Source organism: Eumetopias jubatus, unplaced genomic scaffold (genome assembly GCF_037043125.1).
Source record: "Eumetopias jubatus isolate StellerSeaLion01/CBP00866 unplaced genomic scaffold, mEumJub1_p1.0 scaffold_12, whole genome shotgun sequence".
NCBI classification, from domain to species: domain Eukaryota; kingdom Metazoa; phylum Chordata; class Mammalia; order Carnivora; family Otariidae; genus Eumetopias; species Eumetopias jubatus.
In genome coordinates, this window is record NW_028274818.1 from 113,372,359 (window position 1) to 113,444,192 (window position 71,834).

General features: G+C 48.6%; 4 pseudogenes; 1 reads left to right on the plus strand and 3 right to left on the minus strand.

The window, feature by feature from the left end:
* Nucleotides 1–4,478, minus strand: part of LOC148162931 (acrosin-like) — a 5,585-nt pseudogene extending 1,107 nt beyond the window's left edge.
* A 6,136-nt stretch (nt 4,479–10,614) lies between these two features.
* Nucleotides 10,615–16,659, minus strand: LOC148162932 (histo-blood group ABO system transferase-like; annotated as a pseudogene).
* Nucleotides 16,660–38,723: 22,064 nt separating this feature from the next.
* LOC148162933 (deoxyribose-phosphate aldolase-like) lies at nt 38,724–39,836 on the minus strand (annotated as a pseudogene).
* Nucleotides 39,837–56,283: 16,447 nt separating this feature from the next.
* Nucleotides 56,284–57,054, plus strand: LOC114203317 (melanoma-associated antigen 10-like; annotated as a pseudogene).
* The last annotated feature ends 14,780 nt before the right edge of the window (nt 57,055–71,834 follow it).

Here is a 71,834-nt window from a genome sequence, read left to right on the forward strand (position 1 = left end):
TTGTACCACTGGCTGTAGTTACATAAGTCGAGGTCGATGAGGTTCACACGGGCCTCCTGCAGTGTAGGTGCGATCCTGTAGGCTACAGCCAGTTGGATCGGTGGTCAGTGATCACAGAAGGCACTTTTGGGAAAGCCCTGCCTCCTCCCTCCATGGAAACCCCATCATCTTGAAATGCTCTACTTCAACCTAAAATCCATGAAAGTCAATGCCCCTGGCCTCTCCTCAGATACTTCTGAAGGATGTGGGGTGGTGGAGGCATATGCAGGTGAAGAGGAGGGGCAGTGCATGGAGGCTGAGCCGATGTGGCTGCAGGAATGTGTGTTGATGCCAGATGATTATTCACAGCTACAGCCAGGATGTGTCACCTCATTTACACTCCACAGTGACCCCCTGTGTTAAGCGCTGTGACTCACCTTGCCTCCAATCAAGAGCTTGGAGCACCACTTGCCCAGACATCCTGGTAGGGATGTGGTGTGGCTTGCATTAGGACCAAGGTTTTCCTCTCTACACTCGAATCCAGGACACACATTTCATTTCCCCACAGTACGGCTCTAAGAACCCCTCATTGCTTCTTATCCCCCGTTAAACCCCTCAGCTCAGTTCTGGACAGGATCTGCTGGAGTTGGGCAGATGAGTCCCTCCCTGCACGCCTCCCATCCGTTTTGAAGTTACAGAGAAGGAGGAGCTGCAGGATGGCCTCCACACACACAGATCTGTCAGGGGCATGGGTGGTTGGAATAACCGGAAGGCAGGTCAGAACCTCCTGTACAGCCCCAGAGGCTCCATCATGACCTTTGGGTTAAGAAAGGCCCAGCCCGGGCTATGATTCCATCAGCCAACCTCACACCTGGCTATAGGGGCAGCTATCCCCTCTTCATCAAGTGGCCTCCCCCCACCACGGCCACACCCACAGCCCAGCCACAGCCTGGTGGGTGGGTCTGAAATCGCCTGCATCCGGGTGGAGAGGTGGCGGATCACACTTAGAACATGGCAGTGGAGGCCAAGTGGGAAGACAGAACCAAGTGGAGGAAAGTGGATGGAGCTAGGCACACAGCATTCAGACTGTGTGTTTGTGTGGCTTGGACTGCGTCTCCAGGCCCTTCAGGTCAACTTTGCATACCACCCAAGCAGGGTTAGTTTTGTACTTGCACTGTCCCCACGGCAGGGGTGACATGGAAATGACCACCACAACAAGCCTGGTCGCTTGTGGTGGTGACCTTTTAGATCTATGGAAGAGCCAGATGACCTGGAAGAGAACAGGGTTTTCTCAATCCCAACACCTTGGCTTTAAATGCTAAAAAGTCCACAAGAACCTGAAATTCAATGGAAAAGGAGGATTACCCCAGAAGCATATTGGCTCAAGGAGGAGGTAGAAAAAGGAAGGTCTGCAGGAATGTCACAGAAATTTGGAGGCTGGGGATTTCTTTAAGACTTGGCCTTACCAGTGGGGGAGGGATTCACCAGAAGATGGTAGAAATCCCACTAAGTTGAGGAGGATTCTAGAACAAAAGAGGCCTTGTGTGATGTCCAGGGTGTAGCTGGGAGCCTATAAACCTTTTGAGAGATAGGACAGCAAAGGTGGTGGTAGGAGTTGGAGTGTAGATGGGAACGCTGAGATCACCCCCCCCAGGGACTCCAAGAACCATGGGACACTGCACCCATGTTTGCGTGGGTGGGCAGAGCAGGGTAGGCCGGGGGTGGGACAAGAAGAATGCTCTAGAGGCCTCAGCAGAGCTATGGACATCAATAGCCAGACAGAGGTTGATACCCCAGGTCAAGGAGGGAAGGGCCAGCAGAGGCCAGTGAAAACAGGGGTGCCTGGGAGGAGCAGCAACCCAATCAGAGAAGGGGGGTAGCCTTGAGAGAGGGAAGAAGAGTTACAGGAAGCATACTGAAACTACCAGGGTTTTGTCAGCAGAAAATGCTGAATTTTGAACCCCAAATAACTGAAGTGCCTTGAATTAGGAGCCCTCAGTTTTCCATTATCAAGGGACAGAAGAGCTTTCAGTCTCTCTTCTCATCCCCAATGTGACTGGGTATAAAGTTCATGTGGTCACCTGTGGAAAGCTGAAAGGCCTAACCTACTCGTCAAAACCTTGCTGCCCACTGCTGGCCTGCCAAGAACCCTGTCCCCTCTCTCCAGAGAAAACGAAGTCCCTCGGATGGGGAGGGTGGATTCTCGCATTGTGACCAGCGACGGTGGGGAGCAGAGGTTCACTGAGGTCTAGAGGGCTGGGCTCTGGGGTCTCAGAGCTCAGAGACATCATGACATGGCCCTTCCACTGACAGATGGGGAAATGGTTGTCCAGAGAGGAGAGGAGTTGGCCCGCCACCACAAAACCCCAACTCGAGCTCTTCTCCAAGTGCCGTTTCAGGGGACAATCCCCCATTTCCAGAAGGTAGCAACTAGGGTTCCAGGCTCCAGATAGAGCCACAGCCCATACCCCATTCGAAAATTACCCAGGTTCTCCTGGGACTGCATGCTCCCTTCCACCCAGCGACCACACGAGCCATCAGTGGTGAGGTTGTGGACAGGGGACTCGGCTGCCAGTTTCTCCCGCTCTAAAAGGGGATAGTGTCCCCCATTCTGGTGGACATCACCATTAGGCACCACATATGGCCCCTGCACTTCAGAGATCACTGAGGGAATGACCAGCAGTCCCCCTACCCCTGTGAGAACCCCTCCTGTACTCACCTTTCTCTTTGAAGAATCCCCAGCCAGCCACCCAGCAGGCCTGGGGAACTCTAGGTGGGCCCGCCCTAAATTGGGGCAGGCAGCCCGTTCCAATGAATTGCCCACAGGGAACGGGAGGGGTGATCTTCATGAGAGCGATGTCATTGTGCTCTAAACTGGGGATGTATTTCTCATGAATGATGATTTTCTCGACATATCTCTCCTGTTGAGGCGGCTTCGCTGGCTTATCGTTCCCATACACAATTTCCCTTGCTCCAAAAATCAGTCTCCAGTCATATACATTTCTGTGGGCACAGAGGCAAGCCAGGTCATCCTCAGAAAGGACGGGCTTGACAGAAACCTCTGGTGACCATGATCCTCAGAGCCCTCCCCCAGCAAGGGCCTGGGCCCACCCACTCATGGTCCGGTTGCCACAAGGCCCAGAGCCCCGGGGAGACTGCGCACAGAGAGCCCTGGAGAATGTCCCTTTTTGGAAAGAGCCTTTCTGAAGACCTCCCTCCACGTGCTCCCACACGTACTTTTTGGAGACGAAGCAGTGGGCAGCAGTAAGCAGCCAATGGGAGTTCAGCAAGGTGCCTCCACACGCATGGTACCTTCGGTTATTGTGGGACGTGAAAACCTGGAGGCTGACCATCCAGGGCCAGGCCCCGATTGTTCCATCCTGCCCTCCGACGATACGGCCACTTCCCAGTGGGTTCTGCCTGAACCCTAACCCACAGGGGGCACTGGGGTGAGACCAGGGGCACAGTTCAAACCAAGAAGAGGCACAGCCTGTCCTCGCACCTGCACAATGGGGGAATCAGGGCTAGAGGGCTGGGCAAAGTGTGGCAACCGGGAGTGTGGAGGGTCCGAGGGGGAGCTGCTGAGGAGAGGCGCTGTCAGGGCGGTAAGGAAGCAGGAAGCTGCAGGCTTCAGGAACCGGTTTTGAGGCGTATGAGTTCTGGGGTCTTGTGGGTGTAGCCCCAAGGCGAGGAAGAAGGTGCCATAGGAAGCAGGACTGATGATAAGGGCCCTAGAAATATGGGAGATCCCGAGGCAGAGGAGGAAGCTAGAGGTGGAGAGAGAGAGTTGTAATGGCTTGAGGTCTTTAGAGCCAATTCTGGGCAGGAGACTCAGAGAACAGCCACAGGGGTCTTGGGGCTGCAGTGTGGGGTTGGATGGTGGCAGGAGGAGGGAGAGTAGCCAAGGCAGGTCCAGTGATCCCAGGTGTGGAGAACAGCGGGGGTCCAGGGGTGGAAGTTCTGGGAACTGGGGAGAGGCCACAAGATTTTGGGGGTACCCTGGGGGCTGTGAGAGTCTAAGGTGGAGGGGGGACCCTAGAAGAATGCCATGACAATACCCTGGGATCTTTGGAGTCAGCCACAGGTGGGGGCACCTCAGTATCTGTGGGAAGAAAGGGGTTTCTAAAAATTGGGACTTGATGTGCAAGAGGCAGTGAGGTCAGTCTCTAGGTGAGGGAAGGGCCCCAGCGTCTGTGCTACGGGAGGCATAGGAGCCAAGGGGTCAGCCCTGGTTTCTCTTGGCTGATGAAGCTGGGAGCACGAATGGTCTGAGTTGGGGATGTGGGTCACACCCGTGAGACCCAGGGGACTACTAAGGCCCAAGCTTGGCCTCCTGCCTAGCCCTGGACAGAGGGCATCTGGGTGGGGCTTGCTATTCAAAAGACACTCTTTCCATCCCCCAGAGGTGTCCCTGACACTTACTCACACGTGGCGTTATCTTTGGCAACCACAGACACTGCCAAGGCCAGCAGAACGGCAGTTGGCAGCATCTCTACCATACTCCTGCCCCAGCCTGGCCTGGAAGCCCAGTGACCTCACACAGCTCTGTGGCCTCCTGACCAATCAGCATGGCTACATCCCCCTCCCCCACCCCAATAGTCAGGCCAGGCAGGAGCCCTTTAGCTTAACCGGTCCAGGCTGAAAGAAGATCCCAGGTTTCTGTACAGGCTCCTCTGCACCCCTCGGGTGATGGGGGCTCATGTGCAGCCCCCTCCCTCTGTCCCAAGGCCAGGATCTTCATTCCCAGTTACCCTTCGAAGGTTCAGTATCATCTGAGGATCCAGTTTTGTGCAGTATCAGGGTCTTCCCCTCATGCAAGCTGCAACCACAGTTCCTGTTCCAAATCATGGGTTGAGGGGCAGCTCTGTCCCTCTGTGTCAAGATGATGCAGCATGTCAAGGTCACAGGGTGTTGGGCTCACCAGATTAATCGATCCTTAACACTGTGTAGGGCAAATTGTCTTTCCCTCTTCCAAGTACATACTATCAGCACACTTTTCAAAGAGCCACTTTGAATTTCTCTAATTTAGGACTACAAAGCCCACCTTTCTATTCACTGCTTAGTATCACAAGGTCTGGTGTTTCCTACCTGAGTGTCTCCAGGTCTCCTCTCTGGGACCTACATGCAGGAAGATGTGTCTCCTATACTTGAGGGTCAGGAATTCTCACCACAATCACCTGAATATCCTGAGGTTTCATTTTTTCTGATTGTCAGGAGACGACATCTCACCGACGGGAGCATGACAAATGCTCACCTCACATACCTGCATGTGAAGAAGTTTCACCTTCCTGTAGGAGTGTGAGGAGGTCACACGTCCACCTGCATGAAGGGCAGTGTGCCCTCCTCTCCCTGAGTGTAAGTTCTCCACCAGACCATCTGAGCATCAACAGGTTGTCCCTTGCCTACCTGCGTGTCAGGACACCTCATATCTTCTTCCTGAGTGTTAAGAGTTTTCAGATTGTCAAATGAGCTTTATTCACCTACTAACTTCGCTAACTGAATGTCACACTTTCTCAGCTCACATAACTTTCAGGAGATCACATGCCCTTCAACTGAATATCCAGTAGGTCTTATATATCTTTACCTGAGTATCAGGAGCCATCATCTCCTAACCCTAACCCTAACCCCTACCCCTAACCCCTACCCCTAAACCCTAACCCTTACCCCCACCCTAACCTTTAACCCCTAACCCTCACTTTCACCCTAACCCTCACCCTAACCCTAACCCCTCACCCTCACCCTCACCCTAAAACCCCCTATCCCAGGGCTGGTCAGCAGAGAATCTGGGTAGGCCAGCCCTCCAGAGCCCCTGCTAGCCCAGCCAGAGACTCCCTGAGCCCAGAGCGAGCCCTCCCCTGCCTGCCCAGCCACACACTGGCCCCTGACCTTCATGATGGCCTGTTCTTGAGCGTGAAGGCGAGCTGGCCAACTAGGAGGGGGAGTCCAGCTGGTGGGACAGGCTGTAGCTACAGGACAGAGTGACACATCTGAGCTAGCAGGGGCCACACTCTGGTCTCCCTCCCAGAGCCTGACCGGGAGCTGGCATCTGGGTGCCCGAGGGGCCAGCACAAAACAGGGTCTGCACTGACCAGGGATCCATGGCCCCCAGGGAGAGTCCACTCTGCCCTCTCCCCGCTCCTGCCTGGCCTCACCTCTCCTCACTGTGGGGCTGCAGGACCTGGAACCAGGCCCCATTGGGCTGGCTCAGCTCCAGCTTGTAATGATTTCGCAGTCCCTGGAGCAGCAGGATTTCCTGGGGCTGGAGGGAGGACGGATGGCAGACGAGGACTGGGCTGGGGAGGATGCAGGGCCTTGTGGAGAGTGAAGGATGGGGTAGGGGCTGAGTCCTGGGGCCACTGCGCATGTCTACAAAGGGCTGAAATCCCTGAATGCCCACGGGGTCCCTCATTACAGTAAGGACTCCCTTCACACTCGGGCATCCTGCTGGTGGGCCCCTCCTCCCCGGCCTCCTTCCCGCCCCTCTGACTCCAGCCGGGGCTGCCGCCAGGGACAGGCTGGACCTCTGTCCCGGCTCCTGCCAGGAAGACAAGGCAGAAGGAGGGGAGGAGAAGGGGAAGGGGCAGACTGATCTTCTCCCTGTCCTGAGTTGGCCTCCACTGATGCCTCCAGGTCCTCTGGCCCAGCCCTGCACTTAGCTGGACCCTGAGAGGGAGTCTGCATTCCAGGCCAGCTGGGTGGGGGGTATTCAATGACCTGTGTGTCCCCAGATGTCCTACCCACCTGGCCTTGCACCCTAAGGCCTGCCGTCCAGGGTGGGCATGGTTGCGGGGCCCAGTGGACTTTGGGGCCACAGAGCAGTTGGCTATGGTGAGGGAATGTGGGGGACCGGTCAGGTGCAGAGCCATGGGTCTCGTGTACATCCGCCCCAGGGCTTGTTCACTGTACAGATGCTGTGTGCAGGTCTCCTTTGCACACCTGGCCATAACACACCTGGTTGGCCCTCTCATTGGGGAGTCCTGTGTGCCTGGTGCACCTGTCCCCCACCTACCCCTGGAGGAGTGGCCACGTTCAAGCGTTTCCATGTCCAACCCTCAGGGACAGTTCGGAACCTGGGTCAAGAGAGGCAGGGACTGTCCCAAGACAAATGAGGGCTGCAGAGCCCAAGGAGCAGGGCTGCTCTCCAGTCCTAGGTCAGACCCAACCCTCCCATGAGGGTCGCTTTGGGGGTGAGAGCCCCTCAGATCCTCGGGGATAGCTACCCACCCCGTCCCATGTGGGGACATGACCTTGGCATCCGATGGACGTAGAGGCATGCGCACCTGCACACCCACCCACACACACACACCATTCTGACTGCCCAGCTGGGGGTCAGAAGGGGAGGACACCCTGGGAGCGAGGTAGGTGACAAGAGGGGGAAAGAAGAAAGAGGTTGGAGACGGCTGGGCCATGGGGCAGGGCATCAGGACTCCTGGCAAGGACCCAGATCCAGAGCATGGGGAGGGGAGACAGGCCAGGCTGATGGTCAGGGGTCTCCAAGGGGCCTGGGGGTTGCCAGGGCACTGGGAAAAGACAGGGTCTGGGTTCCGGTGTCCACCACCACCCTGCGAACTTGGGAGTAGTAAGAGATACCCTCCCCCAAGTCCGGAGGGCTATAGCACAAAAGGCCTCAGCTTACTCTGCTGTCACTTGGGCTGCAGAGATGCAGTGTCCCAAGGGTCCCACAGGCTTGTAGAAGAGCCTGTTGGCCTTGGATCGCCATCCCCGACCCCCTGTGATCCCAGTCTGGGGAAAATGTTTTCTACCCCCTCGAGGTCCTTCTCAGCAGAGGACAGACTCGGGGCTTGGGGGCCTTAGGACCTGGCTACGCAGAAGGTGGAAGAGCACAGGGCCACCAGTCTGAAGACCAAGGTCAGGGCCCTACTTGTTGCAGCCTCAGGGTCCCCATGTGGAAGAGGATCTAGAATCACTGCTCCAGTCAGGGTGAGGAGGCCTTAGGAAGGAATGGAGCACCAGGACCGGAGAGGGAAACGGGAACAAGGGAGGCTTCTGAGGTTTCTCACATCGCCCATGGAACCCACAGATCCTGCTCCTGGGAGAGACACAGACACAGAGACAGAGAAGGAGACAGAGAATGAACACAGGACAGAGGGAACCAGGAGAAGTCACAGACTCCATCAGCTTGGAAATGACATCCCGGCATTTTGTGCCATTCCAATCCTGAGAGCGCCGTCACACAGGCCATCCACCCTGGAGGGGAGGGGATTCCACAGAGATGTGTGACCAGGACTCAGGGGTGCCAGGAGCCACTGTGGGGACTGCCCAGCACACGGGCACAGACGAGGCCCTGGGACCTGAGCCTAACCGTAATGGGAGCCCCTGGAAGTCTGTGTTGGGAGAGGACAAGGTCAGAATCAGTTCATTACTACCTTCCCATGGGGGTTGGGACACAGGCAGGAGGGGGGTGGCTTTGCCTGGACCCCAGAGCAGACCTAAGCCCCTCTGAGCTGTGTTCCATGCCAAGCCCAGCCCCTGGCTCATCCTTGCATTGCCAAGTATGCACCAGCCTCCTGTGATAGCAGGCACGGAACATGTGTATAGGTCCTACCCCTGATGGCGTCCCTAGATGTAGAAGCCAGAATACCCCGATGTGCAGATGGGGAGCCTGGGGAGGCCCTGAGAGGCACAGGGTCTGTCCAGGGTCACAGCTCTGGGCACATGCAGGAGCCTGGTCTGAACCCAGCTCTGTGCCCTCACAGTGGGGACACCGGCCGCACCCAGGCCTCCCAGGGGCTGTGGGTGGGCTGTGTGGGTATCACTGTGTGGATGGGGCATGGGGGGAGGGTGAGCATTGAGCATCCGGAGAAGGGGGGCCCTCCTGTGAGGAGGAAGTTGGGTAAGGGGACCCCAGGCAGTGGTGACCTCACTTCTCTGACAACAGAGCCAAAGAGAATTTGGAACCCTGGTAACCAGGCACCCACATTCCACAGACAGCCCCCTGACCAGGTCATTTCATTGGAGATCCTCAAACCAAGATGTTCGCATGTTGCCTGCCGAGGTCCGGAGGCTGCAGGCAGAAGAAAGCGCGCCCTGCAGACGCTGTCCCCCGCTGGGGATTTCCTGTCAGGGCTCCCCACCGCCTCTGGCCATTCGGCTGGAAGAACAGAAAGGTGACACCAGGAGGCCCAGAGCCGGCCACCCAGCCCCACTCGCTCTGATGACCTGTGTAGCCCCAGGTGCCCTCCCTGTGTGTGTCTGTGAGTGTGTGTGTGTGTGTGTGTGTGTGTGTGTGTGAGTGTGTGTGTAAAGAGGGGTCATGGGGGTGGGGCCACCCCGAGCAGGAGCAGGCTGATGAGGGGTCAGATACCCAGTGGGCAGGTCATGTTCAAGGTCAAGGCTGGCTGTGTGGGACGGGGTGTGCAGGCGCTGCCCCTTCTGCCCGAGATTTATCCCGATAACCCTGCAGGGATGGGTCACTGCATCCCGGGTGCAGGGCTGTGCGCGCACAGGTGTGTGTCTGATCTGGGAGCAGCAGGGGGACTGGGCAGGAGGACAGTGCGGATGGCCGGGGAGGGCTGTGAGGCCTTGGGGCCGGCTACCGGCCCCTGTCTTTGCAGAAGGTCACGGAGGACATGGAGAGGCAGCTGGCAGACATGCCCTCCTCCCTGACAGAGGGGTTGACCCCACAGGCATCCCGAGAAACAGGTGCTGGGGATTGCCGGGCAAGACCTCCGACACCACACAGACCACTGTCCCAGGTGGTTGTCCACCGGACAATGGTCCAGGAGCCAGAGCCCTTGGAGGCCAAGGCCGAAGGTGAGAAGGCCGGGGCTGGGTGTTTGTGGTGTGTGGGGATGCGTCGGTGCTGGCCCCACAGGGAGGAGCCCCCAGAGGCTGGTGTGGGGCCAGGAGCAACGACTGGGCACAGAGCACACAGCGGTGGACTGCAGTTGGGGAGACGTCCCTGTGAGGGTTCCTTCCCGGATGTGGCTTCTCTGGGAGGCCCTGGGCTGGGCTCTGTCTCTGCAAAGGCCCACAGAGAGCAGGCACGGGGTAAGCTTTTCTCCTCTCACAGCTGCTCCACAACCTGAGGAGCTAGAGCTGGATCTGGAGGGAGGGCTGGTGCCTGCAGTGACTTCAGGAGGAAACCAGGAGCCAGCATATGACCCGGCACCTGCCCACGGAGAGCCTGGCGCTGTCCAGGAAGAACTGGCACCTCTTCCTGCGCCAGCCCCTGCCCCTGCCCCTGCTACAGTTCCTGCCACTCCCCCTTGCCCCACCCCAGCCCCTGCCCCTGCCTCGGAACCAGATCTTGACCCAGTTCCTGCCCCTTCCCTTACCCCTGCCTCTGCCTCTGCCCCAGCCCCTGCCCCTGCCTGTGCTCTTGTTCCTGCCCCTGCCCCTGTTCCTACTCCTGCCCTGCCAGAGCCACTGTTCCTGACCCAGATCCTACCCTTGCTCCTGTCCCTGTCCATACTCCTGCCAGAGCCGCTGCCCCTTCCCCTGCCCCTGCCAGGGCTCCTGTTCCTGCCCCTGACCCATATCCTTTCCCTGCTCCTGTCCTGGATCCTGTACCTGCCACTACTGCTGACCCTGTCCCTCCCCTTGCCCCTCCCTCTGCACCTGCTCTTACCTCTGTCCCTGCCCCTGTCCCTGCCCCTATCCTGAGCCCTGCCCCTACTCCTGCTGCTGCAGGGCTCCCACTGCCACATCCAGAGTCCACAGCCCTGCAGGGAGAGCACCTTGTACAATCACCCTTAGTTCCATCGCCGGAACCCGAGACCCCGCCCGATTGTTTCATCCCCTCCCCCTGTGTTACTTCTCTCTGGTACATTTTAACTGTTATTTTATCCTTCCATGTCCTATATACTGTTTATTATTTGTTTTAAATAAAATTTCTTCTTTTCAATTGAACACATCATGAGCATTAAGTACATGCCCAACGCTGTGCCACCACACCCCAGAACATTGCCACAGAATATCTCATTCCCCAAAGGAGTCCCCGAACCAGAAGCCCTCCCTGCCCTTTTCTCCCCCAGCTCAGACCCCGGCAACCCTTAAGCTGCTTTCTCTCTCTGTTCCTTTACCTATTCCTGATGTTTCTGGTATTGGAATCACACAATAGGGGCCTTTGTGTCTGCCCCCCTAACTTCAAAGGGGACTCCTTTTCTTCTGTGTTTATTTGTCATAAAATTTCCCTTATTTGATATTGAAATCCCCGAAGGATTACACATCAGATGTAATCAAAGAGGCCACTTTAGGAATTATGGGCACAAACTCAGGGCCGAGACCCTTGGTCCTGCTGGGACCCCACAGCCTGACCCCAGACAGGACAGGGCTGGTTCCTTCTGAGACCCACACAGAAACCAGGGAAATGCAGAAAGCTGGAAGACACACCACAAAGGGCAAAAGCATTGCTCACAACCCAAAGGCAGAGAAAGGTTTCACCTGACTCTGGTCCAAACCACGCTCCCAGTCACTGGGTTCCACAGGGACGGAGACCAAACACAAGCAAGTCCAAGGCGGAAGGATAGGCACGAAGGGAAAATGTGTCAGAGATGCGGGAGCTCCTGGGGAAGGACTCTGGCAAAGGAAACCCTTTGGAGGCAGCGCTGGTCACCCTCAGACTGGCAGGTGTCTGGTCTGGGCACCAGCAGCCCTGGGGAGAACCTGAGGAAGTAGAGGTCCCCTGGAGAGAATGGTGTCAGGCACCCCTCTCTGGGAGAACAGTGAGCAGCACCCATCCCAGGCCACAGGTGCACCCATCCTCAGCCTCGGACTCAGCCCCGGAAACTCTGACTCGGTTTTTCACACACGTATTGTCAGGAGTGTTCATCACAGCGGTGCTGGAGAGAGCAGGGAATGGAACAACACTAATGCCCAAGGAGATGGATGGGATCCACGGTCCCAGTTCTCATGACAGAATGCTCTGCAGCTACTGTCCCGGTGTCATCCGGGGCACAGGATCCGGGAAGCCCCTCCTGAGACCCACCCCTCCTGCCACCCTGCCCCTGGGAACATTGGGAATTGTTTGAGGAGGAGGGGGAGAGGATCCAGGATGACAGCGGGTCCAAGGAGAAGGAAGGTCAGCACTGGGAGGACAGATGGACGTGCCCTGAGCCACCATCCAGGGCCCAGGCTGTGATGCCCTCGGACCTCACCCCAAATCAGGACTCCTGATTTATGGACCCAGCTTCTGTGGATTTACTCCTTCCCTCATTCCTTCTCTCCCCCATTCATTCCCCACCTCCAACCCTCCCTCCCCCTCCCTCCCTCCCTCCAACCCTCCCTCCTTCCACCCTCATTCAGCAGAGGATCTGGGGTCCCTGCTGTGTACTGAGCACTGGGGCTTCATCAGTGAGCACCCCCCAACCGACATGGTCATGTCCACTGTGGGACGTGACGGGGGCCGTCCTCAGGGTTAGCAGTGGTGATGAGCACCAAGAATCAGCTCCTGAAAACAGAGGCCAGTTGCACAATGCAAAGAATGGAAGACCCATGCTTAGCACTTCCTCTAGAAAAATCTAGTCCTGAAAAGTAATGAAAAGTAAGTATATCCTAGACTTCATGCAATGTGAGTTCTCCTGGCAGGTACCTACTGATTCCTAGAACCAACAAAGAGTAAATCCTCCAGTGTCGACTGGGGTGTTGTGACCCAACTTTTTGGACCAAATGACTGCGTTTCAGCCAACATCTCCAGGGCCTCTGAGTTTTCCAAGGGTCTCTGCAATTCTCTGATCCTTTCATCAACCTCCTTGGGAAGCTCTATCCTGTCATCTTCCTTGTCTTTGCCTCTTCTGGGACCCTTCAATGACTTCCCCGCCAGGGCCACCCCTTCCAGGACTCCCTGTGCTCCCTGGTCTGACACCCACATCCCACACTGGGTCCTGTGAGCCCGGTGCTTTTTGCAAGGACTGTGTCCTCCTTCTGGGGTCACTAGCCATCTCTCTTGCAGTGGCCTGCCTCTTCCTGCGCTGGGTCTCCTCTGAGCAGTCTGTGAGGTCAGACTATGCCCATGTCACGGGCACGGAAGCGAGAGTCCAGAAGGTCCAGACGACCTGCTCCCAGTCCCAGCGTGTGGAGCCTGGGTCAAGGATGGTCCGCGAATAGAGCAAGACTTGGGCCCAGGGAGACTGAGGGGGTATGTGGCACAGTGAGCCTGCAGGAGGAGAGGGAGCACTGTGGGGACCTGGTGCACAGGCCTGCTGGGAGACCACATCTCACCCACAGCAGCTCTGTCCCCAGGGCTGGAGGGTGTCAGGGTAGCCACCCTCCGAGGCTGCAGGCTGACAGTGACTGACAGGAGAGGAGGTGCACCTGATGCAAGAGAGAACCCTGAGGCAGAGAGGCGGGGGCAAGTGCTCCCCCAGCAGCAAGAGGAACTCAGGGTAGCCACCCTCCCAGGCTGCAGGATGGCAATGGCTGGCAGGAGAGGAGGCACCTGGTGCAGGAGAGAGCCCTCAGGCAAAGAGGAGGGGGCTGGCTCTCCCCCAGCAGCAGGTGCACTCGGGCAGGCTGAGGGGACCTCCGTGGACAGCGGTGCCTGCATCTGGGTTCTCCACACAGACCCCCTCCTCAGGCTCAGCACGAGCTTGTCTGGATGGCCTTTGTCCCCCAGATACAAAGTCTGGCCCAGGACCCTCCTCAAGCCCCGACTCCCAATCCTTTGACCTCAGCTCAAGTGACAAGAAATGGCCAATAGTTTAGGTGGGTTTGGGTGCACAGGGACATTTGCTTTTCTGGCCCATGCTGTAATATTGCTGGCATTTAAAGATCTCAGGGCTTTGATTCAAAACCGGTAGGATACCGGGGACCCGAGTCGGGTCTCTGGAAACCTGCCTCTGGACCTTGCAGCCCTCCCAACCCACCAGGTCTGCTCAGAATCCCTATAGGTCACAGACCTACAGTCTTGGCTCCTCAGATGGCCCGGACAATGCACCTTCATAAAGAGATCCTGGTGGGGCAGCAGAACACACTGCGGATTCCAGCAAATCCGCCTCCCAGAAACTGAGGGTACTGCTGGACGAGCTGTCTGAAAACAGCCATGTCAGGGTTCCAGGAAGATACCAGAGGCACAGGAGTAACTGAGGAGCACCTGAAGGTCAGGGAGAGGCAGTCAGGCTTCCAGACATTTCTTCCCTAAAGCTCTTCATTCCTCAGCCTTTTTTCTGGTGATTCTGCTTGGTTTCTATTGCCCCAACTGTTATCCATTGCCTTAGGCAGCAGAGACTGATGTATGCCTTTAAATGTTTTGGACATTGAATGTCTTCCAGTAGCCACTTCACTGCTGGGAGAGTTGGTAACAAGCAAGAAGTCCCAGAGGACTCCAAGGGTCTGGACTTGGTGTTTCCCTCTCCTGAGATGGGGACACCTGTGTGAGGTGCAGGTGGTCACCTGGGGGAGGATGGCGGGCACCTGACGTGGACAGATGGGGTATAGGTAAGGCCCGAGGCTCCCGGGGTATGTGCCTGGCATCCAGACTGAATAGATCTTCAAAGCTGCAGAATGGCTGGGATCATCTTCAGTCTGAGGAGGAAGGTGAAGGGAGCAGAGGGGACTGAGGATGTTCGGCTCAGACAGGAGAGGGCTGAGCCACACTTATGGGGGGAAAGTGGGTCAGGTTCAGGCTCATAGGGACAGACCTTGAGGCCATTATGCCATGTGAAATAAGCCAGTCCCTAAAGGACCGACACCGGACGACCCCACTTGTGAGGGATTGTGAGTATTCCCTTTCACAGAGGTGGAAGAAGCTGCTGGGTGCCGGGGCTGGGGAAGGGGAATGGGGGTTATGGTCTCGTGGGTAGAGGTTCAGTTTGGGATGATGAAAACATTGTGCTGATGGATGGAGGTAGACGGTGTAGAACAGGGAATATACTTATTGTCACTGATACACGCTTCATGGTATCAGCTGTATGTCCATTATACCACAATACAAAAGAAATGAGTCATGAAGTCAGGGCCATCACGAGTCCCTGGAGGGCCCAGGAGCAGGGAGCCTGTATCTTAGTTCTCGCTCTCATACTCTGCCGCTTGTTGGGTGACTGAGCTTAGTAAGTGCTTGCTAAGACACAGGGCAGGCAGCTGGTCCAGAGAAAGTGCACAGGTGCAAACCCACTGGTGGGCACTGAGCAATCCCAAGGTGATGCGCATCCAGACAGAGCGAATGCCCACATTTCATAAACACCAGCACAGAAATAGTCATTTAAAACCAAGTCAGGAACCTTATATAGCCCAGAGGGCTCCACGCTCCTGGAGGCCGAGCTAGTGGCCACGGCCAAGGCCTCTGGTGGTGAGGGCACTGGGGGTCTGGGAGGTGGCTCGGCGCACCCCTGACCCTGAAGCCCCATGGCCACGGTGAGGTGTAAGGACTGGGAGGGAAGACCCGGTCAGCACCCGTTCTGGCTCCATGGCTGCTACAGGGCTGCTCCCAGCCCCAACAGGAGATGTCTGTTTAGAACCATGGAGAAAACCTTTTCCCTCAATTGTTCTTTTAAGATGGTTGCTTAGCATTGACACAGAAAAACATCCGATATAAAACTGGAGCCGTTCTGAGCTGCAAAGGACCCGGGAATGATCAAAATGTAGTGACCGCAAAGAGAGGACCTTGTGCCCCAGGCAGGCCTCCTGTGCGCAGGGCTGGTTAGGGCGCTGGTGTGCCCGTGCAAGCAGTGCTGGGCTCCACAGTTTCCCTGAAGGGAACAGAAGTAGGAATCTGCTCTGACCGCTCTGCTCAAGGCAGCACCCCCTGATGGAGATGGGGGCAGCCCCTCGTGACGTCCAGATATCCTGGGGATTCTTGGGCACAGCTACAAATCTCAGCTTCTCCATGACAGGGGCCAGCCCATCAGCTGCGGGTCTCACAGGTCCTTCAGGGGACAGCCCAATACCGCAGGTCCCACAGCTCCTCCAGGGACAGCCCCTCATGAGTTCTGGGTGCCCTGTTGATTCTGGGGCACAGCCATGGTTCTCAGCTTTTTCATGACCCAGGGAATGATGGGGGGGCCAGCCCAGCAGCCATGGGTCCCACAGGTCCTCCGGGGACAGCACCTTGGTGGGCCTGCGTCCCAGCAGGTACCTGTTCAGGTGGCTCTTATCGGGCCACACAGCCTCAATTCCATTGGCCAGTTGACGACCATCGCCCGGTGACAGGCCGAGGTCATTCGGGGAAACTCCACCACCAGTTCCCCAAAAAAGGCCCCCATGTAGTAAAAGTTGCCCTGGTACCTGGGGATGTGGGTTGGGACTGTGGCCTGCGCTCATAGCTAAAGTCCTCATGGGCTGCCCAGTAGAAACCGAGGTGTGCGGTACCAAAGAGGGGAGACAGGATCTCCATGCCCACATGTTCCCAGAACTTCATTCCCGCATCCACGTGCACGCACACCAGGTCTTCCACGTCACAGAGGAAGCGCTGCTCGCGGAAGCGTCTGATCATCGCTATGTGCCACATGGACACATCCTGCCAGAGCAGGATGCCGCGGACCTCGACAACCACCATCCTCTGGCCCTCCCAGAGTGGCCCACGGGGCACAGCAACCAGCTGGTCGGTGAAGATGTAGTAAGTGACCCTGTGTCCTCCATGAGGACCACCACCCTCCGGCTTACCTGGAAGGGGACTCGGGGCCCGGCAGCTGGCTGATTGGTGAAAACCTAGTAGGTGACCCCATGCCCCACCATGTAGTGTTTCTCTGCTATCTGCAGGAACAGCTCCAGGAAGACCACGCATCCACAGGGGGAGTGGACAGGGCAGGAAGAGGGTCACTGCCAGAGGCTGGCAGCAGGACACCAGAGTTGGGGGCCTTGGACGTGTGCAACTTCTTCATGGGGGAAGGCCCTGGGCTCCTTTAAGGAACATCCACCTCCTGACCTTCCTGAGGGAATCTGCCAGCAGGACCTCCCTAATGTCTGTTCCCAGAGATGGGGGCCATCAGCAGCCTGTCTTCCAAAGGGCAGCCTGAGGCTTCGGAGGCTGGAAACCCATGCAGCCCCACAGTCAGCATGCTGGAGCCTGGAAAACTTCCCCTGTGCTGAGCTCCTGGGCAAACCCTGCAGGTGCCCTCCACTGGCCGCCCCCCTGCAGATCCCATCCCCACCTTCCAGGAAGGAAGCACCTTTGGGCACAGCCCTCATTTCTTTGTCTTACAGAGGGGCTAGAATCAGCAGGGCCTACCACCTGTCCCATTTTGCTTTGAGTGGGCTGCCGCTGGCCCCCACAGACCTGTCTCCACTTCCTGTAGGCTCCTCCCTGGAAGACTGCTGGGCATCCTGCTGACAAGGTGCTCAGTAAGCCACTGGTATTCCTAGGAGGGGTCACCCTCAAACTCTGCCACATCAGGAATCAGGTCCAGCCTGTGGACAGGGAAGGCAAAAGTCAACACCAAGAAGAAGAGGGGGCTTGCTTAGGCCCCAGGCTTGAATCCAAGGGTGTAAGCTTCCAGGTCCAGGTCTACATCTCCCTGGCCCCCAAGGGTTTAAAGTCTTATCCAACCACGTCCCATGGCTGGTCCCCCTTTAAGGGTACTACCTGCTCCGCCCTGTGAGGACAGCAGTTCCCCCATTATCAAGTGTGGTGAGCCCCTCTGAAACTGATGTTTTTGCATAGGCACTAAGGCTACTTCCCTGGGCGTGCCCCATACCAGGAAGGTTTGTAAATCACTCACACTGGGAAGGCGGGCACTACATTGAAATAGGGGATAACCACACTCAACCAGCAGACATGTGTCAGGTCACCAGAGGGCAAGTCCAGACCCAGCCAATGGGGGAAGATGTCAGATATGAAGCAAGGGGAAGGAAGAGTGATCCTGGCAGAGGGCACAGCAAAAGCAAAGGCTTGTAGTCAGGGCCAGGGCACATGTGGGATGACCACACACTTGGGTGGCCCACAGAAGGGTGGCTGTGGTGGAAGAGATGAGGCTGGAGAGGACGGGCATGAGGGGAGCATACCACAGAAAGGCCCAAAGGTTATGTTCCGAAAATATCACTCTAGTTACCAGAGGAGAATGGGCTCTGTGCAGCAGAGGACAGGGTGACCCTAAGCCTCACCCTAATCCCTAACTCCTAACCCTAACCCTATCCACTATTACCAAACCCACAAATCAGCAAAATGCATTCCTGTACCTTTCTTAATATAGATGTAAGAAGCTAGATCAGAAGAATTGCAAAACCAAGAGCTCATAAATAGACTGTGCACCCTAAGCAAGTGGCTCTGCACAAACACCTCAAAGGTTATTCAATAGAGTGAAACAAGCAATGTTATACAGCACAATGAATTTTTAAATAAAAACATGTGGTCATATTAATTGATGTAGAAAATGTTCTAACCAAAGTCCAATGTCTGTTGCTGATATAAATACTCATGAAAGCAGGAATAAGGAGTAATTTTCTCATTAAAACTCTAGCAAACACCATGCTTAAGTCTGAAGATGGACAGCTCTACTCTGAAATCAGGAACAAGGACGGGATGCTGGTTTTCACCTGTTGCTCAGTTTTGTACTGAAAGTTCTACCCAGAATGATAAGCCAAGAAAGAAGGCATCCACATGTGAAAGGAAACACTAGAACTCTGTCTATTCAGAGACCAGGGATGACATCATCTTATATAGAGCTTCCAAAAGAATCAACAAAAAATGATTAGAGCCAGTTACCTAATTCAGCACAGTTACAGGACAAAATATCAATACACAAAAATCTCTCTTATTTGTATACACTAGCAATGAATCATCCGAAAAGGAATTTAAGAAAACAATTCCATTTTAGGGAACATCAACATTAAGCAAATATTTAGGTATAGATGTAATCAAGGTGCACATCTTGTACATTGAATGTTACAAAACATTGCTGAAAGAAAGTAAGGGAAACCTAAATAATTCTGAAGACACCCCATGGTGATGAAAAGACATGCTATTGATAAGATGGCAGTAGAACACAAGGCGATGTGGAAATTCAATGTGTTCCCAAGAAAATTCACAAAGGCCTTTGGGAAGAAATGCACAAGCTAATCCTAACAGTCATATGGAATTTCAAGGGACCACAAGTTAGCCAGAACAATCTTGAAAAAGAAAATCAAAGGTGAAAGGTCATACTTCCAAAGTTCAAATCTCATACAAAGCAACAGTCAAGAAAAAGTTGTGATACTGTCGTAAAGGTATGCATTCACCCTGGAGCAAATAATATATTACATGTTAATTCATTGAATTTAAATTTAAAAAATTTTAAATAAATATATAAAATAACAATTTTTATTTTTATGCATACCCTTTTCAAAATGTATGCATACAGATCAGTGGGATTTAACTGAGACCAGAAATAAACCCATTCTTCTATGGTCCACTGAATTTTGACAAGGGTGGACAACATTACATTGGGGGACAATTGGTTATCCATGTGCAGAGGAATGAAACTGGACCCTACCTCATTCCACATAGAAACGTTAGCTCAAAATAAGTAAAGGTTTAAATGTAAGAGGTAAAATTATAAACTCTAGAAGAAATAAATGGGGATAAATCTTCATAATCTTGGATTTAGCAATGCTTTTAGCTCTGACACCAAAGCATTAGAAAAGAAAGAAAAAATCATATCCTCAAAATTACAAATCTTTTCAGCACGCCTGGGTAGCTCAGTCAGTTAAGCACCTAACTTAATTTTGGCTCAGATCATGATCTCAGGATCATGATATCAAGCCCCATGTCAGGCTCCACGCTGAGTGTAGGGCCTGCAGGTGAGTCTCTCTCCCTCTCGCTCTGCCCCCGACCGCTCACACACTCTCTCTCCCTCGCTCTTAAAAAGATGTAAAAAAAAATTACAAATCTTTGTACATTAGAAGTGACTATCCTGAAAGTGAAAAGACAGCCCCCAGAAGGAAATATTTGTACATTATGTATCTAGTAAGAGACTGTTGTCCAGAATATGTAAAGAGCTTTTACAACTCCTCAACAAAAAGACCACCTAATTTTAAAATAGACAAAGGACTTGGATAGCCCCTTCTCCAGAGAAATCATGGGGAGTTGGGTGTTTAATGCATACAGGGTCTCCCTCAGGGAGAATGAGGTACAACCGTGGGAACTCAGCTAAGGCCAGAGCACTGTGTAGAGGGGAAACACAAGCGGGGGAGTGGGAGAGGGAGAAGCAGGCTTCCCACCGAGCTTGGCGCCCGACGCGGGGCTCAATATCAGGACCCTGGGATCATGACCTGAGCTGAAGGCAGACACTCAGATTGAGCCACCCAGTCGTGCCATGTTAGTCTTGTTTTATTTTCAGTTATACTTGAGCCTTGAGCAACTCGGGCCTGAACTCTGTGGGTCCACTGATAGGTGGAAATTTTCCCTGGTGAATACAGTATGATACTATGAATGCATTTTGTCTTCCTTGTGATTTTCTTATTAACCTTTCCTTTTCTCTAGTTTATTTTATTGTAAGAACTTAGTATGTAATATATGCAACATACAAAATATGGGCTAATCGACAGTTTATGTTGCTGGTACGGCTTCTGGTCCACAGTAGGCTATCAGTAGCCATGTTTTTTTTGGGGGGTCAAAGTTTTATGCAGATCTGTGGCTTCATGTGGGGTCAGCCTCACTGACCCCCACAGTGTTCGAAGGTCAGCTGTATTTCAGAGCTGGGGGTAGACAATAATTTTTAGGGGTCTTGGGCCTTTAAAGATCTTAGTTCAAAACTCAGATTAGCTGGGATCCTGGGCAGTGCAGTGGGGTGGGGTTGGGGGGAGGCCTTTCTCAGATACTCCAGCCTGAGAGCAGCTGATGTCCCAGTGGGTCGTTACCTGACTGCATGTGGGAGCCCCCTTGGGGGAAGCACAAGTGGGCGGACAGGCAGGTGCCCAGCATTTTCAAGCTCCTCTACTGACCACAGCATGTGGCCAGGGTGGCCGTGTCCACTCTGGGTGCCCTAACTTGGCCCAGCCGTGCAGGTTCCCGGGCGGATCACCTTGCAGAACTGCAGGAAATGAGAATTAGCCTTCCCACCTACCCACTCTCCTCCCTTGCTGAAATTGGAGCTCTCCATCTTAACTCTTGGACCTTGTTATGTCATCACTGTGAGGGTCAGGGGACAGGAGGGGGCTCCTGACACACAGGACAGAGTGTGGCCTTAGTAGCTCAACAGATGTGAGTTCGAATCCTGACTCTGCCCTGTACCAGCTCTGCCATCTGGGAAAGGCTCTGAACTGCAGTTGCCCCCCTGAAAGGGGGGCGGGGCTAATGCCGCCTACCTGCAGGATCTCCATGAGGCTCATGGAGGGGAGGCTGGGAGACGCGTGCGTCCCCTCTGCCCCAGCTCTGCAGCTGGATGCACGAGGGTCTCCCTGGCTCTGCCATCTTGGCAACAGCCCTCCTGTGTGCACGCCTTCTCCTGGGCTCCCTGACACTTCCCACCCTAGGTCAGGCTCCCCCTTCTCACCGTAGGTTAACACCCCCTCCCCAGGAATGGTGGAGGTCTGCCCTTGCTGTGCCAGGGGCTCATTGATGCCTCTCCCCTTGCCTGCCTTCCACCGTGGTTCCACCGTGCCTGAGGGCAGTGCAGCCTACTTTTCCCCCTCCATTGCCTGTGAGGCCACTGTCCGCCCTCCCAGAGATGCCTGGTACCATCCACACCGGCCCCTTCCAACCATCCAATCTGGTATTGTGGCCATAGCCAGCTCCAGAAATGCAGCAGCATTAAGTCATGCCTTGCTAAGACCTGCACTTGCCCCAACTCACTGTGGGCCCATAGGATCGGGCCCCGGCCTGCCTTTACAGCCCCCTCTCGCTTACTCCCTCACTCACCTCAGATCCTCCCACCTGGGCCCTCCCACCTCAGGACCTTTGCACATACTGTTCTCTTTCCTGGAATTCTCTCTCCTAGATACATAATGAGCTCTGACTCAATTACCCCTTGTTTGGGGGTTGAGTACCCACCCCACCATATTCAGTCCACTGCAATGCATTCTTGTACCACCTTATACTTTTCCAATAAATGAGCTTGATCATGTGATTCGTGGCCCTCTATCCCACTAAATGGCAAACTCCATGAAGCGAGGGCCAGGCTGGATTTTGCCCATCATTATAACCCTTCAGTTGGTATGGCGCCTGGCACAAACGAGGAACCATTTGGACTGAGTGTATAGGCTTGTGTCTCTCGTGTACCCGTTAATAGTTTCTTTAAGGAGCAAGTGCAGAGTAACAACAGGGAAATGGCCCGGTTTACCAGATGCGTGAGTGCCCACTGGGGCACTTTTTATCACAGATAAAATACAGGACCCCTGCTTAGAATCTCAGCCAGGTAACAAATGACTTTTTTAGGCTATGTTCCAAATATTGTAGGGGACATAGTTAAACAAAAATTACTTGTTTATGTCATCTACCGTGGCTGGAAAACCAGTCCAATTTTTGCTAAATCTGACCACTCTGTGCTGGAGCGTGCCCACTTCTCTTGATGCTTCTATGCCCTTCCTTCCTCCCTGGCACCGTACTTGCTCAGGTGCCGGCAAGAATAAGATCCCCTGCCCTCAAGGAACCCGCAGTCTAGTGTAAGAGACGAGACCACAAACACAAATCTCTGAGGCAACGCCAAGTCTATTTCTGAGAATTTAGAGGCTCTGGTTGGAATAGGGACAGCCTTGGAATTTAGCAGATACCACAGATCATGGCACAGAAAAGCAAGTCCAGAAATAAACCCACATTTCATAAGACTATAGATTTGAAATCACTGATGAAAGGATTATTCAGTAAGTTATGTTAGGGCAATTCATTAACTACCTGGACAAAATCAAATTAGATCCTCATTGCTTTGAGCCTCACACCCCATTTTCTCGGTCTCCTCATTTTGTCTGATATGGTGTTTGTTTCTGTGCATAAGGTCGGCTGTGTCTCCTGGTCTTATACAGAAAGTGTCCCATGGGGCTAGGCAGCACTGTCACCCTGGTCACCAGACCCTGTGTCCCCTGTCATGAGTGCTGCAGGAGTGCTGAGGGACAGGGCTTGCCCTCGGGCCGACTGTTGGCAGTGACCGGCCTCCATAACTGGGGGCCTGCTGGTACCAGTGCGGCTGCTGGGAGGCCTGGCCGTAGGTGCCGGGTTTGCTGGGTGGGATTGCCAGATCAGATACAGGACCCCCGCTCCCAGCACAGTGAGCCAAGAGGCCCAGCCCCAGCTGTTGTGTGTGGGCTGCTGGGTCGCATTGGCTCCCATCCTCCCTGGACAGGAGTCTCTTTACAGGACTGCTGGTCCCAGCCAAAGTGCCCACCAGGAATGGTGGGGCCTGATTCACTTTGTAGGGGCACCTGCTGGGGTGGGAGTGTTGGGGAGGTGGGTCCACAGGGGACCAGCAGGGTGTGGAGTGCTAGCAAGTCAGATGGAAAGCGTGAGAATTGGCTTCTGCAAACACCAGGGTAACTTCAGAAGGAGGGCAGGAAAGTGCTGAGGACCGGGCATTCTGTTCCCAGAGAAAGCCCCTGCCGATCCTTGCCCTCCAGCACACACGCTATGTTAGACAATGATTCTCCAAACTGCTGCCCCCATGCTAGGTCTCGGATGGGCTGACGCTCCACGCCGGCGCTGTAAGAGGGGAGCCTCCAGCTCTCCCAGAGTGATGTCCCCTTAATTTTCAAAGCTCCCCAAGATAAGCTGTGAAGATTTTCAAAGCCAGACATTATGCAGGTTCGTCTTCCTGGGGAGGTCCTCAGACGCGGGGTACCCGATGTGGGGCTTGATGGCCTCACTCCTCATGGAGGATCTCTGCGTCTCTGACATCCCTTTGGATTGTAGCTATTTGTGCTCGGGTTTTGACTCCGGACCTCGTCTGAGCCCCCGCTGCCCGGTGGATGTGGCCCTCTCCTCAAGCCCCCCGCTGCAGAAGGCCTGTCCTCCAGTCTTCAGGTCCTTTCCAGAGTGGGCGGCATTCCGTGTGTGTCGTCGTGTCCACGGGAGGAGGTGAGCTCGGCATCTTCCCGCTCACTCGTGCTCTCCACTGTGATCTGCACACTCATGTTTTTAATTAGGTAGGAAAGTAGAGAGAACCAGAAACCAGAAAGCCTTTAATGCTGTTTTTTAAATATTTCCCATGTAGTTCTCTTTACTGATGTTATTTTTTTTTTAAAGATTTTCTTTGAGAGAGGGAAAAGGAGAGAAAGCGAGAGAGGGAACACAAGCAGGGAGGAGATGGAGAAGCAAGCTCCCCACAGAGCAGGGAGCCCAGCGTGGGGCTCGATCCCAGGACCCCGGGATCATGACCTCAGCTGAAGGCAGCTGCTTCACCGACTCAGCCACCCAGGCGCCCCTACCGATGTTATTTTTTCACGTGGCTGAGATTTACTGTCTAGTGTCCTTGCATTTTTAACCTTCAAGAAGCCCGTTGGCGATGCCTGGATCACAGGTGTCCCTGTACAGGTTTGCAAACGCCCCAGGATTTTATCTAGGATTAGCACTTTCTCGTTAGTTTTGAGGGACAGATTTCCCGCTTTTTCCTTTCCACATTTTGTCATCCTGCTGACTCCTGGACTACAGGGCTTCGGATGGGAAACTGATCTAATCTTACTGTGGATCCCTTGCACATTGCGAATTGCTTCTCTTGGACTTTTTCCAGTGTTTTTTCTCTTGGTTCTTGGCAGTCTGGGTCTCTGTGATGCATCCTGCTTGAAGCACATGGAAATTCTCGAGTATTTAGATTCATGACTTTCAGTACATTTGCAAAGTTTTCAGCCATTCTTTGTTCCAATTGCCTGTCTGACATTGACCTCCTACCTTCCCTTCGGAGACTGCTGTGTTGCTGGTGCTCCTGATGGACTCACCTGGGTACCTCGGGCAGGTGCTCATTTTTTTCCCCTTCAGTTCCCTCCATTTTGAGTTGTTTTCTGTGTGTTGTGTAAGATAATCGTCCAAATCCTTTCTTTCTCTCTTCCTGTTTTTTTTTTTTATTTCTAGTTTCACTACATTGTCATGAGAAAGATAGTTGAAATGATTTCAATCTTCTGAAATTCGTTAAACCTGGTTTTGTGAACTAAAATGTCATCGATCCTGGGGAATGCTCCGTGTGCATTTGGGAAGAATGTGCATTCTTTTTCTATTGGATAGAATGTCCTGCATGGGTCCATCAGTCCATTTGGTCTAAAGTAGAGTTGAAGTCCAGTGTTTCCATATTGATTTTCTGTCTAGATGGCTTATCCATTGTTGAAAGTGTGGTCATGGACTCCCGTACTATTATTATCTATTTCTCCCTTCAGATCTGTCCATATTTGCTTGACATATTTAGGTGCTCTGAGGTTAGGTGCAAATATATTTATAATTATTCAATTTTCCTGTTGAATGGACCCATTCACCATCCTATAAGGGCCTTCTCTGTCTATTGAGACAGTTTTTGACTTAAAGTCGATTTTGTCTGCGGTAAGTGTAACCATATTTGTTTTCTTCTGTTGACCACTTTTGTGACCTGTCTTTTTTTAATTTCTTCACTTTCAGCTTATGTGCCTCTTTAAATCTAAACTGAGTCTCTTGTAGACTGTATAAATTTATAGTATACCCTATGATCTGTGAAGTCAAGATCTCCTCTGCCCTGTTCCTTTTGGCACCATTCTCTAAAATTTTATGAGAAGAGTACTTTAGATAAATTTTAGTATCATTTTGTCCAATTTTAAGTACCTGAATTGGTATTTTTTAAAAATATTTTATTTATTTATTGGACAGAGAGAGACAGTGAGAGAGAGAACACAAGCAGTGGGAGTGGGAGAGGGAGAGGGAGAAGCAGGCTTCCCACGGAGCAGGGAGCCCGATGCGGGGCTCGATCCCATGACCCTGGGATCATGATCTGAGCCGAAGGCAGATGCTTAATGACTGAGGCAGGTGCCCCTGAATTGGAATTTTAAAATTTTATTTTATATTAAATTTATATATTAACTTTGGAGAACTTGTAATTTTGTTCTAGTAACTATTCTGTTTTGGAACATAACATATCTTTTCATTGGTCCAAATCTTTCACATAGTTTTATAGTATTATTTAGATAGGTGTTTTACTTATCCTTAATTTTTCAATGTTTTCCTTTAAAATTTTCATGGTATCTCCCTTCATTTTCATTTCTCATTGGTATCATTAAGGAAAAAGATAGAGCAACTAATTTTGTATATTTATCTTTGGATAATATATATTAACCAAACAGCTGCCAAAGTCACTTAATTCTAGCATTTCTGTAAACCTTTAGGCTTCCTAGTTATAAAACCCAGTGAAAAATAATAACAGACTAAAAATAACTTGGTATTTTCTCCAAATATCATACTGATTTTTTTTTCTTATTGCATTTGTTAACATTCAACAATATCAGTATGATTGGTAGTAGTTGTAGGCAAGAAAACCAATTTTAACAGAAATACCTCTTAGCGTTTTTCAAGTTTGGTTTCTATTTTCAGGTCAATAACTCCATCGTCTTTAAGAAGGTATTCTCATTGTGATTGTACTTCAAGGTTTTATTAGATAAGCCACTTATGAATTCTGTCCAACAAGTTTTCTGCATCTATTGATATCCTATGGCAGTCTCCTTTTTTGATGTAATTCTTATGTTGGAAGATTTTTCATATCCTGGATTCACTGGGTCATGATGCGTGCTTTTGATACCCTGCGCCTTGTTTCAATAAGATTTTGTTCTATAAATATTAACTTATAAACTTATAAACATGCTAGATGTTTATAAGTGAGATTGTATACTACAAAAATCTTTATCAGTTTGCGCTGTTGGTAATATTGACTTTATAGAGTCAATTATGTAATTTTCTATCTTTTTCTATACCTTGAATTCATTTAAATCATTTGAATAATTTATTTTTTAATGATTAGCTAACTCTGTGAAGCTATCTGTTTCAAGGGCTGTATTACTAGTATCATTATTAGGATTGATGATAGGTTTTTTTCTTTCAAGTTGAGATTGATTTAAATTTTCTAGGTATCCTTGGTCAATTTTCTAGTTCTATTTCCTCAGAAATTGTACTGTTATAACAGGTATAACAATACACAAAGTTACCCATCCTCTCTTTATTTCTTAAACTTATTTTTAGAGTTTTACCCAGTGTCATAAATACTAATAATGAGTATTTTCTATATATATGGTTTATGACATCTTTCTCACTTGGGACCTTGTATATTTTTTCACTATTCCATGTTAATCAAACTTATAATGACTATGGTGGTTATTTAAAATGTATTTTATTATTATTTATATATATATATATTTATATTTAAGTGTAATACTGGTTTCTGGAGTCAAATTCAGTGATTAAGCACTTACATATAATACCCCCCGATGCTCCTCACAACAAGTGCCCTCCTTCATGCCTGTCACCAATCTAGCCCTTCCCCACCCACCTCCCTCCATCAACCCTCAGTTTGTTCTCTATGGTTAAGAGTCTTTTATGGTTTATTTCCCTCTTTCTTCCTCCTGGCCCCATCCATATGTTCATCTGTTTTCTTACTCACATTCCAAATATGAGTAAGACCATGTGGCATATGTCTTTCTCTGACTCACTTCTTTCCCTTAGCGTAATACACTCTAGTTCTATCCATGTTGTTGCGAATGTCAAGATTTCATTCTTTTGGATGGCTGAGTCATATTCCAGTGTGTGTGTGTGTGTATGTGTACCACATCTTCTTTATCATGGTGGTTTTTTAAATGGCTTTTTATTTAAATGCCCCTCTTTATTCTGATGAGTGCTCTTAAGTTTGCTTATTTTATTTTTAGTTTTTAGTGCTGTTAAGTTAAATTCCACCTTTTCTGATATTAATATTGCCACCTCAGCTTTATTTTTATTTGCATTTGCTGATATTTTGCTTTTTATTTTTAATCTTTATTACACTTGCTAAGACTTGTTTTTATTTTTTACTTTTTTAAAAGATTTTATGTCTTTATTTGACAGAGACACAGCAAGAGAGAGAACACAAGCAGGGGAATGGAAGAGGGAGAAGCAGGCTTCCCGCTGAACAGGGAGCCCAATGTGGGGCTCAATCCCAGGACCCTGGGATCATGACTTGAGCTGAAGGCAGACGCTTAACGACTGAGCCACCCAGGTGCCCCAAGACTTGCTTTTATAAACAATATATTTTACATGCAGTCTTCCTTTCCTATTTAATGGAATTCAGCTCATTCATTGTAAGTATTTTAGTTGCTTCATTAAATTTTATGCTTTAGATCTAATTGTTATTGATTGTTTCACTTTGTTGTTTTTTCTTCTATTTCCTCTTCGTTTTTTTTTTTTCTGATTTGATTCTTTATCCTTCCCTTAAAATGTTCTAGTTAATTAAGAAGTCCTAGGGGCGCCTGGCTGGCTCAGTCGTTAAGCATCTACCTTCGGCTCGGGTCATGATCACAGGGTCCTGGGATCGAGCTTCACATCGGGCTCCCTGCTAGGCAGGAAGCCTGCTTCTCCCTCTCCCACTCCCCCTGCTTGTGTTCCCTCTCTCGCTGTCTCTCTTTGTCAAATAACTAAATTAAAAAAAATTAAAAAGTTCTATTTTCTTCTCTCCTATGCCACTCATGGTTCCTACTGTCCCTGTAAGACTTACAAACAAATTTCTCAACCATTATGTGGAAGAAAGAGGACCCCCATGTCCCCAGTCCAACTGCTTTCCCCCCCTGCTGTGTCTCTTCACAGGAGGAGAGGTTTTCAGATGCTTTACTTCCTCCCTCTTCCTCAGTAGGTAAGACCATTAGAATGTTTCATTTGCCTTCTCTCTCCACCCCCCATTCTTATGCTTTCTAGATGCCATTACAGTGCTTTAGTTTCAGACTTCGACAAGTTTTCCCTTTTCAGACTGGCTTCTCTATGTCAGTAATCCATACTGAACACTCGTGATGAACGTGTGCTGGTGCGGATGGTGGTTGCTGCCCCCAGTCACACTCCCATACATTTCTTAAGTTCTGCCAGGGCTCAGTAGTACACTTCGGATACATCAGAGGAGACAGCATGTGCAGCTCCATTGTTCAGCGTCAGTTGCAATGGAAACATGTTGGCTGGAATCGGGCCTGCAATCCTGAGGAGCCTGACAATCCCTGAAACAAAGACTCTCAGCCTGTTGTCCACATCGAGTGGTGCAGAAAGAAGAATGGTAAACACTGAAAAGGGTCCATTCAATTTAGCAATTGGAACAATGTTCCCAGGGGACTCATTTAGTGGAAAGACAGGGATTCTGTGTGAGGAATGCAGGAAGGCATGAAAGTGCAGCTTGCCGCCACTGGAGGCTGTGCTGAGCCTTTGTCGGGCCCAATACAGAGAGCCACGTCCGTGCCGCTTGCCGCCACTGGAGGCAGTGGTGAGCTATAGTCGGCCACTCCACCAGAAGCAGGGACAGTGCAGTAACCACCTGGTATAGTGACAGAACTGGTGTGTGAGTTTATGTCTCTTTTCCTTTATTAACTCTGCTCTTCATTCACCTGAAAGTGAGCCAATACTCTTTTTTTAAGAGTAAGATAGGCAGGTAGTTGAGGTTCAATAACTTGCCCAAGGTCACAGTGTTTTTAACCCCTCTGTAACCGTTCCGTTTCCTTCCTGGAGTCCAGAGTCCCTCATGTTTCTTCTTCCAATCTGATATCTTCCCATTCACTTTTTCCTCCCTTCCCCTTGGTCCTCCGCACTATTCCTTATGTTCCACATATGAGTGAAACCATATGATAATAGTCTTTATCTTCTTGGCTTCTTTCACTCAGCATAATCCCCTCCAGGTCCATCCATGTCAATGCAAATGGTGGGTATTCATCCTTTCTGATGGCTGAGGAATATGCCATTGTATACATGAAGCACATCCTCCTTATCCATTCTTCCGTTGAAGGGCATCTCAGCTCCTTCCACAGTTTGGCTATTGTAGACATTGCTGCCATGAACATTGGGGTGCAGGTGCTCCTTCTTTTCACTACCTCTGTATCTTTGGGATAAATACCCAGTAGTGCAATTGCTGTGTCGTAGGCTAGCTCTATTTTCAACTTTTTGAGGAACCTCCATACTGTGTTCCAGAGTGACTGCACCAGTTTGCAACCCCATCAACAGTGTAGGAGGGTTCCTTTTTCTCTGCAGCCTCTCCAATACTTGTTTCCTGCCTTGTTAGTTTTTGCCATTCTAGCTGGTGTAAGGTGGTATCTCACTGTGGTTTTGATTTGTATTTTCCTGATGGCAAGTGATGTTGAACCTTTTTCCATGTGTCTGTTGGCCATTTGTATGTCTTCCTTGGAGAAATGTCTGTTCATGTCTTCTGCCCATTTCTTGACTGGATTATTTGTTTTTTGGTTGGTGAGTTTGATAAGTTCTTTATAGATCATGGATAGCAGCCCTTTATCTGTAATGTCGTTTTCAAATATCTTCTCCCATTCCGTGGGTTGTCTCTTCATTTTGTTCACTGTTTCCTTTGCTGTGCCGAAGGTTTTTATCTGGATGAATTCCCAAAAGTTCATTTTTGCTTTTGTTTCCCTTACCTTTAGAAATGTGTCTTGAAAGAAGTTGCTGTGTCCCCTGTGAAAGAAGTTACTGCTTGTGTTCTCCTCTAGGATTTGGATGGATTCCTGTCTCACCTTGAGGTCTTTCATCCATTTTGAGTTTATCTTTGTGTATGATGTCAGAGAATGATCCAGTTTCATTTTTCTGCATGTGGCTGTCCAGTTGTCCCAGCACCATTTATTGAAGAGACTGTCTTTTGTCCATTGGATGGTCTTTCCTGCTTTATCAAAGAGTATTTGACCATAGAGTCAAGGGTCCATTTCTGGGTTCTCTATTCTGTTTCATTGATCTATGTGTCTGTATTTGTGCCAGTACCATGATGTCTTGATGATCACATTTGTAATGTAGCTTGAAGTCAGGCAGTGTGATGCCCCCAGGTTTGGTCTTCTTTTTCAACATGATTTCTTGGTACTAATGTTAAAGGTGTTTTGCCTCAAGTTCTTCCCTTTAAGTGTAATTATAATGATAATGGTGATTTTTACCTTTTACCATCCATGGGCTCTGATCCTGGGCTCCCATGGAAGATATCCTTTAACATTTTACCAAGCTCATAACAGCTGGGTAAAACCTCAAAGCATGGGCCATGTGTTCATCCCCAAACACATATTGTACATCTGCTTTGAGAAGAAAAAGATAACCAAAAAATGCCATTGCAAACATAAAGATAAGAAAAACAAAAGAACCTCTCTGGTTCCCATAAGATTCAAGTCATACTGACTTGCACAAACTGAAAACATAAGAAAAAGTCTGTAACTTTCTGGAATGTTCTTCCTCATGATGATGTGTAACTCTGTATGTAAAACAACACAGAACAAATATATAAACCTGCCCCAAATGATCCTTCCCTGGAGCACTCCCTTCTTGTGAAGATTGTGTCTCCCAGGCCGCTGTCCTGAGGTGGGTTTGAATAAAACTCTTCATTTTTCTCTAAACTGTTTAAAAGGGTTTGTTCATTTAGTATTGACAGTAACAGTATATTTTCTTTTTAAGTGAAAAATAAATGTTCCTGGTTCACAACTCCAATAGCACAGAAGGGTGGCTATTCTTCATCCTGGACATTTCCCTGCAGAACCAGGCATATGTATATATATTCTAGCTCAAAAGGGCTCATCCTACAAGGACGCTTTGAAGGTCTAAGAAGCACTATCCACTTCCTGGGTGAGACTAGAAATTGAAGCTCTTCCCGCTTAGAGCATTACTTTTTGGGTTCAAAATTGCCTTGGAAATGTGGGAAACCATGGCATTTCCTAAAGCCCAAGCCTTGGAGGGTCTGAGAGCAGCTAACCTTGCCAGGAGCCAGAAACAGCTCTGTAGGCAGGGTTGGTGCAGGAGGAGATGGGGCAGACCTCTGGGGGTGGTCTGCAGCCAGAGGGGTCAGCAAAAGGGGTCGGATGTCTGGGGGGCCCTACCCATGACCCCACCCATACCTGCCCCACTGAGCCAGGTGTTGGGGCTAGGAGGTGCCTCTAGGACCACCTGCACTCACAGAGAGGCACTGGTGTGAGGGTGGGTTGCATGGTACAGGCAGGTGCAGCATCCAGTGGGCTCGGGGCACAACCCTCCCTGACCAATCACCATGTGGGGGTGGAGCTACCTCTCTGTGGGTGGACCTGGGGCTGCCCAGGGATGCAGAGGTGGGGCAGGTGAAATGGCGCTCCAAAAGAGTTGACCTGAGTAGTTCCTGGCTGGGTAAGTCCGTGCTGTGGGCTGAGGTGGGGGTTCCGGGGATACGGTGTGGGCTGGGTGGGAGGTGGGGGTCTTAGAAGGCCACAGGCAGTGAGCTAATGCTGCCAACTCTGATGAGTTTTCTTTTCCCCTTGAAAGTCTCTTCTGCCCAAAGTCCATCAACTGGCCATATCCCCCAGACCTGTGAACTCCAGGGCACTTGCTCACCTGAGCTTTTGTGGGGTGGGTTGTAGACATTTCATGGTTTCCCATGTTCCCCAGGAAGAGTGCATGTAAGGACGACACACAGCCCGCAATTTCAGTGGGATGCCCCCTGTCCCCTGTCATAGACAGTGCAGGTAATGGACCTTAAGCAGCACCCTGAGTTCAGCAGGGTGTCCCTGTGCCCCAGAGCACGGGTGTGGTGGCAACAAGCCTCAGAGCCGTCCCCCAACTTCAGTATTGTGCACTGCCTCTGCCTGGAGATGGTGGTAATGGTCTGTGCAGGAGGGTCCTCCGGGTGGGCCCTGGAGGCTGGAGTAAACCAGACCACACTCAAGTGACATGAGAAACAGATGAGTTGAGGAGTAATTTGGAAGAGTAATTTCACTTTTCCAAAAAAGACAATGTCATTGGTAATCTTACCATTTCCAAGGATGTGGATGGATCTAGAGTGGATTAAGCTAAGCAAAATCAGTAAGGAAAGACAAATCTCCTATGATCTCACTCATATGTGGAACTTCAGAAAGAAAACAGATGAACATAGTTGCGGGGGGCGGGGAAGAGAGAGGCAAATGAGGAAACAGACTCAACCTTAGAGAACAAACCAAGGGTTGCTGGAGGGCAGGTGCATGGGGGGAAGGGTTAAATGGGTGATGGGTATTAGGGAGGGTACTTGTTGGGATGAGCACTGGGTGTCATATGCAGGTGAGGAATCACTAAATCCTACACCTGAAGCGAATATTACACTGCATGTTAACTAACTGGAATTTAAGTAAAAGAAGAAAAGAAAAAGACAATGTTCTGCTTCGTGAAGTGTAGGGTAAAAATGTAGTGATTTTGGCTGTACTATTCTGTAGATGATAGTTTTAAAACACCCTGTTGTAGGATACACTAGTTTCTTACGTCACAAGGGGTCCTCGGAAGGCTGTGATGAAAGATTCAGAGCATTTTCATGTTCCATTGATATGTGACAGTTTGCCCAGGTAGGAAGGTAAGTGCAGAGAAATATGACAGAAGGGGAAAGGAGGTGTGAACCATTCATTAGGTAGCCTTCCACCTTTCTCATGAAAGCCTTGGGCCAGTGTCATTTTGGAAGAAGAGGTGGAATTCTGGAGCTCTGCAGCAGATGGGGGAGTTCCAGGTCTGGGTAAAATTCACAGGGGTCTCAGAGGAGAGCTGAGTGCATTGAGCAGGAGGGTGTGGGCAGGGCGGGCTCCAGGGGTGGCTGTGGGTCTCCCGTGTGAGAGTTGTGACAGGTGAGGGCCGTGAGGAGGTTCCTGGCTGAGGACAGGTGAGGCCCAGGTGGAGAGCTGGCCGAGCACCTTCTTCTGTGCCACCAGCCTCACCCAACATACACGACGTCATCGTCTGTCCCTGTCACTCCGGTTCAGACGTCTCAGAGTTGCCAGGCTGAGACGTTTGTTTGAGCTTCTTTCTTTGAGTGTGTGTGAAGTTGCAAAACTTAGATGGTGGAAATGACAGGTCATCAGAACATCTGTTACTCTTTTATTTCCTGCTCTTCTTCCAATCACCAAAGTGAATCATACCTGCTACTGGAAGGGGCTATTGTGCTTTTTTATTTCCTGTTTCAATTAAACAATGGGAGAACAATCTTCTGAAATACTAAAAGAATCCTTTGTGGGTGTTCATGTTTTCCTCTTCCATGAACCACATTCTGATATTAGAAATTATGTTTTAAAGTAAAACACAACCTCAGAGCTGTAACAGGGTGCCGTGCCCTTTGTGAGAGGGACACATGGAGAAGGAGTGTAGGTTCTTTAGGAGCTTGGGGAGTGGTGCATCGTGCTCCCAAAGGAAATTGAGCCCCCTGTTAGCCTTCCCTGAGGGAGCTGTTTACCTGGTGGCCCATCCTGGGCTCTGGAAGCTTGACCCGGTGAGTCACTTGCAACTTGAGCTAGGGAATTTATGAAGAAAATGGAAGGAATCCTGGAGGGTGCCTGCATCCTTTGTACTAGGACAACTCCATGTAGCAAAGGAACTCATCACCCGTGAGGTGTGTTGGGATCCCTGAGGGAAAGGGCTTCGCTTCGTGGGCTGAGGCTGTGTCTTCATCCTTATCTGGACCAGAGCCATGTTGTGTGGCTATGGAGATCCAGACCCTTATGTGACCACATTATTATTATTATTATTATTATTATTATTATTATTATTATTATTTTAAGAAAGCAATATAGATATTGACTTCGAGATACGAATATCAAAAGGAAAAACACAAGGTCTCCTATATATATAATGATTGAACTTGTGGTATCTCTCATTAATATGGGTAATGTAGGGCTGCCCACAGGACACCAGTCTCCATGAAGGTCTATTTCCAAGTGGAACTGGATGTGTGAGACTGAGGCTGAACCTGTGCAGTCTGCTGACCCTGCTGCAGGCTCCTTCCTGAAATCTGTGCAGCAAAGCCTGGTTTGTGATGACGTCACAGGAAAGAGGGACAGGTTCACCACTCTGCCTGACGACGGGAGGATTCTGGACTTTAATCGCAGGTGGTTGGTGCAGGGAGGAGAGAAGTCTGTTTCCCAGGACCTTGGCCAGAGGGAGATTTGGACCCTGGGATGGGTCTCTGTTCAGCTTTCTCAGATGAGCACCTCAGGCAAGGGGAGGAAGTGTGTGTGCTCACCTGTAACTGAGGAAGGTGTCTGGTTTCAGGTCTCATGTGCAGGTGGAGTCCTCGTGTGGCTCATTTTCCTGATGGTGTTCAGGGTACAGTAGGTGGACCCCCTGGTCCTGCGCATTCTGGTTGTGCAAGAGCCCTGGGGCACCTTTTCCCCAGGGCTTTGGAACAGGAAATAGGAGGGAGTCAGTGGTGAAACCATCAGTGTAGGCCTCTGGTTCTGCCCTGCTGAGATGGACTGGTGACTGTGATAACTGCTATGGAAATACAGAGCATGAGACAGGGCAGGGGTGCTGAAGGGGAGGTGGGGGTGGTGCTTGCTATTCACATAGGCGCTAGTGGGCCCTCACAAGGAAGGTGATCCTTGAGTCAAGATCTAAAGAAGGTGAGTGATATCATATCAAGAGCATTCTAAAGGGAAGGGAAAACATGTGCAAAGGCCCTGGGGCAGGAGGACACCGGGTATGGCCAGGAGCAGCAAGAAGACACTGTGGCCACAGGAGACAGCTTAGGACATGACCTCAGGGAGCTGACAGAGGGAGACAGAAAGCCATTGCAGGGTTGTGACCCCATGGGACACTTTTTCACTGGGCCATCCTGACTACAGTGTTGAGAACAGATGACAGAGGGTTGAGGATGGGCAAGGGAGGGCCATGATGAAGGTTTTCCAGGAAGTCAGGTAAGAGATGGGCTCCAATGTGGACCAGACAGGTGGCCTTCGAAGAAGTGGTCAGTCATGTTACGTTGAAGATGGAGCTCACTGCATTTGCTGATGGGTTAGATACTGGGAATGGGAGAAAGGAGGAATTGGTGTAACACCCAGCTTTGATTGGTTGTCCTGAGTGAAGGGAAGGAGGAGGTTTCTGGGGGTAGGAGGTTGTCTGTGTTCCGCACGCTCGGGAAGGTGCCTTTCACGGTGGATCTGCTGATGTGTGTGTCCGGGAGAACAGTTAACATCTACTCCCTCAGCAAATTTCAAGTACAAGTGTTCCCCACTTTTTAAAAGTTCACGGTGAGACACTGGCTTTCTTTGAAAGATCTACGTCATTGCCTGGCTTCAGTAACAGGAAGAAACCTGAAGAGGATTTCCCTCTTATGAAAAAAGTCGAAAACTGAGCATCGCGTTCAGCATCTGTTTTGCTGGGAGCCACTGCAGAGGCGGCGAACACCACAACCAGCTCCTTCCTGGGAACCGCTCACCACGTCCAGCCCCCAGCGCTTTGAATTGTGTCTGTGAGCATCAGCTGTGCTTTATCTCCATCCATTAGGAATTTGTGTCCCGAGGCCTAAGGAAAGCCAAAGAGAAGTCATTTTTGGAGTCTGAGCTTGCTCACTATTTTTTCTATATAAATGAATGGTAATTCCTCCCTTGGTTTACACCACTTCTGCTGTGAAAGGTTTCCTAAGATCAATGTACTTTCAAATAGTGGGGGAAACTGTACCCCATCCTGCTGGGTTAGCTTTAGTCTCCATGCTGCACAGAATGTTCCATGACTTACGGATTTTATCACTCGAACATTGTGCCTCTGACCACCTTCCGTGCCCCCCATCCCCGAATCTGGCAACCACCAGTCTGTTCTCAGTATCTATGCGTTCAGTATATTTTTCCATGTGGAATGTCCATGAACATCTGTTATTTGTCTTTCTGTGTCTGAGTTACTTAGCATAATGCTCCCAAGGTCTCTGTTTCTATGTCTGGTTATTGTGAATAATGTTGCAGTGAACAATGGAGTGCATCTATCTTCTTGAGGTAGTGTTTTTGTGTTCTCTAGATAAATACTCAGTAGAGTAATTCCTGGGTCATGTGGTAGTTGTGTTCATTTTTTCAGGAACCTCTATACTGTTTGTCACAGTGGTTGTACCAATGTACATTCCCACCAACGGTGCACAGGGTCCCCTTGTCTACACACCTTTGACCACACCTGGTTTCTGTCTCTGGGACCATTGCCGTCCCAACAGTTGTGAGGTGATAGCGGATTACAGGTTTGACTTATGTTTCCCTGACGATGATTTGTGATGTTGAACAACGTTTTCTGTGTCTGTTGGTCACCTGGGTGCCATCTTTGGAGCGTATCCGTTCACATATTCTCCCCATTTTTTATACAGGTTTTTGTTTGTTTGTTTTGATTTGTATGAGTGTTTTGGGTATTTTGGATATTAGCCTCTTCTCACACATATGATTTGCAGATATTTTTTCTCATTGGGTAGTCCACCTTTTAAGTTTTTTATTAGTATTTTTTTTTTTTTTTGCTGTGCAGAGATTTCAATTTCATGTCGTTCTACTTGTTTATTTTTGCATTTGTTGCCTTTGCTTTTAGTGTCCAATCTAAAATACTCTTTGCCAAAACCATGTCCAGAAACGTACTACCTGTGCTTTCTTCTCAGAGGTTTATGGATTCAGGTCTTATGTTCAAGTCATTCATCCATTTAAATTTTTGTGTAAGAAAGTGATGCAGTTCCATTCTTCTGCACGTAGCGTGTGGTTTTCCAGTGCAGTTCACTGAAGAGACAGTCCTTTCCGCACTGCATATTGTCTGCTGCTGTGTCGTCAGTTAAGACCATAGCTGTGTGGGTTAGTTTCTCAGCTTTCTTCTGCTTCTGCTTCTTCTTCTCCCTCCTCTTCCTCCTTCCTCCGTTTTTGTCTTAGCGTTTTCCTTTGAGAAAATATATTTCCCGTAAGAATAATATGCAGTGTGGACTTCATTGATTACATGTCATACTATTTGTTAGGACACTTCTCTGACATGTGATTTTTAAATGAGTAGCTGGATCTATAGCTCCCAACAGGTTAAACATTTGGGCAGAACTTCTCAAGTCATGTTATATCCTTCCATCAAATATGGATTGTGTGTGATTGTTGTCTTTTTTGATGCTATCAGTTGTGATGATGAATATCTATATTTCCTTCTCCATGATAGTTTTATTAAAGTGATTTTAAGTTTTCTTAAAAATGTGCATTCTAAATCATCCTTATTTTATAATATATATTTATATAAAACATGTTTAAACAGAAGCATTTATTGGAATCAGCTGTTGAAACAGCTGATTAATTAATATTAATAAATATTAATTCCCATGCAGAGTTAATAATATCAGAGCTAAGTTTAAATAAACCTTTAATGTACTGACTCTAATGAGTAAATTTTGCCAAAAGTGCTATGACTATCATTCTCCGAGCTTTCTATTCTATTCCATTGACCTGTGTGTCTGTTTCTAGGCCAGCACCATACAATTTTATTTTTCCAAAAAAATAAACTACAGAGATTTTTTTATTTAAAAAATGCAATAGCCTAGTATCATGTACTGACAAGAGTTTCATTAACAAAACAATTAATAGGAGAGCATATCTGTTGCAAAAATTAAAGACAGATTTTCATGGCAGGAAGTTAGTGCCAAGTCAGTGACTCCTGAATTCGTCAGAGTATGGCCGGCAGCTCAGGGATGCTACGTTTTCTTTCACTAAAGACATGTTTCTTGGGCAGTTTAACGTCCCCCCCCCCCTTAGTATTTAATGCTGTCAAAGCTATGATTAATATTTTATTCAGAATTTTTAGGAGAAAATCTTCACAAAATTAACAATACAGATCTTCAAGTAATTAGGACCACTCTGAGGCACCTGAAAAGAATTCCATGTATGGATTCGTTGATTTTTTCTTTTATTCTTTGAATTAAATTCAGTGAAAGTTTTAAGGCGGGAAAAAAGTCAGTTATCTATTCATTCCCTCATGTTTTAATTAAACAATTTTAGCGATTACGTAGAAAAACACATTTTACATGTTGCTGTAAAGCACTTTTCCGGAACTGGTCACAGATTTAAGACATCGGAAGATGATGATAGGCCACATATCTTCCTGTAACGTGATGGTAAATCTGCCTCTCGATGTCCGTAACCAGAGTACTGGCACCTATTCGGAACAGTTCTGGCGTCAGCCATTCATCTCCCAGCTCTTCACAAGAGAGGGACAAGCAAGGGAATCCTTGTCACTGCGGTGCCTCCTGCTGGTTTAAAGCCTACCTTGTTTCCAGTTTTCCAGAAGAAATCTCTAATGGCCCGCAGCATTACTATAGCTACTGGGAAAGTGGCATTTACCGTTTCTTTTCCAGTAGAGGTCTTAATAAAGTCTGATCCTGCCATCATTGCGATCATACTGGCTTTATAGACATGAGTAAGAGATCCACGTTCTCCTGTAGCTAAGATGGTTTTGAGATGAGCCTCCCCACAGGCCTTGCAAAACTGACCAATCTCATCACACAGGGCTTCCCGCTGGCCGGTCAGCACCAAGGTCCTATTAATCACCACATCGATTTCCATAACTCCATTTTCCACAGCCAATCTGATCTCTTCCAATCGTGTTTTTAAATGAGTCTGTCCAGGGCGCCTGGGTGGCTCAGTTGGTTGGGCGACTGCCTTCGGCTCAGGTCATGATCCTGGAGTCCCGGGATCGAGTCCCACATCGGGCTCCCTGCTCAGCAGGGAGTCTGCTTCTTGCTCTGACCCTCTTCCCTCTCGTGCTATCTCTCATTCTCCCTCTCAAATAAATAAATAAATAAATAAATAAATAAATAAATAAATAAATAAATGAGTCTGTCCAGCTGGAAAGCCAGTGTGCACGGAAGCCACTGGGATGGTACAGCCTGGGGCCTTCAGTGTTTTAACCGCATCACACAGCTGCGTGGTGTAGAAATAAACAACAGTGGTCATAAGGCCTTTATCACACATATTTAAACTTTTAAAAGAGCTTCCCGGATTGGATACTTGGCTTTATAACAGAGCCTTTGAACGTTGGATGATGTGTCATCGTCTGAAAGTGTAGTAAGACCTATAAAGGTAATGGCTTTCAGGAGCCAAGCAGCTTCCCACTCCTTTTTCACTGTTCTGCAAGCCTGGATTTATTCTGCATGCCTCAGAACTGCGGGTTGATTCATTTCTTACTTTTATTCCTAGATTTTTTTTCTTGATGCAATTGTAAATGGCATTGTTTTCTTATTTTCTCTTTGTGGAAGTTTGTCATCACTATACAGAAATGCAACAAGTTGGGACACCTGGTAGCTTAGTCAGTTTAAGCATCTGTCTTTGGCTCAGGTCACAATCCCAGGGTCCTGGCATCGAAAACCTCATTGGGCTCCCTCCTCAGTGGGGTGTCGCCTTCTCCATCCCCTTCTGCTGCTCACCCTGCTTGTGATGTTTCTCTATCTCTGTCAAATAAATAAATAAAATCTTAAAAAAACGAAATGCACCAGGTCTCTGTATATTGACTTTGTGTCTTGCAGCTTTACTGAATTTATTTATTCTAACAGTTTTTTGGTGGAATCTTTAGGGATTTCTATATATAGTATGTCATTTGCAAATAGTGACAGTTTTCCTATTTGGATTTCATCTTTTCTTTTCTTTCTTTTCTATCTTTCATTCTTTCTCTTCCTTCTTTCTTTCTTTCTTTCTTTCTTTCTTTCTTTCTTTCTTTCTTTCTTTTCTTTCTTCTCTCTCTCTCTCTCTTTGTTTCTTTTTCTTTCTTTTTTTTGGTCTAAATGCTTTGACTAGGGCTTTCAATACTGTGTTGAATGAAAGTGAGGAGAGTGGAAATCTTTGTCTTGTTCTTGATCTTAGTGGAAAAGTTTTCAGCTTTTCACCCTTGAGTATGATTTTAGCTGTGAGCTTTTCAAATATGGTCTATGTTCCCTATATACCCAGATGGTTTATAGTTTTTTTCATACATGCATATCGAATCTTGTCAAGTGCTCTTTCTGCGTCTATTGTTACAATCATATGATTTTTATCGTTTATTATTTTAAGATGGTGTATCCTGATGTTTAATGTGCACATGTGCAAACATCCTGGCATCCCTGGAATAAACCCCACTTGATTGTGTTGTGTGATTCTCCCGATGTATTGTTGAATTCAGTTTCCTTATAATTTGTTGAGGATTTTGGCATCTATGTTCTTGAGGGATATTGGCTTTCCTTTTCTTTTTATCCCATCCCCCCACCCCTCTCCCCTCTAGAAACCTCAGTTTGTTTTTCAGAGTCCATCGTCTCTCATGGTTCGTCTCCCCCTCCGACTTACTCCCCTTCATTCTTCCTCTCCTGCTATCTTATTCCTCTTTTTTTTCTTAACATATATTGCATTATTTGTTTCAGAAGTACAGGTCTGTGATTCAACAGTCTTGTACAATTCACAGCGCCCACCGTAGCACATACCCTCCCCAATGTCTATCACCCAGTCACCCCATCCCTCCCACACCCCCACCACTCCAGGAACACTTAGTTTGTTTCCTGAGATTAAGAATTCCTCATGTCACTGAGGTCATATGATACATGTCTTTCTCCGATTGACTTATTTCACTCAGCATAACACCCTCCCGTTCCATCCACGTCGTTGCAATTGGCAAGATCTCATTCCTTTTGATGGCTGCATAATATTCCATTGTGTATATATACCACTGCTTCATTATCCATTCATCTGTCAAGGGACATCTTGGCTCTTTCCACAGTTTGGCTATTGTGGACATTGCTGCTATAAACATCAGGGTGAATGTACTCCTTTGGATCCCTACATTTGGATCTTTGTGGTAAATACCCAGTAGTGCAATTGCTATATCGTATGGTAGCTCTATTTTCATCTGTGTTAGGAACCTCCATACTTTTTCCAGGGGGGTTGCACCAGCTTGCATTCCCACAAACAGTGTAGGAGCGTTCCCCTTTCTCTGCATCCCCGCCAACATCTGTCGTTTCCTGACATGTTAATTTTAGCCATTCTGACTGCTGTGAGGTGGTATCTTACTGAGTTTTTGATTTGGATTTCCCTGATGCCGAGCGATGTGGAGCACTTTTTCATGTGCCTGTTGGCCATTTGGATGTCTTCTTTGGATAAATGTCTGTTCCTGTCTTCTGCCCATTTCATGATTAGATTATTTGTTCTTTGGGGGTTGAGTTTGATAAGTTCCTTATAGATTTTGGATACTAGCCCTTTATCTGATACGTCATTTGCAAATATTTTCTCCCATCCTGTCGGTTGTCTTTTGGTTTTGTGGACTGTTTCTTTTGCTGTGCAAAAGGTTTTTATCTTGATGAAATCACAATAGATCATTTTTGCCCTTGCTTCCCTTGCCTTTGGCGATGTTTCTAGGAAGAAGTGGCTGCGGCTAAGGTCGAAGAGGTTGCTCCTTGTGTTCTCCTTTAGAATTTTGATGGACTCCTGTCTCACGTTTAGGTCTTTCAACCATTTGGAGTCTATTTTTGAGTGTGGTGTAAGGAAATGGTCCAGTTTCATTCTTCTGCATGTGGCTGTCCAATTTTCCCAACACCATTTGTTGAAGAGACTGTTTTTTTCCATTGGACATTCTTTCCTGCTTTGTCGAAGATGAGTTGACCATAGAGTTGAGGGTCCATTACTGGGCTCTTGATTCTGTTCCATTGATCTATGTGTCTGTTTTTGTGCCAGTAGCATTCTGTCTCGATGATGACAGCTTTGTAATAGAGCTGGAAGTCCGGAATTGTGATGCCGCCAGCTTTGCTTTTCTTTCTTTTTTCAATATTACTCTAGCTATTCGGGGTATCTTCTAGTTCCATACAAATTTTAGGATTATTTGTTCCATTTCTTTGAAAAAAGTGGATGGTATTTTGATGGGGATTGCATTGAATGTGTAGATTGCTCTAGGTAGCATTGACATCTTCACAATGTTGGTTCAACATTACTCTACGGTCAACTTATCTTTGACAAAGCAGGAAAGAATGTCCAGTGGAAAAAAGACAGTCCCTTCAACAAATGGTGTTTGGAAAATTGGACAGCCACATGCAGAAGAATGAAACTGGACCTTTTCCTTACACCACACACAAAAATAGACTCCAAATGGTTGAAAGACCTAAACGTGAGACAGGAGTCCATCCAAATCCTAAAGGAGAACACAGGTAGCAACCTCTTCGACCTCAGCTGCAGCAACTTCTTCCTAGAAACTTCACCAAAGGCACAGGAAGCCAGGGCAAAAATGAACTATTGGGATTTCATCAAGATAAAAAGCTTTTGCACAGCAAAAGAAACAGTCCACAAAACCAAAAGACAACCGACAGAATGGGAGAAAATATTTGCACCCGTCAGAATGGCTAAATTTAACAAGTCAGGGAATGACAGATGTTGGCGGGGATGTGGAGAAAGGGGAACCCTCCTACACTGTTGGTGGGAATGCAAGCTGGTGCAACCCCTCTGGAAAACAGTATGGAGGTTCCTCAAACAGTTGAAATTAGATCTACTGTTCGATCCAGCAATTGCACTACTGGGTATTTACCCCAAAGATACAAATGTAGGGACCCGAAGGGGTACGTGCACCCCAATGTTTATAGCAGCAATGTCCACAATAGCCAAACTGTGGAAAGAGCCAAGATGCCCATCGACAGATGAATGGATAAAGAAGAAGTGGTATATATACACAATGGAATATTATGCAGCCATCAAAAGGAATGAGATCTTGCCATTTGCAACGACGTGGATGGAATTGGAGGGTGTTATGCTGAGTGAAATAAGTCAATCAGAGAAGTAATGAAACCATATGATAATTGACTTTCTCTGCTTGACTTATTTCACTTAGCATAATCTCCTCCAGTCCGATCCATGTGGATGTAAAAGTTGGGTATTCATCCTTTCTGATGGCTGAGTAATATCTCATTGTATATATGGACCACATCTTTATCCATTCATCTGTTGAAGGGCATCTCGGCTCTTTCCACAGTTTGGTTATTACGGACATTGCTGCTATGAACTTCAGGGCCCTTCTTTTCATTACATCTGTGTCACTGGGTTAAATACCCAGGAGTGCAATTGCTGGGTCATAGGGTAGCTCTATTTTTAATTTTTTGAGAACCTCCACACTGTTTTCCAAAGCGGCTGTACCAACTTGCATTTCCACCAACAGTGTAAGAGGGTTCCCCTTTCTCCACAACCTCTACGACATTTGTTGTTTCTTGCCTTGTCCATTTTTGCCATTCTAACTGGTGTAAGGTGGTATCTCAATGTGGTTTTGATTTGAATTTCCCTGATGGCTAATGATGATGAACATTTTTTCATGTATCTGTTAGCCATTTGTATGTCTTCTTTGGAGAAGTGTCTGTTCATATCTTCTGCCCACTTTTTGACTTGATTATTTTTTATGGGTTTTGAGTTTGAGAAGTTCTTTATATATCTTGGATACCAGCCCTTTATCTATAGTGTCATTTGCAAATTTCTTTTCACTTACCTCAGAGGACTCAGCAGATTAAACACCTATCTGATAGCTGAGTGATTGTTACTGTGAAGATTCTTTTCCCTCCACCAAGACATGTCTCTGAAACTAAAGAAGATATTTCCTACTATATACAGCAAATTTCTCCAACCACATATCCAGCCCAATGCAATCACATCACTGTTCATGGCTGACTTCCTCCCAGCTGGAGGGTAGACTCCCAACCTTACTTAACAAATGCCTGTTTTTCTACCACAGGAGACACAGTTTGCATCCACACATTTGGGTGTCTGAGCCCAAAAACCATACCAAGGGAAAGTCAGGAGATCACTTTAGATACAGATGCCCCTTTAAATTCACACAAATAATGACAATATAGACATGGAACAGTATCTGGTTTCCTTTGATCACGTCCTAGGAAGGGAGTAAGAGCAGATGTGTCATGAGGAGAACAGATTAGATAAATCAGTATATCTGATGACATTCTTTCAGGCACACTAAAACCTTGCCGACACATCTATCCCTTGAATCTTGGACAAAACATCAAGACGGTGGGCTAGAATGTGCCAGCCCTCATTTCCCACAGACACTCCATAAAGCACAACATATGGACAAACATAGTTTTGTCAGAACTCCAGAAACCAGCTAAAAAGGTGCAAAAGCCACGTGAATCCTTAACCAAGAAAAAGTCCTTACTCAAAATGTTGGGAAATTTTGTGGAATTGTGCCTCCCCTTGCCATACCCCCAGCTGGAGCAGTGTGGTTTAGTCAGGAGGACACTTCTTAATTCTCAGTTCCATCATTTAGACAAAAGAAGAACATACTTGCTTATAAAGTACTGACTTGTGGAGGGATCTCCATATGATTTCTGTCTGTCCCTGGCTCAGAACAGTGATGGGTAAAGTGGCATAGTTGGAAGGCCTCTGATGGCAGGGACAGTTGCAGTGGATCATTAAAGCAACAGTGAGCTACAATTTGTGGGGGAAGCAAGACATTAACAAAGAGACATTTAATACAAATCCAAGAATTCTAGAAAAAAAAAATGCGGGGATGAGAGTCTAAGGAAATTTAAAAGTGATTTGTGTGTGGAAAACTTGACCAAAACTCACAGAAGTCCACCTTTACTTCTTTTATAAGATTTGAAAAACCAAACCTGGAAATTATTATAAATACATATTAATGGGCCCACACATAAAAAATCTCATCTTTGATATCAGTAATGTAATGTGTTGTAGAAATCATTTTTTTTTTGTAATCTACATGTGTTGTGGACCGAATTGGGTCCCCTCTTAATTCATATGTTGAAATCCTAACCTCCATTATTTTATAGTGTCTGTATTTGGAAATAGTACTTCCAATAGGCAATTAAGTCAACATGGATCATATGGGTCTCCTTCATCCAATATACGTGATTTCATATAAGTGGAGTTTAAGATTCAGACACTTTTTGAGTTACAGCTGTGTAAAGACAGACAGAGAAGATGGATGTCTACAAGCCAAGGAAAGGGTTCCCAACAAAATTCAACTCTGCCAACCCCTTGACGTCCATCTTTTAGCCTCCAGAAAAGTGAGAAAATTAACTATTATTAAATACAACAGGTTGTGATACTTTGATATGGCAGCCCCAGCAAACAAATACACTATGGTAATGACAAATAAAGTATCAATAAACTACAGACAAAAGGAAATAGGAGGTAAATAAAAGCATCCCATTATTAAAAAATCAACAAGGGCGCCTGGGTGGCTCAGTTGGTTAAGCGACTGCCTTCGGCTCAGGTCATGATCCTGGAGTCCCGGGATCGAGTCCCATGTCGGGCTCCCTGCTCAGCAGGGAGTCTGCCTCTCCCTCTGACCCTCTTCCCTCTCGTGCTATTTCTCATTCTCTCTCTCTCTCTCGAATAAATAAATAAAATCTTTAAAAAAATAAATAAAAAATCAACAAAATGAAGGCATTAAAAAAGGTAATGAGGGACAGCAATAGCTATAACAAGAAAACACTTAACAAAAAGGCATTGAGTTATTTTCCCACCAGTAATCCTATTAAATGTCCCATTCAAAAGATACAGACTGACAGAATGGAATGGATTTAAAAAGAGAAAATAACTATGCTGCCTACAGGATACTCTCCTTAGTTCTAAGGACAGACGTTGTTAGATTGTTAATGAAATGATAAAAAAAAAAGACTGTGCTGAAGTAGTAACCGAGTGAGATCAGTGGCATTTATACTAATTTCACACAAAAATAAAACTGTAAGAAAGGAAAAGGACACATAACAATAATAAAGACACTTCACAATTATAAATATATGTATACCAAAACGCAGAGATATTAAATATATATAGAAATTTTGGCATGATTTATAGGGGAACATGGAACATTTTCCAAGATAGACCTTATATAAGACCAATAAATATTTATTAACATTTTAAGAAGGGTAAAGTCATACAAACTAGCTTTCATTATCATAATGAGATAAAATTAAAAATTTTATTTAATTTTGCTGAAGCAAATTTAAGATTGCTGAAGCACATCTGGGAAATCGAGAATATACGTGAAAATTTAATTACATACTCATAAACAACAAACTGGTCGAAGAATTAAACACAAGGGAAATTATAAATTATCCTGACAAAAATGAAAATAGCACAATGTACCAAAATTTATTAGATATAGGAAAGACAATGTTAAGAGGGAATTTAGAGTTGTAAAAGCTCACTTTAAAAAGACTGCCAACTTAAGGCTCTAAGGAGATGGCAGAGGGGGAGGATCCTGAACTCACTTAGTCCCAGAGACACACAAGATAACAAACACATCCATGCAACTACCTCTGAAAACAACCCAAGGATTGTCAGAACAAACTCTCTAGTTACTCATAGAGAGGAGGCCACATAAAAAATGTCAGGAGAAACAGAGATGCAGTTGGAAACGAAACCCTTCATGAGACTAACCACAAGCAGGAGGTACACTACAATCATGGGGAAGAGAGAGAATCAGAACCCATGGCAAGCGCCTCAAGGATGGGTCACCCACATCAGGATCATGGGTCCCTGTAATATATGGCTTTGGAAAACAGTGGGGCTTAACTTTCTGAATTTTTACAATCAGCTGGGAATAACTTGGTATTTTAAAATTTAGCAGGCTTAACTCTGAAAGATCATGAGGGCAAGAAGAAACTGAGTCCCTGTCCCTCAAGTCAGCTGTCCCTAAAGAACAGCATTTTGAGCAGCACCTGGGACATAGTAAAGGAGATTTATTGACCACTTCCAGAACACGCTTGGGTGTATGTGTGTGTGTGTGTGGGGGGGGATCTATAGGAGACTTCTCCAAGAACAAAAGAGCTGACCAGTGCCATTTCCTCCCAGACCCCAAGCCAAGATAGCAGCACATGTGCAGGAACAAGTGTAAACACTCTTTGCCTATCTAGTTGGCATCATTAACTTCACCCCCACATTCTCCTGCAGATCCACACTACCCAACCCCTCCCATTACACAGGTGTCCATCCAAAGCACCTCCTGCCACAAAACACACTACCAACAGCCCCAACAGTGAGATGTGACACTCCGAACTGACTCTTGCCCTGGGGAGAGTGAAAGATACACATGCACACACGTGTGTCCACAGTCCCAGCAGCCAAATATTGGCTAGTAGTACAGAAAATATGGACTGCCAATCGGTGCAAGGGCAGCCCTAGCAGGTATGACTGTTATTACTGCCCACTTTGGGAGCCTCAATGCACACGGCAATGATATCATCCTTCAAGTAGCCCCTGCACATGAGCTTAGGGCAGGCATTTTGCTGACTGCTGTCACCTTCCAACTTCTAGCACATGTTGTAGCAGGCTGGTCCCTTCACAGCACAGGGTCAAAAACCTTCTTGGTGTAACAAGAGTTACACCTATGTCACAGTGCTCAATTGCAGCCAAATGGACTGAAGGAAACTCTAGTCAGTCATGATAGTAAAGTGCACACAATCCACATAGAGACCTCCTTAGAGTACCTGGTTCTGGTGAACCGGGGCATTGTGCTGCTGGACAACACAGGACCTCTTCTTCAAAAAGCCATGACTGTTAAGGTCAAGAAATGTAGCTTATTTTCCAAATACATAGGAAACAAGCACAGAGGGTTACACATAATAATGAGCTGGAGGAATATATCCCAAAAGAACAAGGGCAAAACTGCATCAAATTGCTAAATGAAGAGAAATAATCGATATGACTGTTATAAATTCAAAGTAATGGCTGTAAGATATTCAGGGGATTTGAGAAGACTGTAGGCTCTCAGTCATACAAAGACAGAACATATTGAAAAGAGACCCAGACTTAGATAAAGAACTCAGGAACTGAAATAAAATACAGTAGAGGGAAGCAATAGCATATAAGATGAGGCAGAGGAATGGATCAGGGAGCTAAAGGAGGATTAATGGAAAACAACAAAGATGAACAGCAAAAAAGAAAGAAAATAAGAATAATAAAGTATGTGACAAGGTGAAGGGAACTCAGCGTATCATCAAGATTGATAACATTCACTTTATAAAGAATCCTGAAGGAGAGAGAGAAAGAGGGGCAGAAAATTTATTTGAAAAAATAATAGCTGAGAATTTCATTAATTTGGGGAAGGAAAGAGGTATCCAGATCCAGGAGGCACAAAGAAACCCTCCCCCCAAAAAATCAAAGCAAGGAGGTGCAAACAAAGACACCTCATGGCAAAATAGTATTGATAAAGTGAGAATTATCTTAAAAAGCACTAGAAAAGAAAACTTGCATATAAGGGAAATGACATAAAACTATCAATAAATTTCTTAGAAACTTTGCAGGCCAGAGAGGTGTGGCATGTTACATTAAAAGTGCTGAAAGATACAAGAAGACGTAAAACAATATATTTTTGCACACAATATAGGAGTACTGAAATACACAAAGCAACTCTTAAGAGCCATAAAGGAAGGTAATCACAGTAATACAATAGAGGACTTCAAGACCTCACTCACATCAATGGATAGATTATCTAGCCAGAAAATCAACAAGGAAACAATGACTTTGAATAACACGATGTACCAGATGGACCTACCGGATATATTCAGAACATTTCATTTAAAAAATATTGGAATACACAATCTTTTCCAGTACATGAGGCATTCTCCAAAATGGATCCTATGTTAGGCCACAAAAAAGTCTCAAATGCAAAAAGATTGAAATTGTATCATGCATTTTTCTCACCACAATGGTATGAAACTAGGAAGCAATTGCAAGAAAAAAAGATGGAAAGAGCACAAATACATGGAGGCTAAATAACATTCTACCAAATATTGAATAGATGAAACAAGAAGTAAAAAAGGAAATCAAAAAATATATGGAGAAAAATGAAAATAAACTACAATGATCCAAAATCTTTGGAATGCAGCAAAACTATTCTAAGAGGAGACATTATAACTGTACAGGAATACATCACAGAGCAAGACAAATATCAAATAAAAAACATAATATTACACTTAAAGGAACTAGGAAAACAAAATAAAAACCAAGCCAGTAGAAAGAAAAAAAATAAAGATTAATCAAAAACAAATGAAATTTAAACTATAAACCAACCAAAACCCAAGAAGACCAAATTAATGAATCCAGGAGCTGTTTTTGTTTTGTTTTTTAAAATTTTTTATTGTTATGTTAATCACCATACATTATATCATTAGTTTTTAATGCAGTGTTCCATGATTCACTGTTTGTGCATAACACCCAGTGCTCCACGCAGAACGTGCCCTCTTTAATAGCCATCACCAGGCTACCCATCCCCCCACCCCCCTCCCCTCCAGAACCCTCAGTTTGTTTTTCGGAGTACACCCTCTCTCATGCTTGGTCTCCCCCTCCGATTTCCCCCCTTTCATTCTTCCCCTCCTGCTATCTTCTTCTTTTTATTTTTTCTTAACTTATATTGCATTATTTGTTTTAGAAGTACAGATCTGTGATTCAACAGTCTTGCACAATTCACGGCACTCACCATAGCACATACCCTATGGAATGTCTATCACCCAGCCACCCCATCCCCCCCACCACCCCCACTCCAGCAACCCTCAGTTTGTTTCGTGCGATTAAGAATTCCTCATATCAGTGAGGTCATATGATATATGTCTTTCCCTGATTGACTTATTTCACTCAGCGTAACACCCTCCAGTTCCATCCACGTCGTTGCAAAAGGCAAGATCGCATTCCTTTTGAAGGCTGCATAATATTCCATTGTGTATATATACCACGTCTTCTTTATCCATTCATCTGTCGATGGTCGTCTTGGCTCTTTCCACAGTTTGGCTGTTGTGGACATTGCTGCTATAAACATTGGGGTGCACACCCCTTTGGATCCCTACATTTCTATCTTTGTGGTAAATACCCAGTAGTGCAATTGCTGGATCTCCCTTGGGTGGGCAGAGGGGCGGGCCCTGGTCCTGCTGGGCTTCAAGCTGAGGATGCAGAGAGAGGACTGAGGGACCCTGGACCCCCGCCCAGCCTCAGTCTGGAAAGGTCCGGGGTGGCAGGGGGGGGGGTGTTGGGAACACGTGGTGAGTCCTGACTTCCGCATCCGGGTCTCAAAGACCCTGGATGCCTTGGCAGAAGGAGAAGGGCCTCCCTCGTTGGGCAGAGGGGAGGCCTCATGTCCTGCTGGACTTTATGGTGAGGATGCAGAGGGAGGAGTGAAGGACCCTGGACCCCAGCACAGCGTCAGTCAGGGAAGGTCCATTGGGGGGAGGGGGGCTGATTGAAACACGGTGAGTCTGGACTTCTGAGTCCGTGTCTCAGAGAGACTGAGGTGAGGCCCTGATGAAAGGAGCAGATGCTCATGTGGGCAGAGGGGAGGGCCCTGGTCAACCATTGCTGGGGGGGTGGCTTGGGGAGGCCAGGGATAAACCCGGCAGGAGAACAGAGGGGAGCCCCGCAGAAGCCCACCCATGATGTCAGTCTAGGGAGCCCCCCCTGGGCGGGATGGGGACACGTGGCCAGTGCGGTGACTTCTGAATCTGGGTCTCCCGAGAACCTGGGGTCCTTGGTGGATCGAAGGAGCAGGGCCTCGCTCAGGGGGCAGAGGGGCAGGCCCAGGTCCTGTTGGCGTTTACGCTGAAGTTGCAGAGGGAGGACTGAGAGACCCTGGACCCCAGCCCAGAGTCAGTCCCTAGAGGCCTGAGTGGAGGACGGGGACACCCCGATTGTGTTCGTGCGTGCGCTTGTGTGTCCCCCACTGGCCCATCTGGGTGTCCCAGACACGGGATGCTCCGGTGCCCAGGAACCGATCCGCAGGCAGTAGGGACAGGCAGAGGCATAGGCACCCAGGGAGTCCTGGTGGAGATCAGAAGAAGGCCCGAGAGACCTAGACGCCCCAACTCAGCCTTGGGAAGCCCTGGGCTTCGTGGCCACACGTGTTAGCCACAGACTTACCCCGGTGGGCTCAGGGCAGGGAGGGCCTTGGTGATGGCAGACCAGCTTGGGGACAGCAGCCAGAGTGGCCTAGGACCTGCCAGGGCTCGAAGCGAGGACCCCCAGGGGACTCCCCAGGGAGCCCGCGGGACCGCGGCCCTGCTTCAGCTACGGGAGACTCCTGGGATGGAAGAGACCACACAGTGCGTGGCCACTTTGGCCTCAGGGCCTCCGAGAACCCCTGGCCGTTTGGATGGAGCACTGCCTCGAGTATGCGGGTGGGGGGCGGTGGCCCACGTGTTGCTGGGTGGCAAGGCAAGGACTGGAAGGAGGACTGCAGGATTGGGGACAGAGAACAGATTCGGTCCCGGGAGGCCCCGGGGCCAGATGGGCACCTAGGGCGTGCCCTGACTTCCCAGCCATGTCTCCTAGAGCCTGGGGTCTGGGTGGAAGGAGCAGGCTTCAGGGCCGCCCAGGCTGAGCCCGGTCCTGCGAGGATGGAAGGGGAGGACCAGAGGGAGGACTGACTGGGCCGCAGTACGGACAGGCCATGGAGGAGGACCCTTGTGGAGGAGGAGCCCACGCCTCCTGTCCGGGGGTCCACATCTGGCTGTTAGAGCCTGAGGGCCTGTGGTGAGAAGGAGCGGGCCTGGGGTGGGGCGGGCCTGTGTGTGTGTGAGGGTGGAGTGCGGGGTCGGGGGGGTGGGGCACAGGTCCGGTTGGGAGTCAGGGTGAGGACCCTGGGGGAGGACTGGCCATACCCCCTCCACCCCATCTCAGCAAAGAAGCCAGGGCACCGGAGTCTGGCTGTGCCCGAACCAGGGAGGATCGGTCAGCGGGGGCCCAACCTGGCACGCATGCTCACTTGTCTCATGGGCCAGAAGGCGGGAGTCCTCGGGGAGCTGAGGTCTTGGTCTGAGGGGCACATGCCTTCTATCTCACGTTGGGGACCTGGAAGAAGCGCAGGCCCTGGCAGGAAGAAAGAAGATTAGCGTCCTGGGGGCCTGAGGGCATCCCCACCCCAGGACAGAGTGGCCCGTCCCTACGACCAGCCCTTTGGGATCTTGCCGGGGGCTGAGGGGCGGGATGGAGACGTGGCCGTGGATGAGGATGTGCTGGCTCCTCCCCCTTTTCTCGGAGCTCTCAGGGTGCTGAGGACCATGCTGGGTGAGGTCGGGGTCAGGTCATCTGGGGAAGCGCACCTGGGAGACACACAGGAGTCCCTGCTTCTGCCAAGAATCAGTGTGGGGACACCCGAGGGAGGAGTGAGTGACTCCCCACCCACCCCTCGGGACCAGGAAGGGATGGCCCAGAAGTCTGTGCAGCCCCTACCTGGAGGTCCTGGGAACCCTGGGTGGGGCCTGTCAGGCTGAGTCCCTCCTCCTCCCCAGATCCTTCCTCTCAGGATGGAGAGGGCCCGGGCCTGAGGGTCTGGACTCCGGTAGCAGAGGAGGCAGGTGCCCTGGCTCTGGGTCTGGCCCTGATGGTGGGGGGCAGATGAGAAATGAGGGGATGCCTCCCACAGCAGGATCCTTAGGGCCCAGGCATACCCTGTGGCTGCTGCCAGCCATGGGGAGACGGGCGATCGGTGGGCCAAGTTATTTCAACTGACTTTTCCTTCTGGCGTCTCCCAGAGATGAGGCCTTGGCACCAGGAGGGTGGCCTCCGGTCAACACAGGGAGTATTCCCAGGCCTTCCGTGGGGTCAAGGTATAGACGGAGAGGTGCGCCCATCCCAGCACAGATGGCACCCGAGCTTGGCCATCCCTGGGATCCCGAGACGAGCCCTTAGACCTCTGGCAGGCGTGGGCAGAGGTGGGCCCCCTGGCTTACCTTCTGTGGGGTCTTAGGGCTGGGCGGTCTTGCTGTGACCCTGTGGCCTCAGGCTGCGGGGGTGCGGCCCAGGCCCTGCCAGGGGAAATAGCAGTCCCCTGAGGGGCCAAGGAGGGGACCAGCCAGCTTGGACGGATGGGGACCTCACAGAGTGCGGCCCAGCCCTCCTGCCCCACTGGGGGCCGTGGGCCGTGCTCTGTGTCTGCACCCCGAAGTGACTCCTCCTTTTCTCCTCCAGGGGCTTCCAGAATTCAGAGTCGAGGCCTAGGTCTGAGGCAGGAACCTCTAAGGTCCCAGAGCAGGGGAGGTGCAGGTGAGTGCCAGTGAACAAGGTGAGTTTCCTGCTCTGAGCATGGAGCCAGGCGCTCGCCCATCCCACCCCAGAGGGGACCCCTCAGCACCCAAGTCCGACGCAGCGCACTGTCAGCTCCGGGACTTCAGGCCTCTGCTACCTGGGCTGCACCCTGAGGAGCCATCCCACCTTTCTTCAGGTTCAGCTCGACACAAACACCATGCCCCTGGGTCAGAGGAGTGAGCTCTGGAAGCTGGAGGAAGACCCGGGCCCGGCCCAGGGCCTGGTGGAGGCACAGCTGTTGGGGGCTGGGGAGGAGAAGGTCCCCCGCACCCCCCCCTCCTTCTCCACCTTGGCCTCCTCCCAGTCCGCCGCCCCATCTGGCTCCTGCTCTGCCCTCTTTCTGGTCCCCTCGGAGGAGGGGTCTGCTGCTGGGTTCCAGAGTCGTCCCCAGAGCTCTCTGAGTGCCTGCCCCTCCCCCACTGCCCAAGCAGCCACTGCCTGCAGCCAGCCTGACCAGGGCTCCAGCAGCTCCTGACCAGGGCTCCAGCAGCTCCGGTGAGGAGGGCGCCAGCCCCCGCGAGGAGCCCGAAGAAGCCCAGCCGGGGCTCCAAAACCTACTCCAGGGGAAGCTGGCCGAGCTGGTGGAGTTCCTGCTCCTCAAGTATCACACCAAGGAGCCGACCAGCCAGGCAGAGATGCTGGAGATCGTCGGCAAGGATGCCCAGGATGCCTTCCCTGTGATCTTGGGCCAGGCCTCTGAGTGCTTGCAGCTGGTCTTTGGTATGGATGTGAAGGAAGTGGACCCCAGCGACCACTCCTACATTCTGGTCCCCATCCTGGGCCTCACCTATGATGGGATGCTGAGCGGTGAGCATGGAGTGCCCAAGACTGGCATCCTGGTGGTGCTCCTGGGGGTGAGTCTCCTGCATGGCGACTGTGCCCCCGAGAAGGAGGTGTGGGAAATGCTAGGGGTCATGGGGGTGTATGCCGGCCAGGAGCATGTCATCTACAGGGAGCCGAGGGAGCTCCTCACCAAGGTCTGGGTGCAAGAAGGGTACGTGGAGTACTGGCAGGTGCCCGGCAGTGACCTTCCTGCTATGAGGTCCCGTGGGGTTCCAGGGCCCACGCCGAAACCAGCAAGTTGCAAATGCTGGAGTATTTGCTACAAGTCAGGCGCGGGCAGCTGGCTTCCTCCCTGGCCCTGTCTGAAGGGACTGTGAGAGATGAGGAAGAGGGGGCCTGAGCCCTGGGGTCCGCCAGGCCCTTTCCAGACTTTGCTGGGTTCGGCAGCCTCTCCTGCAGGGTGCTGGGCATGAAGTGAGGCCACTTGCTGGTTCTTCCCTGTGTGTGTGTGTGTGTGTGTGCCCGTGAAGACAGAGCCCTGGGCTTTTTAAGGAGTGCAGGGCCACGGAGGGTTGGGAGAAGAAAGCAGGGCAAGGAGCCTCCTGCGGGTGGGGGGGTTGTTTCCTGGGATGACTCCCACATCCAGAGCTTGGTGTCCTTGCGGAAGCTCTCCTGTGGGGTTCCTTGCCATAGAAGGTTTCAGCCGCTTCAGGGGCTGATTGTGTGAGTACCATCCACTCTGCAGCATTTGTTCTTACCCAGTCCAAGAGTTAAGAGTTTTATCATGTTCTTGGGGTGCCTGGGTCCTCTGTTGGTTAAGCGTCTGCCATCGGGTCAGGTCAGGATCTCAGGATCCTGGGATCACACCCCACATGGGGCTCCCCGCTCAGTGGAGACTCTGCTTCTCTCTCTCCCCTGTGTGTGCTTTCTCTTTCTCAAATAAATAAATAGCTTTAAGAAAAAGTTTTTCTTCATGCCCTGGACACCAGCCTGGACATCTTGCCTACTTGCTTGGGCTCTCGACCGAAATCACAGGCCATTGGCCTAGGGATGGGTTGGAAAGGTGCAAGAACGGAAGAAGCAAGGGATGGGGGTCAGAAGCTGAAGAGATAGAAGTTTCCTGGTTCTTGCTTCTGATGCCTTCCCGACCATCGTTGTGCAAATGCCAAAGGCAAGCACGCGCACACAAGCGTGGGGACAGGGGGCAGGAGGGCCCAGGTTCTGTCAGGAGTCAAGGTGACGACCAGAGGGAGGAATGAAGGACCCTGGACCCAGTAGGGAATGTCCTGGGAGGCCTCTGGGTGAGACAACGGTGACATGAGGTGTCTCCTGAATTCTGCTCTGTGTCCCAGACACACTGAGCGCTTGTTGTGAGGAGTGGCCCTCAGGAGCAGGGTTGAGGGCACCGGCCATCCAGGGAGTCCAGATGGGGAACAGAGGGTAGGGCTAAGGGACCTGAAGGACCCATCTTGGGGAATCCCTGGACTGTGTAGCCTGATGCGACGTCCACAGTCTTTGCCCGTGGCTCTCATGGCAGTGAGGGCTTTGGTCCGAGGGAAGAGGCCTGGAGACAGCAGAGACAGCATCACCAGTGGTGCTGCGGCTCATGCTGAGATCCCTGAGGGAGGGCTCAGGGAGGGACCTGGACTCCAGAACAGGGACAACGCACTGAAGCCTGCCCCTGCTGTCCGCCCTGGGAGGCCTGTTTGTGCCAAGTCCACAGGCGGTGTGTCAGCACGTCCGCATCCTGGTCTGACAGAGGCTGGGGGCCTCCTTTAAAAAACCGGGGGTCAGGACCTAATGGAGGAAGACCCAGGCCTGGCACAGGGCCTGGTGGAAGCACAGCTGTCGGGGGCTGGGGAAGAGGAGGTCCCAGCAGCTTAGATGAGGAGGGTTCGAGCACCTGGGAGGAGCCGGAAGTCACGCAACCCTCTCTCCAGGACAAACTCCACGTGAAAGTGGCTGCCCTGGTGGAGTTCCTGCTCCTCAAATACCGCAACAAGCAGCCGACCCGCCAGGCAGAGATGCTCGAGATCGTCAGCAAAGATTACCAGGATGACTTCCCAGTGATCTTGGGCCAAGCCTCCGAGTGCATGCGGCTGGTCTTTCTCATGGCCGTGAAGAAAATGGACCGTAGTGACCACTCCTACAACCTGGTCAATGTCCTGGGTCTCATCTGTGATGGGATGCTGAGCGGTGAGCATGGCATGCCCAAGACCGGCCTCCTGGTTTTGGTCCTGGGGGTGAGCCCCCTGCATGGCGACCGTGCCCCCGAGGAGGAGGTGTGGGAAACGCTGGGGGTCATGGGGGTGTATGCCGGTCAGGAGCACATCGTCTATGGGGAGCCCAGGGAGCTCTCACCAAAGTCTCGGTGCAGGAAGGGTACCTGGAGTACCGGCAGGTGCCTGGCAGCGACCCTGACCGCTACGAGTTCCCGTGGGGTCCCAGGGCCCATGCTGAACCAGCAAGGTTCAAGTGCTGGAGTATGTACTCCGGGTCAGGCGCGGGCAGCTGGCTTCCTCCCTGGCCCTGTCTGAAGGAGCTGTGAGAGATGAGGGAGAGGAGGCCTGAGTCCCAGTGGCGGCCAGGCCCTTTCCAGGCTTTGGTGGGGTCGGCAGCTTCTCCTGCGGGGTGCTGGGCATGAAGTGAGGCCACATTTTGGTTCTTCCCTGTGTGTGTGTGAAAAGAGAGAGCCCCGGGAGTTCTAAGTAACGCAGGGCCAGGGAGGGTTGGGGGAAGAAAGCAGGGTGAAGAGCCAGCCTCTCTGGGGGCCTGTTCTCTGCGATGACTCTGACATCCAGAGCTTGGGTTTCTTGAGGAAGCTCTCAAAAGTTGTTCCTTGGAGTACAAGTTTTAACCAGCTTCGGCAGGTAAATGTGTGCGTGACATCCACCCCACAGCATTTGGACTTACCCAGTTCAAGAGTTTTAAGAGTTTTGTCATGTTCTGGAAATAAGGTGAGAGATCTTCCCTCCTTGTTTGGGTTCTGGAATGAAATCACGGGGCATTGGCATAGGAATTTGTTGGAAAGGTGGAAAAATGGAGCAGTCAAGTGACGGGGTCAGGAAATACGGAAATAAAAGATTATTCATTTTTGCTTCTTACTCCTTCTCGTCTGTCATTCTGCAAATTAACATAGATGCATGCGCCTTCACTCACTTAGTTCTTCAAGAAAGGAGGAGAAATGACATCTCAGCACAGAGGGAGCCCTGCTCACTGGCTCCTTGATTCCCAGACATGGGCTGAGCTCTGCTCTCTGGAAGGCCCTGTGTGTGAGCAGTGAGGACATTAGGAAAAGCAGCACACGTTCCACCCTTAGGGGACAGTCTAGCAGCTGCACTCATGGCACGAAAGTGGGGAGAGGTGTCCTGAGACCTGCAGAAGAAGTGGAAGAAGGGTGAGGGAGTGCGTCTCCCGGGGCAAGCACTGCAGTGGAAGTGCCCCTGGCCTGGGTGGCTAAGGGTGTCGGGTCACCGTGCTCCTTTCTGTGCAGCTGATCACCGTGAACCCGGGGGGTGACAGTGGCCCTACTTGGAGACAGGGTACCTTAGAGGTGGGAGCAAAGTCTGAAATGGATAATTGCTCTGACATGTTCCTTCTGGATCATGGACAAACCAGGGAGAAATCTCCTCCTGGGGCAGGAAAAGAAGATATCCTGCACTCTCATCCCAAGGCCTTGAACACAGTGCACAGACTAGGTGTTTTATATCCGTCATCTCCAAGTATTTCTGAAGAAATACAGTGATATTCCTTTGAAGTGGAGCCCAGAAGACTCTAGACTGGCACTCTTGTCCTGACCATGCAAAGCCGGAACCCACTGCTTAAAAAGTCATTTTAGTTTGATTATCTGGAGTGTAATTTGGACAGCTATAAGTAAGCAAGGTCTAGGTTTTGGTCAGGGGAGAAATGAGTGAAAGGAGTGGTTTGGTGGAAGAGCAGCTGGAGGGAGTGAAGGAGCTGGTCTTTGACTCACATTCCGGGAGCTTTGTATTGTGTCCAGCTGGGACAATTCCCTCACACCTGAATGCCACACATATTCCCATATATCTCACATATATCCTCTGATTTAGAAAATGGATTGAGTTTTACTTATGAAGCACCCTCTTTGGCTGATTAGCTATTCCATGTCCTATTGAGCTGCACATTCTCTAACATGACCTCGGTAACAAAAAAAAAAATAAATAAATAAAATAATACCCCAGAGGAGAGAGTGGAAGGCCCTGGGATCAAAACACACTTGAAATCACTGCCATTCATCAAAGTTCCAATATGTGCCAGGCACTGTGCAAGGTGCTTTCCATATATCACATGCATTCCTGCAGTCCTGCAAGACGGGGCTTATCAAACCCACTCACTTAACTCACTCACTTCAGAAAGAACCTGAGGCTCCTAGGACTTGGTCATTTTCCCAGGATCACGTGGCTAGTGAGTGACAGGGCAGCGACTAGAACCCGAGTCTGAATTCATGTAGAGTCCACGCTGTTCCCACCCACTGCAGCCTGTGGCCAACCTTCCGAGTCCTACATCATTCCTGAGGACAGCATGGTGTCTTCCAGGTGACAAAAAGAAGGATGCTGTGGCTAAGGTACTAAAAAACCTGTTGCTAAGGAAGGAAGGTGACAATGAGAATCAAACAGGTTTTGGGTACTGTCTGTGGGCTTTATTAACCTAGAGTTCTTCTGCCTGAACCTCAGAGTTCTTTGAGAACTGACTGCCCAGGCGCTGGCATTTTTAGCAGACCTAGCACTTTCCCGAATTACAGCAGCCTTTCCCTGGTATTCCCCCGTGTGCTCTTCTGTCTCACTCTTGAACCTGGCCTGCTAAGGAGCTCATCACTGGTCCCCATGGAACAGCTAGGAATCACCTTCTCTCCCCCAACATAGAAACTTACTCTCTGTAGTAATCCTCTGGTCACTAAATGAAGAAGTGAATCCTCCCTGCTGGGATCACAGAATCGTTTGAAAATTAGATGTCATCCTGTACTTGAAAGTATCTGTCACACAGGAGGTGCTTGAAAATTTCAAAGAATTCCAAGGCAAACTGACCTCAAAAACTCCTCCCCTGGGATGCCTGGGTGGCTCAGTCAGTTAAGCATCTGCCTTTGGCTCAGGTCATGATCCCAGGGTCCTGGGCTCGAGTCCCACATCAGGCTCCCTGCTCAATGGGGAGCCTGCTTCCCTCTGCCCGCTGCTCCCCCTGCTTGTGCAATCTCTTTCTCCCTCTCTCTCACTGACAAATAAATAAGATCTAAAAAAAAAACTCCTCCCAGCAATAAAGTCAGTCATAACAAATTATAAAGTTGCATTTTGTTAAGCCCCTACTGTGTAACAATACATGGGAGAAACTTTAATGTTCATCCATAGTGTGTCTTGCTTTCCTTCCAGAATACAGGGGACACAACCTTGCCAGTCCCCTTGTAGTTAGGGAGGGTTGTGTGATGACCCTTTGCCATGGAGATGTGAGCAGAAGCATTGTTTCTCACGTCCAGGCGTTTGCGAGCCAGTATGTCCACTCCATGCTGTCTCCCTTGATTCACCAGCAAACATGGTGACCCCGTGTTGAGATAGGGGAGCCACAAGATGAAAGCAACCTGGACCCAGGGTCTAGGAAAAGCAGAGGGCCCCTGCCAAACTGTATCAGAATTTGTGTGCACAAAGATGCACTTCTGTTGTGTTAGCCCTTCAAATGTCACAGTTTGTTGCATCAGTTAGCAGTTACTTTCATGCAGCCGCTTGTTTTGTTAGGCTTCTCTAGCAATTTTACTTAAGAAGGTACTAGTGCATATCTTCCTATTGCAAAAAAACTTCTAGAAATACAGATGAGTCACAATATCCCCTTTTCAAAGTTCCTCCACAATTCAGCCTCCTCCTCAGAAGTCACCATGACTAACAATCTAGTGTGTATTTTTATTTTTTTAATTTAAAATATTTTCTTTTCTTTGAGAGAGAGAAAGAGTGTGTGATGGAGGGAGGGGCAAATAGAGAGAGAGAGAGAGAGAGACCCTCAAGCCGGCCCCATGCAGAGCCCGATTCGGAGCTCGGTCTCAGGACTGAGATCATGACTTGAACCGAAATCAAGAGTCGGACGCTTAACCAGCTGAGCCACCCAGGCGCCCCTAGTGTGTGTTATTCTAAAGGTGACTATGGCTTTTTCATAGATATGCTCTACAAATATATTGTTTTTATTCAACCTAACCCGTAATACTGTGCATATTGATCTGCCACTACCTTTTGTCACTTAATAAAATGGATGCAGGATCTTCCAATAACAGCACATATACACCTACCTCACTTTTGAAAGTATTCCCTGGAATGTTAAAGTTTGTATATACCATAATTAATCACATACACAATTTTTTCCTGGTGGAAACAAGTTGTTTTCCCTTTATCCTATGACTAATAAAATGAAAACAACATCTTTGACCTGAATCCTTGGGTAGATATGAATGTTTTCTAATAAGATACACATACTAACACAGACATTGGGTTAGAGTGGAGAGGATGTGAATTGTTTAACATTTCATAAATGCGTCTGAAATTTTATTCCACAAGTGCTATACCAGTTTGCATTCCCATAATTAATTTCAATAGCTCCAAAATTGCAATACTTAGGTATAAATCTAATAAGATATGCACAGGATCTGTATGCTGAAAACACAGAATGCTGATAAAAGTAATCAAGACTTAAATAGTAAGTTCAGAGATATACTGTGTTCATGGACTGGTAGACTCACATAGTGAAGATGTCAATTCTCACTAAATTGATCTATACATTCAAAACAATCCAATCAAAATTCTACCAGGATGTTTTTGGATATAAACTAGCTGATTCAACAAGTTTATGGAAAGGCAAAGGAAATAGTATAGCTAAAACAACTATGAAAAAGTAGAATAAAGTCAGAAGAATCACACTACTTGATTTTAAGATAAAGCTATGATAATCCAGGTGGTGTGGTATTGGGGGGCGGAGCAAGATGGCGGAGGAGTAGGAGACCTAGATTTTGTCTGGTCTCAGGAATTCAGCTGAACAACGATCAAACCATTCTGAACACCTACGAACTCAACAGGAGATCGAAGAGGAGAGTAGCAACAACTCTCTGAACAAAGAAGCAACCACTTACTGGAAGGTAGGACCTGCGGAGAAGTGAATCCAAGGCGATATTCAGGAGGATAGACGGCGAGGGAGGGGCCTCCACTGGCCGCTTCTGGCAAGTGATAGAGCTGCGGAGCACAAAATCGGAACTTTTAGAAGTTGGCTCGGCGGAGGGACGTCGCTGCAGGGGCTAAGCAGGGGGTGGAACCCTCGCGGGACAGTGTGGTCTCAGGACCCTTGGGGTCAGAGAAAGACCGGGGGTGCCTGAGTGCGCCAGAGCTCCCAGGTATCGGAGCGGAGAAGCTGGCTGCAGAGACGGAGCTGAGGCGCGGGCTCTCAGCTCGGGGTTGCCATAAACTGTGATCCGCGGCCCAGTCAGGCCACTGCTCCTCCAGCAGGGACCCAAGAAGCGGCAGAGCTGGGGAGACTCCCCTTCCTTCCCGGGCAGGAGCGGCGCGGGAGCGCACCGCAGGGATCTGCTGGGTTTGGAAACTCCACACGGGGTCGGGTGCCAGAGATAGCAACGCTCGGTCACAGGCTGGATGAGCACGGAGTGCGGCCGGAGACCAGGGAGTTGGGAGTGACTGCTTTTCTCTGAGGGCACACTGAGGAGCGGGGCCCCGAGTTCTCAGCTCCTCCGGGTGGAGATTGGGAGGCCACCATTTTTGCCCTGGTCCTCCAAGGCTGTACGGAGAGCTTGCAGGGAACAAAAGCTCCTGAGAGCGAACCTGAGCAGCTTCCTTAGCCCGGACCGAAAAGGGTGGGGCAACTTAGCCTCCGGCAAAGACATTTGGAAACCACAGTAACAGGCCCCTCCCCCAGAAGACCAGCACAAACAGCCAGCAAGCCAAGACCAAGTTTACCGATCAAGGAGCACGGGAGAACTCCAGCGCTAGGGGAATACTGCACGTAGAATTCATAGCTATTTTTTACCATGATTCATTATTTCATCAAAGTTAAATTTTGTTAACTGTTTTTTTTTATTTTTCTTTTTCCCTTTTTCAACCAACATCTTATCAATCCCTTTTTTAAAAAAAAACATTTTTTATTTTTCATTTTTAGAGTCATATTTTGTCCTTTCATAGTAGTTACACTTATTTTTGGCATATATATGTAAGTTGTTCTCTCTTTAAAATTTTGAGATACAGTTTCTTCTAACAGATCAAAATATACCCTAAAACACTAGTGTATGGCTTTGTTCTAGTCTCCTGCCTGATCACGTTCTCTCCCTTTTTCTTTTTTTTTTTCTTAAATCTTCTTTCTTTTTTCAAACAACTTCTTATCTATTCAAGTCCTTTTATAAAATCTTTTATAATTTTGATCTTTACAGTCATCTTCCATCCCTTCATTGTGTCAACCATTATTTTGTACATATGTCTTTCTTCCTTTAAAATTTTAGGAGGCACTTTTTTTTAACAGACCAAAATACTCCCAAAATCTAGTGTGTGGCACTGATCTATGCACTAGCCTGATCATATTTGATCATATTCTGCTTTTTTCGTATTGTTCTGTTTTTTGTTTTTATCTTTTTTTTTCTCTTTCTTTTTTCTTTCTTTCCCTTTCTTTTCCCCTGGTTTCAGGTCTTTTCTGATTTGTATACAGTATATTTGCTGGGGACGTTGTAAACCTGTTAGCATTTTGTTCTCTCATTCATCTATTCTCCTCTGGACAAAATGACAAGACGAAAAAAATCACCTCAGCAAAATGAACAAGAGGTAGTACCGTCAGCCAGGGACCTACTCAATACGGACATTAGTACGATGTCAGACCTAGAATTCAGAATCATGACTTTAAAGATACTACCTGGGCTTGAAAAAAGCGTGGAAGTTATGAGAGAAACCCTTTCGGGAGAAATAAAAGAACTAAAATCTAACCAAGTCGAAATCAAAAAGGCTATTGATGAGGTGCAATCAAAAATGGGGGCACTAAATGCTAGGATAAATGAGGCAGAAGAGAGAATCAGTGATATAGAAGACCAAATGATGGACAATAAAGAGGCTGAGAAAAAGAGAGAGAAACAACTACAGGATCACGAGGGCAGAATTCGAGAGATAAGTGATATGATAAGACGAAACAACATTAGAATAATTGGGATCCCAGAAGAAGAAGAGAGAGAGAGAGGGGCAGAAGGTATATTGGAGCAAATAATAGCAGAGAACTTCCCTAATGTGAGGAAGGAAACAGGCATCAAAATCCAGGAGGCACAGAGAACCCCTCTCAAAATCAATAATAATAGGTCAACACCCCGACATCTAATAGTAAAACTTATGAGTCTCAGGACAAAGAGAAAATCCTGAAAGCATCTCGGGAGAAGAGATATGTAACCTACAATGGTAGAAACATTACATTGGCAACAGACCTATCCACAGAGACCAGGCAGGCAGGAAAGGACTGGCAAGATATCTTCAGAGCACTAAACGAGAAAAATATGCAGCCAAGAATACTATATCCAGCTAGGCTGTCATCGAAAATAGAAGGAGAGATTAAAAGCTTCCAGAACAAACAAAAACTAAAGGAATTTAGAAACTAAAACAAAGACTGTAATAAGAGATGAGGAAGGACACTATATCCTACTTAAAGAGTCTATCCAACAAGAAGATCTAACAATTGTAAATATCTATGCCCCGAACATGGGAGCAGCCAATTATATAAGGCAATTAATAACAAAAGCAAAGAAACACATTGACAACAATACAATAATAGTGGGGGACTTTAACACCCCCCTGACTGAAATGGACAGCTCATCTAAGCAAAAGATCAACAAGGAAATAAAGACTTTAAATGACACACTGGACCAAATGGACTTCACAGACATATTCAGAACATTCCATCCCAAAGCAACGGAATACACATTCTTCTCTAGTGCCCATGGAATGTTCTCCAGAATTGATCACATCCTAGGTCACAAATCAGGTCTCAACCGGTACCAAAAGACTGGGATCATTCCCTGCATATTTTCAGACCACAATGCTTTGAAACTAGAATTCAATCACAAGAGGAAAGTCGGAAAGAACTCAAATACATGGAGGATAAAGAGCATCCTACTAAAGAATGAATGGGTCAACCAGGAAATTAAAGAAGAATTAAAAAAATTCATGGAAACCAATGAAAATGAAAACACAACTGTTCAAAATCTTTGGGATACAGCACAGGCAGTCCTGAGAGGAAAGTATATAGCAATACAAGCCTTTCTCTAAATCCCGGAAACAAAAATATCCCTCAAAAGGGGAGCAGATGAACAAACTGTGGCATTTCCAAACTAGGGAGCCCAAAGCAGTGATAAAAAGTCATAAAGTTAGGATAACACCAAACGTGAATGGATTCCAGGCGTATTATCCCAAATGAAACCAAACAACATCACCGGTCACAGCTGTAGGAATTCCCTCATGTAACCAAATGCCAATATATCCAAAATGTAAAACACAGGAGTGAATGCCATGGGCAGGGATGGGTAGCATGAAGGAGATCTTTGGGCTGACAGAGTAGTTCCATATCTGGATTATGCTGTTGAATATATAAATGTCCATGACAAAGTGACAGACCTAGACATGTCCATCATACCACACTGTCAGTTTCCTGGTGCGAATAGTGTGCTGCAGTGATGTAGGATGTTACCTTGGGGCAAAATGTGCCAAGAGTGCCTCTGCGATGGGACATTTCTGTACTATCTGAATCTCTAAATGGACCTAAATCCCTCCCTACCTATAGGATCGCTCTACCTGTCAACACACCTCAGCATAGTTCCCTAAAGCTATCAGTCCCACCCTGGCTCCTGGAAGCTCCAAGCTTCCCCAGGACCCTAATGTGTGGGTGTCAAGCAGCAGTGTAGGAGGCAGGAGGAACCTGGTCTGGTCTGTGACTGGGCAGGTGCTGGGCTGTGATGTGCTGTACCTAAGGGGCAGAGAAGGCCAGGTGTGGGACAGGACAGAGGCAGGACACAGACTGCTCTCCTGAATCTGCTGTTCTGAGTTTGGGAAGGAATCGACGGGGCAAGGACCTGGCTCACAGCCTGCCCTCCCTCCTCTGGACAGCATCCATCCCCTGGCCTTAGAGATCCCCTCCCCAACCCTGCCGTCTCCTGCATCCTGCTCACACAGCCACCCCCCCAACGTTGCCGGCATTTTACAGGTGAAGGAATGGTGGATCAAGGAGTCAATTGCTCTGCTACAAACCCCCAAAGTGGGGTCCTAGCACCTCCAAGATCCTGCTGTGTCCAGAAACATGTGTCTGGTAAGTGGGGTCTGAGCAGGTAGCCACTAGAGGTTAGCAGCTCTGGGATCACACTGTGATCCACTTCCCCATCAAATCCAAGTGACCCGGACTGCAGCAGCCTCCCCACTGGCTCCTGAAAGCAGCAGCCCTCCTATAAGTTCAGACACCATCCATCTTAGAGATACTAACCTCTCTCATCCCAAGTCCCCCTCATTTTGACCTTCCCTAAAAGACAGCTTTTTCATGGCTCTAATCAGCTTACGCCCTGGTGCTATGAGCAGAGTGCCTTGAGCTCCACCTTGATTTCCAGAAACCAGGATGTCTAAAAGTGTTGATGGGGATAGGAAGGATGTGTTCAGGGTCAGCTGTGCATAATTCACTTACACTTTCTCAGAGCTGTGGAGGCCACTGCTCACCAACTGGAGAATGTGATGACTTAAAAGGCACAGTAGTGAGAATAATCCAGGCTATACATCACAGTCACACGGGCTGTTTCCTGTACTTATTCTGAAATAATGTTTTTATTTTTATTATTTTTTAAAGATTTTATTTATTTATTTGAGAGAGACTGAGAGATAGAGAGCACGAGAGGGAAGAGGGTCAGAGGGAGAAGCAGACTCCCTGCTGAGCAGGGAGCCCGATGTGGGACTCGATCCCGGGACTCCAGGATCATGACCTGAGCCGAAGGCAGTCGCTTAACCAACTGAGCCACCCAGGCGCCCTGAAATAATGTTTTTAAGTTATTTAGGCCTCTGAAAAATATTAAAACTCTCACTCCTGGAGATGACCAAACTTTTCCAAGCTCCGCATTTATGGCATCTTGGATGGGAGTGTGCAGGGACATCACCACTTGGATGCCGTTGCCTGGGAGGCAAAAGCTTCCAGCAAGTCCTTGATGTACCCAAACAATGTCTCTACCTCATAGACCTGAGCCTGCTTCTCACCCCACGACTTGATTTGTTTTTCTACGGTCTCCACCACTCCTTCCAGGATGGAGCACCTCTCCTTCATCTGGAGGACCTTTGCCAATGTGTCCTCTGTATTCAGGGCCTGGGGTCTCTTCTAGAATTCCCTCCAGTCCCCATCTCGTCTCCTGATATGAGTTCTGTTTCAACCCCCCACCTCATCTCCTGCTATGAGTTCTATTTCAAACTCTCCAAACTTTTGGTTTGACTCCACTTTTTGGCTTGGTATCCTTTCCTCTTGAGGGATATTCCCAAAAAGATGAGGGCTACCCAGGTGACAAGCCACAATGACCTTAAGCTGAAGTCTATCCCAGGGAACTGGTGACTCACTTGTCCTGGGGTCGCCTTAGTTAAAGGGCTTCCAGTCAGTTTAGTGTTCTAGGGACTTCTTGGCGCAGTGCAGAGCTGAGATGGAGGAGTCATGACCACAGGGCTCCCAGCCAACCTCTGTCCTGGGGACCCAATTGTCCTGTGCTCTATGGGGTGGAGGGTTTTGGGTCAGAGGTCTCCTGCTCAGGCTGATGTCCGAGAGACTCGGCACAGTGTCAAGCTGAATCAGAAGGCTTGGCGACCCAGATCTCCCAGTTGGCCTGGTGTTCTTGCGACTCAGTTGCCAGCTGTCTCCTCAGTTGAAGGGCCCCACTTGGAGGGAATCCAGTCATCCTGTTGTTCAAGTGAGTCCTTTGCCCACTGCCAACCTGAGTTGGAGTGTCTGAAGGTTCCTGTTTGGCCCAGTGTTGTGAGGACTCAATTGCCCTCTGCTTTCTTGGGCTGAAGAGCTGCCAGAGAGAGGACTCCCACTCAGCCCAGTGTCCAGGGCACTCCTTTGCCCAGTGTACAACTAGCTTGGTGGTGTCATAGTCTCAGGGCATCTATTGGGCCTGGTGTTCTGGGGAATTCGTTGCCGTTTTCTCAACAGCAGTAGAAGATTCCTCTTCTTTGTCCTAAGTTCCAGGTAGCTCCTTTCTCTGGTGCTGAGTTGGGTAGGGGGGCTTTTGGACTTAAGGCTCCTGCTGGGTCCACTGTCCAGATAATATATTTGTCCACCTCCAGGTCTGGTTGGAGGGGTTTTGGTCAGAGGGCTCCGCAAAATCCTGTGTTTGAGAACCTGATTGCCTTATGCTTTTCTGGGTTGGAGAGCTTTTCTTCTGAGGGCTCCTTTGCAGTCTAGAGTCCAGGTGATTCATTTGCCCGTGCCAGACTGTGTTGGAGAGCTCCTAGCCTAAGTGCTCCTGGTGTTCTGGGGACCTGAATACCCTGTGCTTGGCAGGGATGGTGTCCTCATGATCTCAGGGTGCTTGTGTTCAGCCTGGTGTCCAAGCGATTCTTGTGGCCAGTGCTTGGATATGTTGGAGGGCTCCTCTTCAGAGGACTCTCCCTCAGCCTGGTGTCACTGGTCCTCATTTGGGCAGTGCAGAGCTCGGTTGGAGGTTTCATATTCTTGAGACTCCCAGGAGGCCTGATTTTCTGAGGATTCAATTGCACTGTTCTTTGTTGCATTGGTGGGCATGCACTTGGCCCAGGGTCTTGATGATTCCTTTGCCTTGTACAAAGCTGAGATGGAGGGCCCATGGTCCTAAGGCTCCTGGTCACCCTTCTGTGCAGATGACTTGATTGCCTTGTGCCAAGCTTGGTCGGAGGGGGTTTGGTCCTGGCAAGTCTGGTTTTCTGGGGACTTGACTGCCCTATGTCTCTCCCACAAGTAGACAACAAAAAGAAATAAAAGGTATCTAGGAGGCCCTCCATGGGAGAGTCTGAGCTAACATCATCTTGTGCCTGATTTTTTGACTGCCTGTCTCCACAGGCAGCGCTGGCTTTGCGTTATTTCCCTGTTTTCCCATGCATCATAATGCAGGGCATAAAGTAGGCGCTCAACAAATATTTGTCACATGGTGGTCACTCTTCCCTCTCATAAAGGACATTTTTATTCCCCTTCCCAGCCCAGCCTTCTGTGGGCCACACAGATGCAGTATCTGCCTTGTGGGATGCCTGTCAATGGCTTCCCACCTGACCCAAGCTAAGAGCACTGCCTGTGACTTTCAAGAATAAAAACAACATCCTCAGAATGCAGCAGCTGGACTACAGCTGAGTCTGGGAAACCTTGTTTGTCTCAGTGTGAAATAGTCCAAGCAGGTCCAAGAGAGCTCTAGAAAAAGACTTGATAAGACCCTGTGTGAAGTAATGAATGTGCTCTGTGTATGTGTTTTGGGGTGGGGACAATGGTGCGCAGAGCAGAAGAGAAGAAATGCCTGAATTCTAAATGAATGGGAAGGTCAGTCAGAAGAAGGGTGACCCGTCCCTGTACTGTCAAGTAGAGGAATCGTGGTTTGGTAGACAGCTTTGACCCAGGCCATGCACGGCTGCAGGCCATAAGGTGCGTTCGCCTGCAGAGTGAAGAGTCTCTTCGGCTCTGTCCCTTACTAGGATGAGACGCAGGGTAGGGAGGCACCGTGTGGTTGGGGATGCATGCTGTGCACCCAGAGTTCTAACCCTGGTTTCCCCACTGAGTGAGTGGGCAGACAAGCCCGTCAAGCTTACCATCTTTAGAATGGGGGTGATCAAAGCATTATAATGTGCTTAAACAGTGTCTGGTAGGGACACATGGGTGGCTCCATTGGTTAAGCGTCTGCCTTTGGCCCAGGTCATAATCCCAGGATTCTGGGATCGAGTCCCACATCGGGCTCCCTGCTCAGCAGGGAGTCTGCTTCTCCCTCTGCCTCTGCCACTCCCCCCACCCGCGCTCATGCATTTTTGCACTCTCTCTCTCAAGTAAATGAAGTCTTTAAAAAAAAAAAACAGCATCTGGTATATAGTAAGTGCTCAATAAATGTTAGCTATTCTTCTGTGATTCTATGACAGAGAGAGAGGGATTTTCCTACAAGTAAGAGATAGAAAGGATCGAGTTTTAATTTTTTTGCAATCATTTAAGGAAAAATATCCAATGAAGTTATCTTCAGGGTACTTTGGCACTCAAAAGATATCACCAGGAAGAAAAATTACAATTATAATTCTGTACTATTTTAACAGTATAATTGTGTATCTTTTTTGAAAAAATGTTTTGTGGAAGTGCCAAGTCAATAAGCCATGAACTCAACTTGAGTTCAAGGGTACCCTAGCTTTCATTATGGGTTCCTCAGAAAAACTACAGAAAACGTCATTGGGGTTCAGTCCCCTAGGGCAACACGCTGGGTAATAGAGTGAGCATTTAGTTCTCAAACTGGTATTTGTGCGTCCAGAGACTGCGATCTCCTGAGACCCCGGCCCAGAGGGTCTTGGTGGCCAGCGATGTGGGCAGAATACAACCTCTCCCCAAAGCACAATGTTTAAGTAAGCACTGGTGGGGTGGGGCTACGGCAACGAACAAGGGAAACAGATACTAGCAGAGTTTCTCAAAAGCTCTGGAATTTTTTTTAAGAGTTATTCTTTTGAGAGAGAGAGAGAATGTAAGAGCTCAAGCAGAGGGAGGGACAGAGGGAGAGAATCTCCAGCAGACCCTCCCTGGGGCACGGAGCTCCACACGGGGCTTGGCTCTATCCCACAACCCCAAGAACGTGACCTAAGCCGAAACCAAGAGTTGGACGCTCAGCCAACTGAGGCACCCAGGAGCCCCTGGAACTAATTGTTTTAAAATAATATTTTGAGGTGAAATTCACATACAATAAACCGTTTCAGAGCAAACAATTCAGTGGCATTTAGTATAATTCCCAGTGTTGTGCAACCACCAGCTCTGCGTAGTTCCAGAACCTCTCTGTGCCCCACAGTAAAATCCCACAACCATGTAACAGCTTCTCCCAATTCCACCCTCTCCCAGCCCCTGGAACCACCAGTCTGCTGTCTTTATGGATTTGTGTGCTCTGAATATTCCACGTAAGTGGAACCACACGGTGTGTGACTGTTTTATTGTGCTGAAATACATACAACATACATTTTATTCGTTCAAACCATTCATCCTTACAGCCCCTTCCATCCTGTGACTCTGAAACTCTGTCGCTATTACACAGTGACTCCGACTCTCCCCCTAGCCCCTGACTGCCAACTTTACGTCCTGTCCTCATGGGTGTGACTACACCAAGGGCCTCATATAGTTAGAATCACACAGTATTTGTCTTTTTGGGATTGGTTTATTTAACTTACCGTAAAGTCCTCAAGATTTTATCCATGTTGTAGTATGTGTCAAAAATTTCTTCCTTTTTAAGGCCAAATATTATTCCATTGCATGGATATACCACTATTTGTGTATCCATTTTTCTGTTGATGGACATTTGTACTGTTTCCATCTTTTGGCTTTTGCAAATAGTGCTGCTATGAGCATGTGTTTACACGTTTTTGTGTGTGCAATATTTTCATTTCTTTGAGTATATACCTAAGAGTAGAATTTCAGGTTCATATGGTAATTCTATGTTTAACTGTTTAATCAGCCACCAAACTGTTTTCCACAGTAGCTGAACCATTTTACATTCCCACCGGTAATGTACGAGGGTTCCAATTTTTCCACACCCTTACCAAGAGTTGTTATTTTCTTTTTTTAAATTATTGTAGTCATTCTAATGAGTATGAAGTGATATTTCATTGTAGTTTTGGTGTGCATTTCCCTAATGACTACTGATGCTGGGTATCTTTTTGCATATTTGTTGGAAAAAAAAGTCTATTCAAGTTCTTTGCCCATCTTTAAATTGGGCTGTTTATATTTTTGTTGTTGTGTCCTAAGAGTTCTTTATATATTCTGGATATTAGACTCCTCAGATATATGATTTGCAAATATTTTGTTCCTTTCGCTTTCTTGATAGTGTCCTTTGATGCACAAAATTTTTATTTTTAATGAACTTAAATTTATATATTTTTTGTTGTTCATGCTTTTGGTATCATATCTAAGAAATTGTTCCATCTGCAAGATCGTGAAGGTTTACCTTTATGTTTTCTTCTAAGAGTTTTATTTTAGTACTTATATTCATATCATTGATCCACTGTAGTTAATTTTTGTGTATGATATGAGATAGGGAGCCAACTTTCTTCTTTGTATGGGGATATCCACTTTTACCAGCACCATTTGTTGAAAAAAATCATTTTTTCCTTATTGAATAG